We start from the raw sequence: 72,089 nt of genomic DNA on the forward strand, positions 1-72,089 counted from the left end.
CTCTCGCTTTTCTTCTGTCCCGCAATAACTAATAATACTAATAATAATAATTCAGACCAATCGGACACTGAGATCCCCATTCTCCGTGTCAATCTGCTAAACAGGACAGTTAAAAATAAAAAAAAAAGAAAAAAGAAAAAAAAGAAAACGGATGGCCCTTGGGTAGCCCCAACCCAGCATTTCCATTTGCCCGCAGGACCATCACATGTCTGATGGGATTCACGTACGACTGGCTGCATTTAGACATACTCAAGTAGACAAACTATCTGTGGCAGGATTCACAATCAGGCAGCATAGAATGGATGTCAACATATCCACACTTACAAGTGATTCACATAATACTGGGTTCTACATCTCAAACGCTGTGTACGCTCCAACCCACCTAATCACATCTCTTTCTGACTCTCACCTCCTCTTTCTCCTTGGTCATCAGGCCCCCCGTATGGTGTCCACCAGAAATACAATTAGCTTACGATAGCACTACTATATTTATGGTTACTCCATGCATTGAATGTATTTCTTGTTGTTGTTTCTTCTTCTCTTCTGTCTCTAATTTTCTATTTTCCTTTCTGTACCCCCCTTAACCTGTGCCTGCTTGCTGTTTTCTCCTAATAAACAAAACACAATGACTAATTATCACAATGGGAGTATATGATACTTACATGTGATACATTAAAACTGTTGAAATAAATATGCATAACTCTCTCACTGCCAGTGACAGCGAAGGATTTTAAATTTATTTCCACAAAGAAGGCTGGCATAGACTGGCCATGTTTCACTGCCAATGAAGGCGATTGACGTCCAATTGAATTTGACTGCCCCATTTACCATCACGTGATCAGATCGGAGATGTACCTAACATTGCTTGCTGATTCCTTTTTGTGTTCATCTGTGGCAGGCTGGTTTGGTGACGCCACAAACGAGGACAGACTCAGACGCAGAGGACTGGCAGGTCCACTCTGAAATTAAGAGTTAAACGACAAGGTGTGTGGGTGCAAAAATGCAAGTCATGATTCATCATCAACAATTACTTTTGTTATGGGTCTACAATAAAACAAAACTCTGTTAATCCGACTTCACCATAGAAGGAGAATTATTTGCTACACCCATGAACAGAAGGCATGACAGGCGGGTTGGATCCACCCTTCTTCTGTCTGTTATGCTGCACTCACGCCGGCCTAGTTTTATCTGCATAGCATGACGGGTTCCCATACAAAGTCGTTTTTTGGCCACCACCATAATGTTGAGCCATGAATGTAGGCACCGCAAGAAGATGGTTCGGGTTTATCTTTCAGAAATCGTTAAGATTTTACCGATGCTGAGGAAGCAGTCAATCAATTTTTTTTTTCATACACGCAAGCCGGACCCCTACCGCAACAAAATTTCAACAGTACAACGGAGTATAGAAAGAAAACTACCAAAATGAAGTTGGAATATTACGAGAAAAATACATATTTATTTGTATATTTTACTCTGTTGAAAAATTGAATTGACCGCGTATAGCAACATCTTAGCAACGGAGGACGCGCCTCCTCGCTGCTGGCCGCTACCTGATGGCATATTAACAGAAGCCCTCACCAGCACTCCACCACGCTATCCTTGCCTTATACAGGCAGTCCCCGGGTTACAAACGAGTTCCGTTCCTACGCTGGCGACGTAACCCAAATTTCCGTGTAATTCGGAATTAACCCTACTATCCAAAAAGTTGAAAAGTACTGTATTATGTTTAATGATGGAGGTTTGGCCGGACTGCCACCTAGTATGCCTGAGAAGCAGACTCAGATGTCTGACATGGATAAAGGATAGCTGTGCTCTGGTTTGGCCTACATCAGGTTGTAAGTAGTTTCAACTAATATATGTTTGTGTATACATTTGTATTAGGTTTAGAGCTACAGTTTGTGGAGTTACGTGTGAGCAATTTGCTATGAGATTTGGAAATGCATTAGCATTCGCAGCTTTTAAACTAGCGGACTTTTGTTAGGCAAATTAGGCTAATTTAATCTACTAAATTTACATATTGATCAGATTAGATGGACGTTTGAACACCAATTGTTTGGTGTTAAGTATTTTATTGTTAAATTGCATGTCGTTTTGAACATAAATGTACATATGTGTGTTACATCTTTATAGCACAGCTACCTTATTTGCTGTCTGTCAAACAGAATAACTTCACGCTTAGTGAGTGCAGAACATGTCAAACTAATAATGTAAAGAAAAAAATAAGATACTGTGAGGTACAATAGGGTACTGTTTATGCGACTAAACAAAACAACTGGAGACAAAATGGCAGAAGAGACTTCGGCGTCGTAAGGTCAAAATCAGTAAGTCGAGTTCATCTGAAAAAAAAAAACGTTCTTCTGCAAGTATTTGGACATTTTTTGTGAGACTCAAGCGGAAGAACTTCTCCCCAGCTTCCCAATCGCTTCTTTCTTTTCAGTCCGGTCCTCGAGAGCCACTATCCAGCTTGTTTTCCGTATTGCACTCCCTTAACACACCTGAATCAAATAATCAGGATCGTTAACAGGCTCCTGCAGAGCTTGCTGATGAGCTGATCATTTGGTTCAGGTGTGTTAAAGGAGGGACACATGGAAAACAAGCTGGATAGCGGCTCTCGAGGACCGGTCTTGCAGACCCCTGGCCTAGGAAAATACAACCTTGGTTTTTTAAAGATGTAGGTAGACCCGTACTGGCTTTTGTAATTCTAAAATTTGATGTAATCCTGTTGATATAGAAGTGCAAATCCTACTGCCTGTTTGTTTAAGTGCGACCTGTTGTTGTTGTTGTTGCTAGCCTGTCAAAAGTAGATAGGACAGCTGACAGGTCGTCTATTCATGTGAATCTGATACATTTATTACAAGATCAATAGCAATACTCATCTAATTTAGCAATTACTGATATTTATATCACAGAAAGACTGGGGAAAGAAGAGTTCAGAGACAATTCACGCAGCGGGATTGACATTCAGCACCTCCAAATCTGAGGGCATAGTTCTCTGCAGGAAACCAGTGGATTGCCTTCTCTAGGTAGGGAATGAGGTCCTGTCTCAAGTGAAGAAGTTCATGTATCTTGGGGTCTTGTTCACGAGTGAGGGAACAATGGAGCATGAGATTGGACTTTGAATCGGGGCAGCAGGAGCAGTATTGCAGTAGTTTTATTGCACTGTTGCAACAAAGAGTGTGCTGAGCCGAGAGTCAAAGCACTCCATCTACCGTTCGATCTTCGTTTCTACCCTCACAGATTGCTCAAGAGCGGTGGGTCCAGGGGTCGCGTTAACCGAATATTTTCCGTCGTTGACCGATTTTTTAAAACGGTGACGGAAAAAACTGAAGCCCATCCGTCATTTTGACCGGTTGCAATTCACACCCCAGACCACAGGGTGGCGAGTGAACGTATTAATTAGCTATTGTCTCTCTTAATGCATGACGTCGTTGGCCTTACTATGAAACAATGTCAAGGCAACTGAGTGTCCGAAGTTTCTTCAAAAAGCCCCAAAAACGACGATGGTGTTGATAAAAGAGGTGAAAAAACAGCGACTGCACAAGCGGGCACGCAATTCAAGTCCATGCGCACCAGGAGGAAAGTGTGAGACTACGTTCAGGCCACAGCAGGTGAACTGTTAATTTCATTGTTCCATATGCTACATATGGTAGGCTACCTACCTAATATGGGGACCACTGTCAGCTGTTTTTGTCACTGCGGAGAAAAAGTTACATATTCATCTGCTTGATGTGTGATGGCACGGTGTGGATTCTCTGTTAAGCTTGTTCGGACAGAATATTAATTTAAAATGAATTAAAACTAAATACTGTTGAATATGTTGAAGCGGTATGCAATGTTAAGAGTCTTGTTAGCTGTAGGCGCGCTATCCTATTCCCCTCACTATCCACTCGCGGGGGCCTGCGCTTGTCAGTGACGATTCTTATTCTCGCTATATGATTATACAACTTTAACATTTGTTAATAATACGCTCTGTGTGTAGTATCATCCATCGCTTTTCCTTTTTAAATGGGCACTTATAAGCGAACGCAAGAAGTAACAACGGGATCATTTTAAAACAGGCATTTCACGGTAGAGCATTTCGACTCTTCGGCCAATCATATAGCGAGAGCGAGTGGATAGTGAGGGGACCGCGCGTTGCTCTTAAGTGTCTCTGTCACGTGACTGTCGTAGCCGGTGTAGGCGCTTGAACCTACACCGGTAACGCGCTCGGCCAAATGGACATACAAGTACGGAAGGTGAATTATGCCAAACAAAGGGTCACCACAATGTCATTATCATCATTTAAAAAATGTAAGTGACGGGTAAAAATAGATTATGACCGGATTTTTATGACCCTGTCAGTCAAAATGACAGACAACGAAAAAGTCTAGCGCAACCTCTGGGTGGGTCATAACCAAAAGAACAAGATCGCTGGTACAAGCTGCCAGGTTTTCTCAGGGGGATAGCTGGTGATAAACACTACTATTTGCGAGAGGCTCAGAGTTGGGTCGCTGCTCCTTTACGTAAAAAGGAGTCAGTTGAGGCGGTTCGGGCATCTGATGCGAATGCCACCAGGGCACCTCCTTCAAGAGGTGTTCCTGACACGTCCAAATAGGAGGAGACCTCTTGGCAGGACCAGGTGAAGGGTTAGGTTCCGACACTGGCTTGGGAGTGCCTCTAGATCCCTCAGTCAGAGCTAGCTAATGTGGCCAGGGAAAGGAAAGTTTGGGGCTCCCTGCTGAAACTGCTGCCCCCACTACCTGACTTCTGAAGGCAGTTTGTTAGGGTTTGTGTTGGTTCCCTCCTAGTGAACTTCTGAAGGCAGTTTGTTAGGGTTTGTGTTGGTTCCCTCCTAGTGTGTCCCTGGGATTGCCCATTGATTTCAACTGTTGTACCTGCTCCTAGTGCATCCGCCAATCTGCATCCGCCAATCTGCATCCTTCTGTGTCACCCATCTGTTCCTCGTTGTCTCCTTACCCCTTGTCTCTGTGTGTATATATAAGCTCCCAGTTTCTTTTCACTCCTTGTTGTGTCATTATGAATGTCAATTCCAAGTCCTGTCCAAGCCTTCATGTACCAGTTCCTCCGATTAAATAAGTTTTGTTTGAACATTGCCTTTTTGACCCCCAGTCCTTTTGGTTGTACTTTGTGTTTTTGTTAGTAATTATTAAAACGTTTTTTGAGTTCACCGCCACCTGCTTTGCTGCATTTTTTGTTTCCCTGCAATTGGGTCCACACCACCTGCATGCCCGCGTTTCCTGACAGAATGACACAACCACTAGTGGACCCAGCGAGTTACGAGTCACATTCCTGTTAATTTGGAGGTATTTCTGGTTACTTCATGTTCATTTTGGGGGTTTGTTCAATTTTGGTCAGCTTGTGCACGTCTGCAAAAACCTGGCTGACAACTTTTGCCCGACTTCAGAAAACCAAAAAAGTCCAGTTGACATTCATTCAATGGCCAGACAAATCTCATATTTTTGTCATTTTAATTGTTTTTTTTTTTTAATCTTTTTACAGGACATCTTTCTTCTTCCAAAATGACGGTTTTGAAGACATTCACTTTTGTCCTTCAGCTTGTTGGTCAGTTGTCACACTTTGTATGTACAGTATATGAGACTCCTCATCATATAACAGTGTCCTCCAATCACTGGCATAGGTATCATCAGTCTGCCAACGCAGAGAAGATTCAAAGTTTTAGGGCCAGAAGATGAGCAGTGGCTCCAAGTGGTTCAGCACACTCAAGATAACGACGCCCACAGCGACATTACTATTCCTTTGCGTGACAGCCGTCAATACCATGTAAACTTTGCATCAAAGGGGAGACCTACCCGTGACGTAACACCGGACGAGCTAAGGCCATACCCACTGAACCGAGGCTCAACACGTGAAGAACATATGCCTTGCTCCAGTGTCCGTGACACCACAAGGAAAGAACCTCCCCCTTGCTCGCATGTACATGATTCCAACTATGAAGAAACTTACACTTGCTCACATACACATGGCTCCACCCCTTCCTCAACAACACATCCCCCACATACCCCTTGTAAGCAGAGCAACGACACAACGTATACAACGCTTTCCAGTGACAACACGGATAGCAGTGACAATACAGTTGCTACTGATAGCACACTCACTGGTGACAGCACACTGACCAGTGACAGCACGGTATCCAGCGACAGTACATTTACGAGTGACAGCACTGTATCCAGCGATGGTACATTTACCAGTGACAGCACGGTATCCATCGACAGCACAGTATCCAGCGATAGTACATTTACCAGTGATAGCACAGTATCCAGCGATAGTACATTTACCAGTGACAGCACGGTATCCAGCGACAGTACATTTACGAGTGACAGCACTGTATCCAGCGACAGTACATTTATCAGTGACAGCACGGTATTCAGCGACAGTACATTTACGAGTGACAGCACTGTATCCAGTGACATCACGGGATCCAGCGACAACACATTTACCAGTGACAGCACAGAATCCAGCGACAGCACAGTATCCAGCGATAGTACATTTACCAGTGACATCACGGTATCCAGTGACAGCACATTTACCAGTGATAGCACAGTATCCAGTGATAGTACATTTATCAGTGACAGCACGGTTACCAGTGACAGCACGTTTACCAGTGATAGCACAGTATCCAGCGATAGTACATTTACGAGTGAAAACACCCTATCCAGTGACAGTACTTTTACGAGTGACATCACGGTATCCAGCGACAACACATTAACCAGTGACAGCATAGAATCCAGCGATAGTACATTTACCAGTGACAGCACGGTATCCAGCGACAGTACATTTACCAGTGACATCATGGTATCCAGCGACAGCACAGTATCCAGCGATAGTACATTTACCAGTGACATCACGGTATCCAGCGACAAAACATTTACCAGTGACAGCACTGTATCCAGCGACAAAACATTTACCAGTGACAGCACTGTATCCAGCGACAGTACATTTATCAGTGACAGCACGGTATTCAGCGACAGTACATTTGCGAGTGACAGCACTGTATCCAGCGACAGTACATTTACTAGTGACAGCACGGTATCCAGCGATAGTACATTTACGAGTGACAGCACAGTATCCAGCGACAGTACATTTACCAGTGACAGCACAGAATCCCGCGATAGTACATTTACCAGTGACATTACGGTATCCAGCGACAGCACAGTATCCAGCGATAGTACATTTACCAGTGACAGCACGTTTACCAGTGATAGCACAGTATCCAGTGACATCACGGTATCCAACGACAACACAGTGACCAGCGATAGTACATTTACCAGTGACATCACGGTATCCAGCGACAGTACATTTACCAGTGACAGCACAGAATCCAGCGATAGTACATTTACCAGTGACATTACGGTATCCAGCGACAGCACAGTATCCAGCAATAGTACATTTACCAGTGACAGCACGTTTACCAGTGACAGCACTGTATCCAGCGACAGTACATTTATCAGTGACAGCACAGAATCCAGCGATAGTACATTTACCAGTGACATCACGGTATCCAGCGACAGCACAGTATCCAGCGATAGTACATTTACCAGTGACAGCACGTTTACCAGTGATAGCACAGTATCCAGTGACATCACGGTATCCAACGACAACACAGTGACCAGCGATAGTATATTTACCAGTGACAGCACTGTATCCAGCGACAGTACATTAATCAGTGACAGCACGGTATCCAGCGATAGTACATTTACCAGTGACAGCACTTTTACGAGTGACATCACGGTATCCAGCAACAACACATTTACCAGTGACAGCACAGAATCCAGCGATAGTACATTTACCAGTGACAGCACATTATCCAGCGACAGTACATTTATCAGTGACAGCACAGAATCCAGCGATAGTACATTTACCAGTGACATCACGGTATCCAGCGACAGTACATTTACCAGTGACATCATTGTATCCAGCGACAGTACATTTACCAGTGACATCATGGTATCCAGCGACAACACAGTGACCAGCAATAGTACATTTACCAGTGACATCACGGTATCCAGCGACAGTACATTTACCAGTGACAGCACAGAATCCAGCGATAGTACATTTACCAGTGACATTACGGTATCCAGCGACAGCACAGTATCCAGCGATAGTACATTTACCAGTGACAGCACGTTTACCAGTGATAGCACAGTATCCAGTGACATCACGGTATCCAACGACAACACAGTGACCAGCGATAGTACATTTACCAGTGACATCACGGTATCCAGCGACAGTACATTTACCAGTGACAGCACAGAATCCAGCGATAGTACATTTACCAGTGACATTACGGTATCCAGCGACAGCACAGTATCCAGCGATAGTACATTTACCAGTGACAGCACGTTTACCAGTGACAGCACTGTATCCAGCGACAGTACATTTATCAGTGACAGCACAGAATCCAGCGATAGTACATTTACCAGTGACATCACGGTATCCAGCGACAGCACAGTATCCAGCGATAGTACATTTACCAGTGACAGCACGTTTACCAGTGATAGCACAGTATCCAGTGACATCACGGTATCCAACGACAACACAGTGACCAGCGATAGTATATTTACCAGTGACAGCACTGTATCCAGCGACAGTACATTAATCAGTGACAGCACGGTATCCAGCGATAGTACATTTACCAGTGACAGCACTTTTACGAGTGACATCACGGTATCCAGCAACAACACATTTACCAGTGACAGCACAGAATCCAGCGATAGTACATTTACCAGTGACAGCACGGTATCCAGCGACAGCGGAGTATCCAGCGATAGTACATTTACAAGTGATAGCACAGTATCCAGCGATAGTACATTTACCAGTGACAGCACGGTATCCAGCGACAGCACAGTATCCAGCGATAGTACATTTACCAGTGACATCACGGTATCCAGTGACAGCACATTTACCAGTGATAGCACAGTATCCAGTGATAGTACATTTATCAGTGACAGCACGGTTACCAGTGACAGCACGTTTACCAGTGATAGCACAGTATCCAGCGATAGTACATTTACGAGTGACAGCACCCTATCCAGTGACAGTACTTTTACGAGTGACATCACGGTATCCAGCGACAACACATTTACCAGTGACAGCACAGAATCCAGCGATAGTACATTTACCAGTGACATCACGGTATCCAACGACAGCACAGTATCCAGCGATAGTACATTTACCAGTGACAGCACGTTTACCAGTGATAGCACAGAATCCAGCGATAGTACATTTACCAGTGACAGCACATTATCCAGCGATAGTACATTTATGAGTGACAGCACGGTATTCAGCGACAGTACATTTACTAGTGACAGCACGGTATCCAGCGATAGTACATTTACGAGTGACAGCACTGTATCCAGTGACATCACATTTACCAGTGACAGCACAGAATCCAGCGATAGTACATTTACCAGTGACATCACGGTATCCAGCGACAGCACAGTATCCAGCGATAGTACATTTACCAGTGACAGCACGTTTACCAGTGATAGCACAGTATCCAGTGACATCACGGTATCCAACGACAACACATTGACCAGCGATAGCACATTTACCAGTGACATCACGGTATCCAGCGACAGTACATTTACCAGTGATATCATTTTATCCAGCGACAGTACATTTACGAGTGACAGCACTGTATCCAGCAACAGTACATTTATCAGTGACAGCACAGAATCCAGCGATAGTACATTTACCAGTGAAATCACGGTATCCAGCGACAGTACATTTACCAGTGACAGCACTGTATCCAGCGACAGTACATTTATCAGTGACAGCACGGTATCCAGCGACAGTACATTTACCAGTGACATCATGGTATCCAGTGACAGCACAGTATCCAGCGATAGTACATTTACCAGTGACATCACGGTATCCAGCGACAGTACATTTACCAGTGACATCATGGTATCCAGCGACAGCACAGTATCCAGCGATAGTACATTTACCAGTGACATCACGGTATCCAGCGACAACACATTTACCAGTGACAGCACTGTATCCAGCGACAGTACATTTATCAGTGACAGCACGGTATCCAGCGATAGTACATTTACTAGTGACAGCACAGTATCCAGCGACAGTACATTTACCAGTGACATCATGGTGACCAGCGATAGTACATTTACCAGTGACGTCACGGTATCCAGCGACAGTACATTTACCAGTGACATCATTGTATCCAGCGACAGTACATTTACGAGTGACAGCACTGTATCCAGCGACAGTACATTTATCAGTGACAGCACTTTTACGAGTGACATCACGGTATCCAGCAACAACACATTTACCAGTGACAGCACAGAATCCAGCGATAGTACATTTACCAGTGACAGCACGGTATCCAGCGACAGCACAGTATCCAGCGATAGTACATTTACCAGTGATAGCACAGTATCCAGCGATAGTACATTTACCAGTGACAGCACGGTATCCAGGGACAGTACATTTACGAGTGACAGCACTGTATCCAGCGACAGTACATTTATCAGTGACAGCACGGTATTCAGCGACAGTACATTTACGAGTGACAGCACTGTATCCAGTGACATCACGGGATCCAGCGACAACACATTTACCAGTGACAGCACAGAATCCAGCGACAGCACAGTATCCAGCGATAGTACATTTACCAGTGACATCACGGTATCCAGTGACAGCACATTTACCAGTGATAGCACAGTATCCAGTGATAGTACATTTATCAGTGACAGCACGGTTACCAGTGACAGCACGTTTACCAGTGATAGCACAGTATCCAGCGATAGTACATTTACGAGTGACAGCACCCTATCCAGTGACAGTACTTTTACGAGTGACATCACGGTATCCAGCGACAACACATTAACCAGTGACAGCATAGAATCCAGCGATAGTACATTTACCAGTGACAGCACGGTATCCAGCGACAGTACATTTACCAGTGACATCATGGTATCCAGCGACAGCACAGTATCCAGCGATAGTACATTTACCAGTGACATCACGGTATCCAGCGACAAAACATTTACCAGTGACAGCACTGTATCCAGCGACAGTACATTTATCAGTGACAGCACGGTATTCAGCGACAGTACATTTGCGAGTGACAGCACTGTATCCAGCGACAGTACATTTACTAGTGACAGCACGGTATCCAGCGATAGTACATTTACGAGTGACAGCACAGTATCCAGCGACAGTACATTTACCAGTGACAGCACAGAATCCCGCGATAGTACATTTACCAGTGACATTACGGTATCCAGCGACAGCACAGTATCCAGCGATAGTACATTTACCAGTGACAGCACGTTTACCAGTGATAGCACAGTATCCAGTGACATCACGGTATCCAACGACAACACAGTGACCAGCGATAGTATATTTACCAGTGACATCACGGTATCCAGCGACAGTACATTTACCAGTGACAGCACAGAATCCAGCGATAGTACATTTACCAGTGACATTACGGTATCCAGCGACAGCACAGTATCCAGCGATAGTACATTTACCAGTGACAGCACGTTTACCAGTGACAGCACTGTATCCAGCGACAGTACATTTATCAGTGACAGCACAGAATCCAGCGATAGTACATTTACCAGTGACATCACGGTATCCAGCGACAGCACAGTATCCAGCGATAGTACATTTACCAGTGACAGCACGTTTACCAGTGATAGCACAGTATCCATTGACATCACAGTATCCAACGACAACACAGTGACCAGCGATAGTATATTTACCAGTGACAGCACTGTATCCAGCGACAGTACATTAATCAGTGACAGCACGGTATCCAGCGATAGTACATTTACCAGTGACAGCACTTTTACGAGTGACATCACGGTATCCAGCAACAACACATTTACCAGTGACAGCACAGAATCCAGCGATAGTACATTTACCAGTGACAGCACATTATCCAGCGACAGTACATTTATCAGTGACAGCACAGAATCCAGCGATAGTACATTTACCAGTGACATCACGGTATCCAGCGACAGTACATTTACCAGTGACATCATTGTATCCAGCGACAGTACATTTACCAGTGACATCATGGTATCCAGCGACAACACAGTGACCAGCAATAGTACATTTACCAGTGACATCACGGTATCCAGCGACAGTACATTTACCAGTGACAGCACAGAATCCAGCGATAGTACATTTACCAGTGACATTACGGTATCCAGCGACAGCACAGTATCCAGCGATAGTACATTTACCAGTGACAGCACGTTTACCAGTGATAGCACAGTATCCAGTGACATCACGGTATCCAACGACAACACAGTGACCAGCGATAGTACATTTACCAGTGACATCACGGTATCCAGCGACAGTACATTTACCAGTGACAGCACAGAATCCAGCGATAGTACATTTACCAGTGACATTACGGTATCCAGCGACAGCACAGTATCCAGCGATAGTACATTTACCAGTGACAGCACGTTTACCAGTGACAGCACTGTATCCAGCGACAGTACATTTATCAGTGACAGCACAGAATCCAGCGATAGTACATTTACCAGTGACATCACGGTATCCAGCGACAGCACAGTATCCAGCGATAGTACATTTACCAGTGACAGCACGTTTACCAGTGATAGCACAGTATCCAGTGACATCACGGTATCCAACGACAACACAGTGACCAGCGATAGTATATTTACCAGTGACAGCACTGTATCCAGCGACAGTACATTAATCAGTGACAGCACGGTATCCAGCGATAGTACATTTACCAGTGACAGCACTTTTACGAGTGACATCACGGTATCCAGCAACAACACATTTACCAGTGACAGCACAGAATCCAGCGATAGTACATTTACCAGTGACAGCACGGTATCCAGCGACAGCGGAGTATCCAGCGATAGTACATTTACAAGTGATAGCACAGTATCCAGCGACAGCACGGTATCCAGCGACAGCACAGTATCCAGCGATAGTACATTTACCAGTGACATCACGGTATCCAGTGACAGCACATTTACCAGTGATAGCACAGTATCCAGTGATAGTACATTTATCAGTGACAGCACGGTTACCAGTGACAGCACGTTTACCAGTGATAGCACAGTATCCAGCGATAGTACATTTACGAGTGACAGCACCCTATCCAGTGACAGTACTTTTACGAGTGACATCACGGTATCCAGCGACAACACATTTACCAGTGACAGCACAGAATCCAGCGATAGTACATTTACCAGTGACATCACGGTATCCAACGACAGCACAGTATCCAGCGATAGTACATTTACCAGTGACAGCACGTTTACCAGTGATAGCACAGAATCCAGCGATAGTACATTTACCAGTGACAGCACATTATCCAGCGATAGTACATTTATGAGTGACAGCACGGTATTCAGCGACAGTACATTTACTAGTGACAGCATGGTATCCAGCGATAGTACATTTACGAGTGACAGCACTGTATCCAGTGACATCACATTTACCAGTGACAGCACAGAATCCAGCGATAGTACATTTACCAGTGACAGCACGGTATCCAGCGACAGCACAGTATCCAGCGATAGTACATTTACCAGTGATAGCACAGTATCCAGCGATAGTACATTTACCAGTGACAGCACGGTATCCAGGGACAGTACATTTACGAGTGACAGCACTGTATCCAGCGACAGTACATTTATCAGTGACAGCACGGTATTCAGCGACAGTACATTTACGAGTGACAGCACTGTATCCAGTGACATCACGGGATCCAGCGACAACACATTTACCAGTGACAGCACAGAATCCAGCGACAGCACAGTGTCCAGCGATAGTACATTTACCAGTGACATCACGGTATCCAACGACAGCACAGTATCCAGCGATAGTACATTTACCAGTGACAGCACGTTTACCAGTGATAGCACAGAATCCAGCGATAGTACATTTACCAGTGACAGCACATTATCCAGCGATAGTACATTTATGAGTGACAGCACGGTATTCAGCGACAGTACATTTACTAGTGACAGCATGGTATCCAGCGATAGTACATTTACGAGTGACAGCACTGTATCCAGTGACATCACATTTACCAGTGACAGCACAGAATCCAGCGATAGTACATTTACCAGTGACATCACGGTATCCAGCGACAGCACAGTATCCAGCGATAGTACATTTACCAGTGACAGCACGTTTACCAGTGATAGCACAGTATCCAGTGACATCACGGTATCCAACGACAACACATTGACCAGCGATAGCACATTTACCAGTGACATCACGGTATCCAGCGACAGTACATTTACCAGTGACATCATTTTATCCAGCGACAGTACATTTACGAGTGACAGCACTGTATCCAGCGACAGTACATTTATCAGTGACAGCACAGAATCCAGCGATAGTACATTTACCAGTGAAATCACGGTATCCAGCGACAGTACATTTACCAGTGACAGCACTGTATCCAGCGACAGTACATTTATCAGTGACAGCACAGAATCCAGCGATAGTACATTTACCAGTGACATCACGGTATCCAGTGACAGCACATTTACCAGTGATAGCACAGTATCCAGTGATAGCACGGTTACCAGTGACAGCACGGTATCCAGCGACAGTACATTTACCAGTGACATCATGGTATCCAGTGACAGCACAGTATCCAGCGATAGTACATTTACCAGGGACATCACGGTATCCAGCGACAGTACATTTACCAGTGACATCATGGTATCCAGCGACAGCACAGTATCCAGCGATAGTACATTTACCAGTGACATCACGGTATCCAGCGACAACACATTTACCAGTGACAGCACTGTATCCAGCGACAGTACATTTATCAGTGACAGCACGGTATCCAGCGATAGTACATTTACTAGTGACAGCACAGTATCCAGCGACAGTACATTTACCAGTGACATCATGGTATCCAGCGACAACACAGTGACCAGCGATAGTACATTTACCAGTGACGTCACGGTATCCAGCGACAGTACATTTACCAGTGACATCATTGTATCCAGCGACAGTACATTTACGAGTGACAGCACTGTATCCAGCGACAGTACATTTATCAGTGACAGCACTTTTACGAGTGACATCACGGTATCCAGCAACAACACATTTACCAGTGACAGCACAGAATCCAGCGATAGTACATTTACCAGTGACAGCACGGTATCCAGCGACAGCACAGTATCCAGCGATAGTACATTTACCAGTGATAGCACAGTATCCAGCGATAGTACATTTACCAGTGACAGCACGGTATCCAGGGACAGTACATTTACGAGTGACAGCACTGTATCCAGCGACAGTACATTTTTCAGTGACAGCACGGTATTCAGCGACAGTACATTTACGAGTGACAGCACTGTATCCAGTGACATCACGGGATCCAGCGACAACACATTTACCAGTGACAGCACAGAATCCAGCGACAGCACAGTATCCAGCGATAGTACATTTACCAGTGACATCACGGTATCCAGTGACAGCACATTTACAAGTGATAGCACAGTATCCAGTGATAGTACATTTATCAGTGACAGCACGGTTACCAGTGACAGCACGTTTACCAGTGATAGCACAGTATCCAGCGATAGTACATTTACGAGTGACAGCACCCTATCCAGTGACAGTACTTTTACGAGTGACATTACGGTATCCAGCGACAACACATTAACCAGTGACAGCATAGAATCCAGCGTTAGTACATTTACCAGTGACAGCACGGTATCCAGCGACAGTACATTTACCAGTGACATCATGGTATCCAGCGACAGCACAGTATCCAGCGACAGTACATTTACCAGTGACATCACGGTATCCAGCGACAACACATTTACCAGTGACAGCACTGTATCCAGCGACAGTACATTTATCAGTGACAGCACGGTATTCAGCGACAGTACATTTGCGAGTGACAGCACTGTATCCAGCGACAGTACATTTACTAGTGACAGCACGGTATCCAGCGATAGTACATTTACGAGTGACAGCACAGTATCCAGCGACAGTACATTTACCAGTGACAGCACAGAATCCCGCGATAGTACATTTACCAGTGACATTACGGTATCCAGCGACAGCACAGTATCCAGCGATAGTACATTTACCAGTGACAGCACGTTTACCAGTGATAGCACAGTATCCAGTGACATCACGGTATCCAACGACAACACAGTGACCAGCGATAGTATATTTACCAGTGACATCACGGTATCCAGCGACAGTACATTTACCAGTGACAGCACAGAATCCAGCGATAGTACATTTACCAGTGACATTACGGTATCCAGCGACAGCACAGTATCCAGCGATAGTACATTTACCAGTGACAGCACGTTTACCAGTGACAGCACTGTATCCAGCGACAGTACATTTATCAGTGACAGCACAGAATCCAGCGATAGTACATTTACCAGTGACATCACGGTATCCAGCGACAGCACAGTATCCAGCGATAGTACATTTACCAGTGACAGCACGTTTACCAGTGATAGCACAGTATCCATTGACATCACAGTATCCAACGACAACACAGTGACCAGCGATAGTATATTTACCAGTGACAGCACTGTATCCAGCGACAGTACATTAATCAGTGACAGCACGGTATCCAGCGATAGTACATTTACCAGTGACAGCACTTTTACGAGTGACATCACGGTATCCAGCAACAACACATTTACCAGTGACAGCACAGAATCCAGCGATAGTACATTTACCAGTGACAGCACATTATCCAGCGACAGTACATTTATCAGTGACAGCACAGAATCCAGCGATAGTACATTTACCAGTGACATCACGGTATCCAGCGACAGTACATTTACCAGTGACATCATTGTATCCAGCGACAGTACATTTACCAGTGACATCATGGTATCCAGCGACAACACAGTGACCAGCAATAGTACATTTACCAGTGACATCACGGTATCCAGCGACAGTACATTTACCAGTGACAGCACAGAATCCAGCGATAGTACATTTACCAGTGACATTACGGTATCCAGCGACAGCACAGTATCCAGCGATAGTACATTTACCAGTGACAGCACGTTTACCAGTGATAGCACAGTATCCAGTGACATCACGGTATCCAACGACAACACAGTGACCAGCGATAGTACATTTACCAGTGACATCACGGTATCCAGCGACAGTACATTTACCAGTGACAGCACAGAATCCAGCGATAGTACATTTACCAGTGACATTACGGTATCCAGCGACAGCACAGTATCCAGCGATAGTACATTTACCAGTGACAGCACGTTTACCAGTGACAGCACTGTATCCAGCGACAGTACATTTATCAGTGACAGCACAGAATCCAGCGATAGTACATTTACCAGTGACATCACGGTATCCAGCGACAGCACAGTATCCAGCGATAGTACATTTACCAGTGACAGCACGTTTACCAGTGATAGCACAGTATCCAGTGACATCACGGTATCCAACGACAACACAGTGACCAGCGATAGTATATTTACCAGTGACAGCACTGTATCCAGCGACAGTACATTAATCAGTGACAGCACGGTATCCAGCGATAGTACATTTACCAGTGACATTACGGTATCCAGCGACAGCACAGTATCCAGCGATAGTACATTTACCAGTGACAGCACGTTTACCAGTGATAGCACAGTATCCAGTGACATCACGGTATCCAACGACAACACAGTGACCAGCGATAGTACATTTACCAGTGACATCACGGTATCCAGCGACAGTACATTTACCAGTGACAGCACAGAATCCAGCGATAGTACATTTACCAGTGACATTACGGTATCCAGCGACAGCACAGTATCCAGCGATAGTACATTTACCAGTGACAGCACGTTTACCAGTGACAGCACTGTATCCAGCGACAGTACATTTATCAGTGACAGCACAGAATCCAGCGATAGTACATTTACCAGTGACATCACGGTATCCAGCGACAGCACAGTATCCAGCGATAGTACATTTACCAGTGACAGCACGTTTACCAGTGATAGCACAGTATCCAGTGACATCACGGTATCCAACGACAACACAGTGACCAGCGATAGTATATTTACCAGTGACAGCACTGTATCCAGCGACAGTACATTAATCAGTGACAGCACGGTATCCAGCGATAGTACATTTACCAGTGACAGCACTTTTACGAGTGACATCACGGTATCCAGCAACAACACATTTACCAGTGACAGCACAGAATCCAGCGATAGTACATTTACCAGTGACAGCACGGTATCCAGCGACAGCGGAGTATCCAGCGATAGTACATTTACAAGTGATAGCACAGTATCCAGCGACAGCATGGTATCCAGCGACAGCACATTATCCAGCGATAGTACATTTACCAGTGACATCACGGTATCCAGTGACAGCACATTTACCAGTGATAGCACAGTATCCAGTGATAGTACATTTATCAGTGACAGCACGGTTACCAGTGACAGCACGTTTACCAGTGATAGCACAGTATCCAGCGATAGTACATTTACGAGTGACAGCACCCTATCCAGTGACAGTACTTTTACGAGTGACATCACGGTATCCAGCGACAACACATTTACCAGTGACAGCACAGAATCCAGCGATAGTACATTTACCAGTGACATCACGGTATCCAACGACAGCACAGTATCCAGCGATAGTACATTTACCAGTGACAGCACGTTTACCAGTGATAGCACAGAATCCAGCGATAGTACATTTACCAGTGACAGCACATTATCCAGCGATAGTACATTTATGAGTGACAGCACGGTATTCAGCGACAGTACATTTACTAGTGACAGCACGGTATCCAGCGATAGTACATTTACGAGTGACAGCACTGTATCCAGTGACATCACATTTACCAGTGACAGCACAGAATCCAGCGATAGTACATTTACCAGTGACATCACGGTATCCAGCGACAGCACAGTATCCAGCGATAGTACATTTACCAGTGACAGCACGTTTACCAGTGATAGCACAGTATCCAGTGACATCACGGTATCCAACGACAACACATTGACCAGCGATAGCACATTTACCAGTGACATCACGGTATCCAGCGACAGTACATTTACCAGTGACATCATTTTATCCAGCGACAGTACATTTACGAGTGACAGCACTGTATCCAGCGACAGTACATTTATCAGTGACAGCACAGAATCCAGCGATAGTACATTTACCAGTGAAATCACGGTATCCAGCGACAGTACATTTACCAGTGACAGCACTGTATCCAGCGACAGTACATTTATCAGTGACAGCACAGAATCCAGCGATAGTACATTTACCAGTGACATCACGGTATCCAGTGACAGCACATTTACCAGTGATAGCACAGTATCCAGTGATAGCACGGTTACCAGTGACAGCACGGTATCCAGCGACAGTACATTTACCAGTGACATCATGGTATCCAGTGACAGCACAGTATCCAGCGATAGTACATTTACCAGTGACATCACGGTATCCAGCGACAGTACATTTACCAGTGACATCATGGTATCTAGCGACAGCACAGTATCCAGCGATAGTACATTTACCAGTGACATCACGGTATCCAGCGACAACACATTTACCAGTGACAGCACTGTATCCAGCGACAGTACATTTATCAGTGACAGCACGGTATCCAGCGATAGTACATTTACTAGTGACAGCACAGTATCCAGCGACAGTACATTTACCAGTGACATCATGGTATCCAGCGACAACACAGTGACCAGCGATAGTACATTTACCAGTGACGTCACGGTATCCAGCGACAGTACATTTACCAGTGACATCATTGTATCCAGCGACAGTACATTTACGAGTGACAGCACTGTATCCAGCGACAGTACATTTATCAGTGACAGCACTTTTACGAGTGACATCACGGTATCCAGCAACAACACATTTACCAGTGACAGCACAGAATCCAGCGATAGTACATTTACCAGTGACAGCACGGTATCCAGCGACAGCACAGTATCCAGCGATAGTACATTTACCAGTGATAGCACAGTATCCAGCGATAGTACATTTACCAGTGACAGCACGGTATCCAGGGACAGTACATTTACGAGTGACAGCACTGTATCCAGCGACAGTACATTTATCAGTGACAGCACGGTATTCAGCGACAGTACATTTACGAGTGACAGCACTGTATCCAGTGACATCACGGGATCCAGCGACAACACATTTACCAGTGACAGCACAGAATCCAGCGACAGCACAGTGTCCAGCGATAGTACATTTACCAGTGACATCACGGTATCCAACGACAGCACAGTATCCAGCGATAGTACATTTACCAGTGACAGCACGTTTACCAGTGATAGCACAGAATCCAGCGATAGTACATTTACCAGTGACAGCACATTATCCAGCGATAGTACATTTATGAGTGACAGCACGGTATTCAGCGACAGTACATTTACTAGTGACAGCACGGTATCCAGCGATAGTACATTTACGAGTGACAGCACTGTATCCAGTGACATCACATTTACCAGTGACAGCACAGAATCCAGCGATAGTACATTTACCAGTGACATCACGGTATCCAGCGACAGCACAGTATCCAGCGATAGTACATTTACCAGTGACAGCACGTTTACCAGTGATAGCACAGTATCCAGTGACATCACGGTATCCAACGACAACACATTGACCAGCGATAGCACATTTACCAGTGACATCACGGTATCCAGCGACAGTACATTTACCAGTGACATCATTTTATCCAGCGACAGTACATTTACGAGTGACAGCACTGTATCCAGCGACAGTACATTTATCAGTGACAGCACAGAATCCAGCGATAGTACATTTACCAGTGAAATCACGGTATCCAGCGACAGTACATTTACCAGTGACAGCACTGTATCCAGCGACAGTACATTTATCAGTGACAGCACAGAATCCAGCGATAGTACATTTACCAGTGACATCACGGTATCCAGTGACAGCACATTTACCAGTGATAGCACAGTATCCAGTGATAGCACGGTTACCAGTGACAGCACGGTATCCAGCGACAGTACATTTACCAGTGACATCATGGTATCCAGTGACAGCACAGTATCCAGCGATAGTACATTTACCAGGGACATCACGGTATCCAGCGACAGTACATTTACCAGTGACATCATGGTATCCAGCGACAGCACAGTATCCAGCGATAGTACATTTACCAGTGACATCACGGTATCCAGCGACAACACATTTACCAGTGACAGCACTGTATCCAGCGACAGTACATTTATCAGTGACAGCACGGTATCCAGCGATAGTACATTTACTAGTGACAGCACAGTATCCAGCGACAGTACATTTACCAGTGACATCATGGTATCCAGCGACAACACAGTGACCAGCGATAGTACATTTACCAGTGACATCATGGTATCTAGCGACAGCACAGTATCCAGCGATAGTACATTTACCAGTGACATCACGGTATCCAGCGACAACACATTTACCAGTGACAGCACTGTATCCAGCGACAGTACATTTATCAGTGACAGCACGGTATCCAGCGATAGTACATTTACTAGTGACAGCACAGTATCCAGCGACAGTACATTTACCAGTGACATCATGGTATCCAGCGACAACACAGTGACCAGCGATAGTACATTTACCAGTGACGTCACGGTATCCAGCGACAGTACATTTACCAGTGACATCATTGTATCCAGCGACAGTACATTTACGAGTGACAGCACTGTATCCAGCGACAGTACATTTATCAGTGACAGCACTTTTACGAGTGACATCACGGTATCCAGCAACAACACATTTACCAGTGACAGCACAGAATCCAGCGATAGTACATTTACCAGTGACAGCACGGTATCCAGCGACAGCACAGTATCCAGCGATAGTACATTTACCAGTGATAGCACAGTATCCAGCGATAGTACATTTACCAGTGACAGCACGGTATCCAGGGACAGTACATTTACGAGTGACAGCACTGTATCCAGCGACAGTACATTTATCAGTGACAGCACGGTATTCAGCGACAGTACATTTACGAGTGACAGCACTGTATCCAGTGACATCACGGGATCCAGCGACAACACATTTACCAGTGACAGCACAGAATCCAGCGACAGCACAGTGTCCAGCGATAGTACATTTACCAGTGACATCACGGTATCCAACGACAGCACAGTATCCAGCGATAGTACATTTACCAGTGACAGCACGTTTACCAGTGATAGCACAGAATCCAGCGATAGTACATTTACCAGTGACAGCACATTATCCAGCGATAGTACATTTATGAGTGACAGCACGGTATTCAGCGACAGTACATTTACTAGTGACAGCACGGTATCCAGCGATAGTACATTTACGAGTGACAGCACTGTATCCAGTGACATCACATTTACCAGTGACAGCACAGAATCCAGCGATAGTACATTTACCAGTGACATCACGGTATCCAGCGACAGCACAGTATCCAGCGATAGTACATTTACCAGTGACAGCACGTTTACCAGTGATAGCACAGTATCCAGTGACATCACGGTATCCAACGACAACACATTGACCAGCGATAGCACATTTACCAGTGACATCACGGTATCCAGCGACAGTACATTTACCAGTGACATCATTTTATCCAGCGACAGTACATTTACGAGTGACAGCACTGTATCCAGCGACAGTACATTTATCAGTGACAGCACAGAATCCAGCGATAGTACATTTACCAGTGAAATCACGGTATCCAGCGACAGTACATTTACCAGTGACAGCACTGTATCCAGCGACAGTACATTTATCAGTGACAGCACAGAATCCAGCGATAGTACATTTACCAGTGACATCACGGTATCCAGTGACAGCACATTTACCAGTGATAGCACAGTATCCAGTGATAGCACGGTTACCAGTGACAGCACGGTATCCAGCGACAGTACATTTACCAGTGACATCATGGTATCCAGTGACAGCACAGTATCCAGCGATAGTACATTTACCAGGGACATCACGGTATCCAGCGACAGTACATTTACCAGTGACATCATGGTATCCAGCGACAGCACAGTATCCAGCGATAGTACATTTACCAGTGACATCACGGTATCCAGCGACAACACATTTACCAGTGACAGCACTGTATCCAGCGACAGTACATTTATCAGTGACAGCACGGTATCCAGCGATAGTACATTTACTAGTGACAGCACAGTATCCAGCGACAGTACATTTACCAGTGACATCATGGTATCCAGCGACAACACAGTGACCAGCGATAGTACATTTACCAGTGACGTCACGGTATCCAGCGACAGTACATTTACCAGTGACATCATTGTATCCAGCGACAGTACATTTACGAGTGACAGCACTGTATCCAGCGACAGTACATTTATCAGTGACAGCACTTTTACGAGTGACATCACGGTATCCAGCAACAACACATTTACCAGTGACAGCACAGAATCCAGCGATAGTACATTTACCAGTGACAGCACGGTATCCAGCGACAGCACAGTATCCAGCGATAGTACATTTACCAGTGATAGCACAGTATCCAGCGATAGTACATTTACCAGTGACAGCACGGTATCCAGGGACAGTACATTTACGAGTGACAGCACTGTATCCAGCGACAGTACATTTTTCAGTGACAGCACGGTATTCAGCGACAGTACATTTACGAGTGACAGCACTGTATCCAGTGACATCACGGGATCCAGCGACAACACATTTACCAGTGACAGCACAGAATCCAGCGACAGCACAGTATCCAGCGATAGTACATTTACCAGTGACATCACGGTATCCAGTGACAGCACATTTACAAGTGATAGCACAGTATCCAGTGATAGTACATTTATCAGTGACAGCACGGTTACCAGTGACAGCACGTTTACCAGTGATAGCACAGTATCCAGCGATAGTACATTTACGAGTGACAGCACCCTATCCAGTGACAGTACTTTTACGAGTGACATTACGGTATCCAGCGACAACACATTAACCAGTGACAGCATAGAATCCAGCGTTAGTACATTTACCAGTGACAGCACGGTATCCAGCGACAGTACATTTACCAGTGACATCATGGTATCCAGCGACAGCACAGTATCCAGCGACAGTACATTTACCAGTGACATCACGGTATCCAGCGACAACACATTTACCAGTGACAGCACTGTATCCAGCGACATTACATTTATCAGTGACAGCACGGTATTCAGCGACAGTACATTTGCGAGTGACAGCACTGTATCCAGCGACAGTACATTTACTAGTGACAGCACGGTATCCAGCGACAGTACATTTGCGAGTGACAGCACTGTATCCAGCGACAGTACATTTACTAGTGACAGCACGGTATCCAGCGATAGTACATTTACGAGTGACAGCACAGTATCCAGCGACAGTACATTTACCAGTGACATCATGGTATCCAGCGACAACACAGTGACCAGCGATAGTACATTTACCAGTGACATCACGGTATCCAGCGACAGTACATTTACCAGTGACATCATTGTATCCAGCGACAGTACATTTACGAGTGACAGCACTGTATCCAGCGACAGTACATTTATCAGTGACAGCACAGAATCCAGCGATAGTACATTTACCAGTGACATCACGGTATCCAGCGACAGTACATTTACCAGTGACATCATTGTATCCAGCGACAGTACATTTACCAGTGACAGCACTGTATCCAGCGACAGTACATTAATCAGTGACAGCACGGTATCCAGCGATAGTACATTTACGAGTGACAGCACTTTTACGAGTGACATCACGGTATCCAGCAACAACACATTTACCAGTGACAGCACAGAATCTAGCGATAGTACATTTACCAGTGACAGCACATTATCCAGCGACAGTACATTTATGAGTGACAGCACGGTATTCAGCGACAGTACATTTACTAGTGACAGCACGGTATCCAGCGATAGTACATTTACGAGTGACAGCACTGTATCCAGTGACATCACAGAATCCAGCGATAGTACATTTACCAGTGACATCACGGTATCCAGCGACAGCACAGTATCCAGCGATAGTACATTTACCAATGACAGCACGTTTACCAGTGATAGCACAGTATCCAGCGATAGTACATTTACCAGTGACAGCACAGAATCCAGCGACAGCACAGTATCCAGCGATAGTACATTTACCAGTGACATCACGGTATCCAGTGACAGCACATTTACCAGTGATAGCACGGTTACCAGTGACAGCACGTTTACCAGTGATAGCACAGTATCCAGCGATAGTACATTTACGAGTGACAGCACCCTATCCAGTGACAGTACTTTTACGAGTGACATCACGGTATCCAGCGACAACACATTAACCAGTGACAGCATAGAATCCAGCGATAGTACATTTACCAGTGACAGCACGGTATCCAGCGACAGTACATTTACCAGTGACATCATGGTATCCAGCGACAGCACAGTATCCAGCGACAGTACATTTACCAGTGACATCACGGTATCCAGCGACAGTACATGTATCAGTGACAGCACGGTATTCAGCGACAGTACATTTGCGAGTGACAGCACTGTATCCAGCGACAGTACATTTACTAGTGACAGCACGGTATCCAGCGACAGTACATTTGCGAGTGACAGCACTGTATCCAGCGACAGTACATTTACTAGTGACAGCACGGTATCCAGCGATAGTACATTTACGAGTGACAGCACAGTATCCAGCGACAGTACATTTACCAGTGACGTCATGGTATCCAGCGACAACACAGTGACCAGCGACAGTACATTTACCAGTGACAGCACAGAATCCAGCGATAGTACATTTACCAGTGACATCACGGTGTCCAGCGACAGCACAGTATCCAGCGATAGTATATCTACCAGTGACAGCACGTTTACCAGTGATAGCACAGTATCCAGTGACATCACGGTATCCAACGACAACACAGTAACCAGCGATAGTACATTTACCAGTGACATCACGGTATCCAGCGACAGCACAGAATCCAGCGATAGTACATTTACCAGTGACATCACGGTGTCCAGCGACAGCACTGTATCCAGCGACAGTACATTTATCAGTGACAGCACAGAATCCAGCGATAGTACATTTACCAGTGACATCACGGTATCCAGCGACAGCACAGTATCCAGCGATAGTACATTTACCAGTGACAGCACGTTTACCAGTGATAGCACAGTATCCAGTGACATCACTGTATCCAATGACAACACAGTGACCAGCGATAGTACATTTACCAGTGACAGCACTGTATCCAGCGACAGTACATTAATCAGTGACAGCACGGTATCCAGCGATAGTACATTTACGAGTGACAGCACTTTTACGAGTGACATCACGGTATCCAGCAACAACACATTTACCAGTGACAGCACAGAATCCAGCGATAGTACATTTACGAGTGACAGCACCGTATCCAGTGACATCACATTTACCAGTGACAGCACAGAATCCAGCGATAGTACATTTACCAGTGACATCACGGTATCCAGCGACAGCACAGTATCCAGCGATAGTACATTTACCAGTGACAGCACAGAATCCAGCGATAGTACATTTACCAGTGACAGCACATTATCCAGCGATAGTACATTTATGAGTGACAGCACGGTATTCAGCGACAGTACATTTACTAGTGACAGCACGGTATCCAGCGATAGTACATTTACTAGTGACAGCACTGTATCCAGTGACATCACATTTACCAGTGACAGCACAGAATCCAGCGATAGTACATTTACCAGTGACATCACGGTATCCAGCGACAGCACAGTATCCAGCGATAGTACATTTACCAGTGACAGCACGTTTACCAGTGATAGCACAGTATCCAGCGACAGTACATTTACTAGTGACAGCACGGTATCCAGCGATAGTACATTTACAAGTGACAGCACTGTATCCAGTGACATCACATTTACCAGTGACAGCACAGAATCCAGCGATAGTACATTTACCAGTGTCATCACGGTATCCAGCGATAGTACATTTACCAGTGACAGCACGTTTACCAGTGATAGCACAGAATCCAGCGATAGTACATTTACCAGTGACAGCACGTTTACCAGTGATAGCACAGTATCCAGCGATAGTACATTTATCAGTGACAGCACGGTTACCAGTGACAGCACGTTTACCAGTGATAGCACAGTATCCAGCGATAGTACATTTACGAGTGACAGCACCCTATCCAGTGACAGTACTTTTACGAGTGACATCACGGTATCCAGCGACAACACATTAACCAGTGACAGCATAGAATCCAGCGATAGTACATTTACCAGTGACAGCACGGTATCCAGCGACAGTACATTTACCAGTGACATCATGGTATCCAGCGACAGCACAGTATCCAGCGATAGTACATTTACCAGTGACATCACGGTATCCAGCGACAACACATTTACCAGTGACAGCACTGTATCCAGCGACAGTACATTCATCAGTGACAGCACGGTATTCAGCGACAGTACATTTGCGAGTGACAGCACTGTATCCAGCGACAGTACATTTACTAGTGACAGCACGGTATCCAGCGATAGTACATTTACGAGTGACAGCACAGTATCCAGCGACAGTACATTTACCAGTGACATCATGGTATCCAGCGACAACACAGTGACCAGCGATAGTACATTTACCAGTGACATCACGGTATCCAGCGACAGTACATTTACCAGTGACAGCACAGAATCCAGCGATAGTACATTTAACAGTGACATCACGGTATCCAGCGACTGCACAGTATCCAGCGATAGTACATTTACCAGTGACAGCACGTTTACCAGTGATAGCACAGTATCCAGTGACATCACGGTATCCAACGACAACACAGTGACCAGCGATAGTACATTTACCAGTGACATCACGGTATCCAGCGACAGTACATTTACCAGTGACATCATTGTATCCAGCGACAGTACATTTACGAGTGACAGCACTGTATCCAGCGACAGTACATTTATCAGTGACAGCACAGAATCCAGCGATAGTACATTTACCAGTGACATCACGGTATCCAGTGACAGCACATTTACCAGTGATAGCACAGTATCCAGTGATAGTACATTTACCAGTGACAGCACAGAATCCAGCGATAGTACATTTAACAGTGACATCACGGTATCCAGCGACAGCACAGTATCCAGCGATAGTACATTTACCAGTGACAGCACAGTATCCAGCGACAGTACATTTACCAGTGACATCATGGTATCCAGCAACAACACAGTGACCAGCGATAGTACATTTACCAGTGACATCACGGTATCCAGCGACAGTACATTTACCAGTGACATCATTGTATCCAGCGACAGTACATTTACGAGTGACAGCACTGTATCCAGCGACAGTACATTTATCAGTGACAGCACAGAATCCAGCGATAGTACATTTACCAGTGACATCACGGTATCCAGCGACAGCACAGTATCCAGCGATAGTACATTTACCAGTGACAGCACGTTTACCAGTGATAGCACAGTATCCAGTGACATCACGGTATCCAACGACAACACAGTGACCAGCGATAGTACATTTACCAGTGACATCACGGTATCCAGCGACAGTACATTTACCAGTGACATCATTGTATCCAGCGACAGTACATTTACGAGTGACAGCACTGTATCCAGCGACAGTACATTTATCAGTGATAGCACAGAATCCAGCGATAGTACATTTACCAGTGACATCACGGTATCCAGCGACAGCACAGTATCCAGCGATAGTACATTTACCAGTGACAGCAAGTTTACCAGTGATAGCACAGTATCCAGTGACATCACGGTATCCAGCGATAGTACATTTACGAGTGACAGCACTTTTACGAGTGACATCATGGTATCCAGCAACAACACATTTACCAGTGACAGCACAGAATCCAGCGATAGTACATTTACCAGTGACAGCACGGTATTCAGCGACAGTACATTTGCGAGTGACAGCATTTTATCCAGCGAAAGTACATTTACTAGTGACAGCACGGTATCCAGCGATAGTACATTTACGAGTGACAGCACAGTATCCAGCGACAGTACATTTACCAGTGACATCATGGTATCCAGCGACAGCACAGTATCCAGCGATAGTACATTTACCAGTGACATCACGTTATCCAGCGACAGTACATTAACCAGTGACATCATGGTATCCAGCGAAAGCACAGTATCCAGCGAAAGTACATTTACCAGTGACATCACGGTATCCAGCGACAGCACAGTATCCAGCGATAGTACATTTACCAGTGACAGCACGTTTACCAGTGATAGCACAGTATCCAGTGACATCACGGTATCCAACGACAACACAGTGACCAGCGATAGTACATTTACCAGTGACATCACGGTATCCAGCGACAGTACATTTACCAGTGACATCATTGTATCAAGCGACAGTACATTTACGAGTGACAGCACTGTATCCAGCGACAGTACATTTATCAGTGACAGCACAGAATCCAGCGATAGTAGATTTACCAGTGACATCACGGTATCCAGCGACAGCACAGTATCCAGCGATAGTACATTTACCAGTGACAGCAAATTTACCAGTGATAGCACAGTATCCAGTGACAGCACGGTATCCAGCGATAGTACATTTACGAGTGACAGCACTTTTACGAGTGACATCACGGTATCCAGCAACAACACATTTACCAGTGACAGCACAGAATCTAGCGATAGTACATTTACCAGTGACAGCACATTATCCAGCGACAGTACATTTATGAGTGACAGCACGGTATTCAGCGACAGTACATTTACTAGTGACAGCACGGTATCCAGCGATAGTACATTTACGAGTGACAGCACTGTATCCAGTGACATCACATTTACCAGTGACAGCACAGAATCCAGCGATAGTACATTTACCAGTGACATCACGGTATCCAGCGACAGCACAGTATCCAGCGATAGTACATTTACCAGTGACAGCACGGTATCCAGCGACAGTACATTCACGAGTGACAGCACGGTATCCAGCGACAGTACATTTACGAGTGACAGCACTGTATCCAGCGACAGTACATTTATCAGTGACAGCACGGTATTCAGCGACAGTACATTTACGAGTGACAGCACTGTATCCAGTGACATCACGGGATCCAGCGACAACAAATTTACCAGTGACAGCACAGAATCCAGCGACAGCACAGTATCCAGCGATAGTACATTTACCAGTGACATCACGGTATCCAGTGACCGCACATTTACCAGTGATAGCACACTATCCAGTGACAGTACTTTTACGAGTGACATCACGGTATCCAGCGACAACACATTAACCAGTGACAGCATAGAATCCAGCGATAGTACATTTACCAGTGACAGCACGGTATCTAATGACAGTACATTTACCAGTGACATCATGGTATCCAGCGACAGCACAGTAACCAGCTACAGTACATTTACCAGTGACATCACGGTATCCAGCGACAGTACATTTACCAGTGACATCATGGTATCCAGCGACAGCACAGTATCCAGCGATAGTACATTCACCAGTGACATCACGGTATCCAGCGACAACACATTTACCAGTGACAGCACTGTATCCAGCGACAGTACATTTATCAGTGACAGCACGGTATCCAGCGATAGTACATTTACGAGTGACAGCACAGTATCCAGCGACAGTACATTTACCAGTGACATCATGGTATCCAGCGACAGCACAGTATCCAGCGATAGTACATTTACCAGTGACATCACGGTATCCAGCGACAGTACATTTACCAGTGACATCATGGTATCCAGCGAAAGCACAGTATCCAGCGAAAGTACATTTACCAGTGACATCACGGTATCCAGCGACAGTACATTTACTAGTGACAGCACGTTATCCAGCGACAGTACATTTACGAGTGACTTCACGGTATCCAGCGACAACACATTTACCAGTGACAGCACAGAATCCAGTGACAGTACTTTTACGAGTGACATCACGGTATCCAGCGACAACACATTTACCAGTGACAGCACAGAATCCAGCGATAGTACATTTACCAGTGACATTACGGTATCCAGCGACAGTACATTTACCAGTGACATCATGGTATCCAGCGACAGCATGTTTACCAGTGATAGCACAGTATCCAGTGATAGTACATTTACCAGTGACAGCACGGTTACCAGTGACAGCACGTTTACCAGTGACAGCACGGTATTCAGCGACAGTACATTTGCGACTGACAGCACTGTATCTAGCGACAGTACATTTACCAGTGACATCACGGTATCCAACGACAGTACATTTACGAGTGACAGCACTGTATCAAGTGACAGTACATTTACGAGTGACAGCACTGTATCCAGTGACAGTACATTTACCAGTGACAGCACGGTATCCAGCGACAGTACATTTACCAGTGACATCATGGTATCCAGCGACAGCACAGTATCCAGCGATGGAACATTTACCAGTGACATCACGGTATCCAGCGACAGTACATTTACCAGTGACATCTTGGTATCCAGTGACAGCACCCAATCCAGTGACAGTACTTTTACGAGTGACATCACGGTATCCAGCGACAGTACATTTACGAGTGACAGCACTGTATCCAGTGACAGTACATTTATCAGTGACAGCACAGTATTCAGCGACAGTACAGTATCAAGCGATAGTACATTTACCAGTGACATCACGGTATCCAGCGACAGTACATTTACCAGTGACATCATGGTATCCAGCGACAGCACAGTATCCAGCAAAAGTACATTTACCAGTGACATCACGGTATCCAGCGACAGTACAGTATCCAGCGATAGTACATTTACCAGTGACATCACGGTATCCAGCGACAGTACATTTACCAGTGACATCACGGTATCCAGCGACAGTACATTTACGAGTGACAGCACTGTATCCAGTGACAGTACATTTATCAGTGACAGCACAGTATTCAGCGACAGTACATTTGCGAGTGACAGCACTGTATCCAGCGACAACACATTTACCAGTGACAGCACAGAATCCAGCGACAACACATTTACCAGTGACATCACAGTATCCAGCGACAGTACAGTATCAAGCGATAGTACATTTACCAGTGACATCACGGTATCCAGCGACAGTACATTTACCAGTGACATCATGGTATCCAGCGACAGCACAGTATCCAGCAAAAGTACATTTACCAGTGACATCACGGTATCCAGCGACAGTACAGTATCCAGCGATAGTACATTTACCAGTGACATCACGGTATCCAGCGACAGTACATTTACCAGTGACATCACGGTATCCAGCGACAGTACATTTACGAGTGACAGCACTGTATCCAGTGACAGTACATTTATCAGTGACAGCACAGTATTCAGCGACAGTACATTTGCGAGTGACAGCACTGTATCCAGCGACAACACATTTACCAGTGACAGCACTGTATCCAGCGACAACACATTTACCAGTGACAGCACAGAATGCAGCGATAGTAAATTTACCAGTGACATCACGTTTACCAGTGACAGCACTGTATCCAGTGACAGTACTTTTACGAGTGACAGCACGGTATCCAGCGACAGTACATTTACGAGTGACATCACGGTATCCAGCGACAACACATTTACTAGTGACAGCACAGAATCCAGTGACAGTACTTTTACGAGTGACATCACGGTATCCAGCGACAACACATTTACCAGTGACAGCATAGAATCCAGTGATAGTACATTTACCAGTGACATCACGGTATCCAGCGACAGTACATTTACCAGTGACATCATGGTATCCAGCGACAGCACAGTATCCAGCGATAGTACATTTACCAGTGACATCACGGTATCCAGCGACAGTACATTTACCAGTGACATCATGGTATCCAGCGACAGCACAGTATCCAGCGAAAGTACATTTACCAGTGATAGTACATTTACCAGTGACAGCACGTTTACCAGTGATAGCACAGTATCCAGTGATAGTACATTTACCATTGACAGCACATTTTCCAGTGATAGCAGAGTATTTAGCGGTAGTACATTTACCAGTGACAGCACGGTATCCAGCGACAGTACATTTACCAGTGACAGCACGGTATCCAGCGACAGTACATTTATGATTGACAGCACTGTATCCAGCGACAGAACAATTGCTAGTGACAACACGTTTACCAGAGATAGCACAGTATCCAGCGATAGTACATTTACCAGTGACAGCACAGTATCCAGCCACAGTACATTTACAAGTGACAGCACTGTATCCAGTGACAGTACATTTGGCAGTGACAGCACAGTATCCAGCGACAGCACTATTACCAGTGACAGCACGTCTACCAGTGTGACTCCAGATATTTCGAGCTTTGCTGGAAATGGTCTTTCTCCCGGTGTTTCTGCTTTATGCTGCATTTTCATCTCATTGTCCTTGCACTACTTGAACGTCTAGAACAGACATGTCCAAAGTCTGGCCCGGGGGCCAAATGCGGCCCGTGGTAAAATTTCATCCGGCCCCGGCCTCTGTCATAAAATCAATAACGTCTGCCCGCACAGACTTATAAATTGGTCAGTAGTACTGCTACCAGCATATTATGTAGCTTACACACTAAACGCTGCTCCTCATTTACCCACTAAAGGGCAGCAGCACTCTAAGCAACATTACTCCGTTTTACCCTTTACTTCCAATTTTCTAAAATGGCAACAATCAACAAAAGAAAGTTGACTGCAACAGCCGACGTTTCAAGGATAGGTGGAAATTGGACTACTTCTTCACTAAAATACGCAACAGCTGTGTCTGCCTCATTTGCAAAGAGACAGTCACTGTTTTTAAAAAGTTCAATGTGAGGCGATATTACCAAACAAGTCACGCTGACATGTACAACAAGATTACAGGGAAGATACGTAGCGAGAAATTGAAGCAACTTGAAGCTTGTTTAATTTCACAGCAGAAGTATTTCGCAAGAGCCCGAGAGTCGAAAGAATGCCACAAAGGCTAGTTGCGAGATTGTTGAAATTATTAGTTATAAAAATTAATTAAAAAAAAAAAATGTGACACACACAATGGCTTGCTAAAATTTGCTTAAATATATTGTTCTCCGTAAAGGACGTCAGCCAAGGTCGCCCCCCCCCCCCCCCTCATTTTTACCACACCAAATCTGGCCCCCTTTGCAAAAAGTTTGGACACCCCTGGTCTAGAAGGCTGCAATAGTCCCTCAAGAGTTCAAGGAGGACAGCTATCCATGGGAAATTTATCCAAATATTTTTTGGCGACATCAGTCCAGGAGCTTTTAAAATGCACCTGGTGTAAATATACCGCACGACACAACTATCAAGTACGTCAGAACAAACATTACCCAATTGACATTTTGGAGAAATTTTTCCTGCTGCGCCATGAAGAGTATCTGAGGGACAGTCTTGTGCCACGCAGCAGCAGCACACAGTCTGTTTTATAGCGCAAAACGTGATCGGACCTGGACCCCCGATGACTTTTACATCTTCTGACACCAGCCTGTATTGAATCAACATCACATCATCTCAATGAACTAGATCACTGACTAAAGTATGCAGTATTTTTCTAAACATTTTTGCACTACTGCTATTGACAGACCCCATTCAGTGTGGGGTGGTTAGAAACCCTCCAGCATCATCACCTTCAGCATGGGCTCCCACCAAGGCTCTGTCAACACATGACTGCGTCTCAAGGTCTCCAACCAACCACATTGTGAAGTACGTGGACAACACAACAGTGGGGAACCTCATTTTGGGTGACAACGACCTGGCCTACAGACAGGAGGTGGAGTATTTGGTGGACTGGTGCAAAGATAACAGCTTGATCTTGAACAATGATAAAACAAAACAGGTCATTGTCATCTTCAGGAAGAACCAGCCCAACAATGCTCTGCTTCTCATCAACAACACGGCCTTGGAGGTGGTCAGCAGCACCAAGTTCCTGAGAGTGCACATTACGGATAAACTAACCTGTTCGATGAACACAGCGTCTCTGGTGAAGAGGGCACAGAAGCGCCTGTCCGTTCTGCGGAAGATAAGCGTCCCACCTGCTCCACCCATCCTCATCACATCGTGAGAGCATCATGACGACCTGCCTCTCTGTGTGGTGTAGAGGCTGCAATGCCTCTTACTGGAGCAGTGTGAAGAAGGTGGTGAGGACAGCAGAGGAAATTATTGGGACTTCTCCCCCCTTTATTCAGGATATTGGACATAAGCGCCGCTAATCCCGAGCCGCAATCATTAGGAACCCCTCTCACCCACATCACAGACTGTTTACCCTGCTGGTAAGAGGTTCTGCAGTGTGCAGTGGAGGACCACTAGGTTCTTAAATAGTTTTGTCTTCGCGGCCATTGGACCCTTAAACTGCACTGCCTGGCTTGCACATTGCACATAGATTTTTCTGTGCACTCCTGTACTGTACAACATACAGACAGTTTACACCAGGGGTATCCAAACTGGTCCTCAAGGGCTGTGGGTCCTGGATTTTGTTCCTACCAATCGAGCAGAGACCATTTAACCAATGTTTTTTACACCAAAAAGTTTCTGTTAAAATGGCAGCACCTTACTGTTTATTTTATTTTTGTGTTTGTTTATCTTTGAAAGTTAACTTATTTTGCTGTTTTATGGTATGTAAAGCACTTTGGTCTCCTTGTCGGATTTTTAAAATGTGCTATACAAATAAAGTTGATTGATTTGAGTACTGTAATCAACTGATTATGCTTGTAAGACACCAGATTGGTGAAAAACTGTTGTCATGTTTTGTTTAAATTAGGTCCAGCACACACTGCGGCCCTATGTGGAATAGTTTGGACACCCCTGGTTAACATGGTCCACCTATTTCTGCGTATTGAAATACTGTCTCTTGTTGTGAACCTGGCTAGCACGTTTTGCACATTCCTATTGCACTGTTGTACAGTACTCCAATTCTCTGATTTTTTTTTTTTAATTCACATTTGATTATTTTCAGATTTTTTATTTAACTTTTATTACTTGAATATATTGTTAACACTGTGTGGGTCAAATCTAACAAAATTTCATTTGTTATTCATTTGTGCATACCAAAATGACAAATAAAGGTTCTAACTAACCTACCTACCTACCTACCTACCTACAGTGGGCCAAATACTGTAAGTATTTATTCAACCACCAATTCTGCAAGTTCTCCCATTTGAAAATATTAGAGAGGCCTGTAATTGTCATCATGGGTAAATCTGAACCATGAGAGACAGAATGTGGGAAAAAAACAGAAAATCACATTGTTTGATTTTTAAAGATTTTTTTTGCAAATCATGGTGGAAGATAAGTATTTGGTCAATACCAAAAGTTCATCTCAATACTTTGTTATATACCCTTTGTTGGCAATAACGGACGCCAAACGTTTTCTGTAACTCTTCAAAAGCTTTTCACACACTGTTGCTGGTATTTTTGCCCATTCCTCCATGCAGATCTCCTCTAGAGCAGTGTTGTTTTGGGGCTGTTGTTGGGCAACACAGACTTTCAACTCCCTCCACAGATTTTCTATGGGTTGAGATCTGGAGACTGGCTAGGCCACTCCAGGACCTTGAAATGCTTCTTACGAAGCCACTCCTTTGTTGCCCTGGCTGTGTGTTTGGGATCATTGTCATGCTGAAAGACCCAGCCACGTCTCATCTTCAATGCCCTTGCTGATGGAGGGAGATTTTCACTCAAAATCTCTGGATACATGGCGCCATTCATTCTTTCTTTTACACAGATCAGTCAGCCTGGTCCCTTTGCAGAAAAGCAGCCCCAAAGAATGATGTTTACACCCACATGCTTCACAGTGGTGTTCTTCGGATGCAATTCAGTATTCTTTCTCCTCCAAACACCAGAACCTGTGTTTCTACCAAAAAGTTCTATTTTGGTTTTCATCTGACCATAACACATTCTCCCAGTCCTGTTCTGGATCATCCAAATGCTCTCTAGCGAACCACACTTTTTTCCCACATTTTGTCTCTCATGGTTGAGGTTTACCCATGTTGACAATTACAATCCTCTCTAATCTTTTCAAGTAGGAGAACTTGCACAATTGGTGGTTGACTAAACACTTATTTGCCCCACTGTCAACTAACACGTTTTTCAAGACAATGACAAGACAATAATGGGCTAAAATCGTGTTATGGGAGACTAAAACATAACAAGTCTCATGCCAGTTTTCATCTGACGCCACTAGAACAACACGATAATGCGCCATAATTTCTGTCACATGTTCCCGAAGTGTGACATTTTATGCGTAGTTAGCCTGCATCGTAGAAATGTCTGGTTGTGTCACTCATGACGTGCTGCACCCCCCCACCCCAACCCACTCACCAGTGCAGTGTCATTGCTACTCTCCAGGCACACATGGTAAAATTTGTTTAATCTCTGGGCAGAGAGAATATGCAATGTTGCTTTTGCCTGTAAAGGTTTCTGCCGAGTGATCATCCCACACTAAATGTAACTCGTAGCGTTAGCATAGCATTTACGTTACCATTAGGCTAATGCTAGGCTAAAACTCTCTGACAACCTTTTTTTACATACAATTCGTGGCATCCAGGTTGGTTTATATAATTGAAAATAATGTACTGTTGTACTGCCAGGGGTGAAAAAGGCTAAAATTTCTTGCCAGGACTCCCTGACATAATGTTCGGCACGGAGCCTTTTTTTTTTGTTTTATCCCTCCATCTATCCATCATTTTCTGCTTAATCCGGGGTCGGGTCGCGGGGGCAGCAGCTTTGGCAAAGAAGCCCAGACTTCCCTCTCCCCAGCCACTTCAACCAGATCCTCCGGCAGGATCCCAAGGCGTTCCCAGGCCAGCCGAGAGACATAGTCTCTCCAGTGTGTCCTGGGTCTTCCCCGGGGCCTCCCGCCGGTGGGACATGCCCAGAACACCTCTCCAGAGAGGCATCCAGGAGGCATCTGAACCAGATGCCTCCTGGTCCCTCCCGGATGACAGAGCTTCTCACCCTATCTCTAAGGGAGAGCCTGGACACCCTGCGGAGGAGGGTCCGCGGCTTGTCGATCTCCCGCTCCCCCCTACCCTCAACTGTGAACAAGATCCCAAGATACTTGAACTCCTCCACTTGGGGCAGGATCTCAGCCCCGACCCGGAGAGGGCAAGCCACCCTTTTCCGACTGAGGACCATGGTCTCGGATTTGGAGGTGCTGATCTTCATCTCAACTGCTTCACACTCGGCTGCGAACCGCTCCAGTGAGCGTTGGAGGTCACGGTTTGCTATTGGCTTCATCAAACTCTGCTTTTTGCAGATGATGTGGTGCACATCATCTGCAAATAGCAGAGATGTAATGTTGAGGCCACCAACCCGGACCCCCTCAACGCTTCAGCTGTGCCTAGAAATTCTATCCATAAGAGTTATGAAGAGAATCGGTGACAAAGGGCAGCGTTGGCGGAGTCCAACCCTCACTGGGAACGAATTCGACAGCCCTTACCAAGGGGCTCGGTACCCTGTACTCCTGGAGCACCCCTCACAGGACTCCCTGAGGCATCCATCTCGTTATATTTTAGTCTCGCAAGACACGTTTTCAGAGCGCGATCGTGACGTCATCGTCATGAAAAAATTGTTCGTTGACAAAATATTTTCGTTATCGTATCGTCATCGTTGACAAAAACAACACTGGCAAACTGGCTTGACAGTATGTCCGGTCCACTCCGACCTCCATTTGCCAATTAAGGTGACAATAGAAACGTTTTTTTATTTCCGATTTATTATTATTATTACTATTGTACCACTAGCAAGGAAGTCGCAAGCTTCGTCAGGTTTTCAGTCATTTATTTCAGAACTTGTGCAACACAATACGGCTACTGTCAGCCGTAGCCGACGCCAACAACAACATAATAAATTTGTCGTTATAACTTGTTTTGCTATGTGTAATTGCCATTTTTAATTTTACCAGCAGTATTTATTAAGTATTTAGCGCAGGTTTCTTTGGCTGTGGAAAGAATTAATTGAATTATAATGTATTCTTATGGGGAAATACCGCTCGACATACAACCATTTTGACTTACAAACCAGGTCTTGGAACAAATTAAATTCATATGTATAGGTGCCACTCTATTTCCAACCTTATAATAACACCATTTGTCTTCACTACATCCCAAAGACCAAAACCATTTTTTTTCTGCTCTGCTTACTTCTCAATAAGTAAATCTGCATAAAAAAGTAAGGGCAGGACTTTAAAGTGCGTACAACGGGAGAAAAAAACGTTTTAACTAGCAATATTATGTGAATTAGAATCATATTTTGAGACGATTCGACCATATACAACATTTTGGCAAAGCTCAAATGACGAGAAATTAGTCTATTAATCTGCCGGTTAGCCACACCATTATAGGGCCACACCATTATAGCGTCCCCAACAGGTGGATGACGTCGGCAGGAGAATGGCATCATCTGCTTTCTATTCAGCCCATTGAGGGGGAATTATTCAGAACGAGGAAAATGCGACGAAGAGAGCCTCAAAATGTCATTGTTTCAGTCTCTCTACTCCAATATTTTTACAAGATATTCTTTTTATCCAACTATTTTTTCCCAATAGCTAAATAAATGGTATGGTCATGACAAATAACAGTCTTGTGCTATATGGAATATGAAATAATAAAAAAGCATTTATTCAGTACGACTTGGCAAAATTACTCCATAATGGTCAAAACTGTCAACTCCACCTTTACTGTCGCACCTCCCAAACGATATTTTATGCCACCGTAGTTGCTCGGGCTTTTGACATTTCCCGGTCGGCTTCGGATAATGTAAACAAAGCCAGAGGTGTGACAGCTAGCCAACATGCTGACCCAAAACGAGTGATGTTTCAAAGTCTTCGAAGTGGAAAATCACACATAACTAGCCCGGACATTTCACACAGCAGCGGGGTTGTCGATTGCTTTCGCAGATCGACAACCCGCCCGGCAGCGAGCAAGTTAGAGCTCGTCGTTCCCATGCTGAGGGCAGAGGGCTCGTTTGCGGGGAAGCAGCTGGACAATGACCGCCGGACAAACTGGCCGACGTAGCTGCCAAATTGTCAACACGAATATGGCAAAATAATGCTTTACTACACGGTGAAGACGTAAACAGCGAAAGAGTCATAGGAGAGCGGCTGCAGTTGTTGTGCAGCTAACATGAGAGAATCTGTCTGAGGAGAGCTACATGCCCATCCATGATCAAATGTAAGTAAATAGTCCTTTATTTAAAGAAAGTTTGTAGTGTTTACTTTGTAATCGTTGTATTCACAGCCATTTTTAACACAAAGTTGCAATTTCTGATAGGGTGAAAAATTTGACAGAACACTGGGCACATGAAGAGGGCAACAAGCCGAGTATAGTGCTGTTGTATAGGGGGGTTGGTGGTGCGTCCCCTCTTGCCATCCCTGAAGGCCGGTTGATGGGTGTGCGGGTGACCCAGGGGACCACCCTGGATCCCGGGGGGGGTGACGATGGCTCCTTTGCTGGGCTGCGGGAGGAGGGATGGGCTGTGTGGAGTTCCATACAACAAGGCAAGGCAAGGCAAATTTATTTATATAGCACAATTCAACACAAGGCAATTCAAAGTGCTTTACATCACATGAAGACCATAAAAATCACATTTAAATCAACACAACGTGAAAACCAAGACAAAAGATCGCATTTAATCACAGAATAAAAATAAATAAATAAAAATAAAACAAAAACAAAAATAAAGCAAAAACTACTACTAATAATAATCATTGAAATCAGCAATGGAGATAAGCACAAGAGGAATAGAAGGCAGGTAGATTGAAATATATAGACAGTTATGGATATGCAGTGCTAAACAAAAGCGTTTTTAGCCCTGATTTAAAGGAGCTAACAGTTTGAGCATACTTCAGACGTTCGGGTAACTTGTTCCAGAGGTGAGGAGCATAATAACTAAATGCTGCCTCACCCTGCTTGGTTCTTGTTCTTGGAACATGCAGAAGACCCGTTCCAGACGACCTTAGGGGTCTAGATGTCTCATAGGAATCTAACAAGTCAAGCATGTATTTTGGTCCAAGGCCATTAAGTGTTTTGTAGACGAGCAGTAGTATTTTATAGTCTATCCTTTGACTTACTGGAAGCCAGTGTAGCGATTTCAAAACCGGTGTAATGTGGTCCAGCTTCCTTGTATTTGTGAGGACTCTGGCTGCATCATTCTGTACTAGCTGCAGCTTCCTGACTGATTTTTTATCAAGATCTGTAAATATACCGTTGTAGTAGTCCAATCTGCTGAAAATGAATGCATGCATAAGTTTTCAATGTCTTGTTGAGTCAGAAGCCCCTTAATCCTGGTTATATTTTTTAGGTGGTAATAAGCGGATTTAGTGACGGACTTTAGATGGCTGTCAAATTTTAGGTGTGAGTCAATAATTACGCCAAGGTTTCTGACTTGATTTGTAGCTGTAAGTGACATTGTGCTAAGTTGGCTGCTTATCTTTGACCTTTCCTTTTTTGGCCCAAAAATGATCACCTCTGTCTTCTCCACATTTAACTGGAGAAAATTCTGGCACATCCATTCATTGATTTGATGAATGCATTACTCAGGGAGACTAAGGGACTATAATCATGTGGGGACACAGTAATGTACAAGAAATATGAATTTAAATATCATTTCTGAATATGATGGAATACGCCATTCAAGCCCTACCTGTTAAGTTGTAGAAATTGCAAGTTTGCCAACCCCGATGACGCGCGCGTGCGCGACAATCGCTAAGACAAAATGCAACCATTTTTTTTCAAGTTCATTTTGGTCACAACACTTGTGTAAAAATGAACTACACTGTCAAAGAACCTCTTTTTGGTGGCATCAGAGAGAGTCTTCAACTTGCTCCATGTATTGTCTGACATCATGTGATACTGCTATGTTGCCTGTGTCATGCCAGTTCTCCTTGTTCCTGTAATCAACATCTAGGATATCCTCAGCTTTCCTGATCACATCCATTTGCACAAATTTGGACATCAGCTTCCTCAGCAGCCTCTTCATCTCATCAACCATCACTCCAATTAGGGTTTCGTCAGACTAAATCAGCAACATTAATTACATCATTTAGAAAATTAATCATATTTGTTTTTAAAAGTATCTTTGTCATGGCAGTTTTTTAATTGAATTGTAACCTAGAATTGAAACTTTATTACTGTGCTGAAACAAAAAATATAATGATATAATATAATAAAGTGTATAGTATACACTTTAGCTTTAGCATAATAGCGAATCTAAATGATTAAACTTCAAGTAAGTAACGATACGCTTTCTCACTTAAATTCATATATTGTGGGGGTAGGACCGCAGTGGTTTAATATTCCATGATGTTTGATCCACGAAAACACAGAGTAAAGCAGCGACTTCTTCCTCGTCATCGTTCTCCCATTAGCTCTAATGCTATTAGCATTAGGCTAGTTAGCTATCGCTGGCAGGTAAGACTTACGGCAATTACGTTGACGAACGTCGTTTTTCCTGAATACTGGAGGCCGACCAGGGTCAGCTCCATCTCTTCCTTCCAAAATAAAGACTTGAACCAGTCTAAAAGCCGGTTTATTAGTGCCAGCATCTTGGGAAGTCGGTGGTGCTTCGCCACTTCCCTCCCTGTCAGATGTAACGGTTGGGCTTTTCCAGCTCTGAAGGGGAGGGAGGGCAGGGAAGTCGGAGACGGCCAGGCTATTCGTTGTTGGTCACTTTCCGAATCGGGCCGAATGGTATCTTTACAAAACGGTGACAAACAAAAACGTAAAAAAAAAAAAAAAAAATTGACATTTTTGGAAAATCGGGAGATTTGGCTTTCTAATCGTGAGGCGTGAGCATTGGGGTCAAAATCGGGAGTCTCCTGACCAAATCGTGAAACTTAACAGGTCTGTCAAGCACAAACAAAAATTAACATCGATTCACCTTATTTAGTTCTCAAAAGGATAAATATTAACACCCACACACATCACAGCTTTTATTGTCATAGACAAGAGATTTTAAAAACGCTCACAAGCATATGCTCTTTGTACATGCCCAGAAACAGGTTATATCAATCTATCAATTATATCAGTTGTTTCTCGCATTCATTTGATAATTCTCTCTGTTCACCAACTCATGACTTGTTTTTGCTCTCACACCAGGACCTATTTTATGGCTGCTTCTCGTCGGATTCCACGCCTGCCTCCTTCGAGCTTCCTCAACTCACGCCAACTCAGCAACCCTGACTTCCACTGACGATGCCAGTGGTTCTCTTCATAGTGCTTCCTCCCAGTGGCCATGATGTGCACATGCTCCTCACTTTTTCTGAAGACATTTACTGTATATCTACTAAGAATACTGTAAATTGTGGCCTATGGTTATATGAATACATTTTTGCATTATTGAACAATTAATTATTATAGTTCCTTTAACCACTTATTAATACTGTTGTGAGGGATAAAATTTCCTGCAATGGCACTTTATGTTCTGCAACTGTCGTTTCAAATTTGGGTAAGGTGATTGTCTGCTTTTTTTGGGGGGGGGGGGTTCTTTCAAATGTATATGTGATTAAATGCTATTGTGAACTGTTGAAAATATTTATGGCGGAAAACACTCAGGTGACTTGAAGTTCCGCTCTGAGACCCCCAAGACAAAACAAAAAACAAAAGCGGTTGCGCGACGTCTGTAAATGGGGGTTTCCAAGGTAAAACGGGCAAAATAAAAATTGTTTGGGGGCTTAATGCGCCATGAATCTACTATGGGCATATAGACATATTGTTCTATCAAACACAACAGTTCTTTTGGCTGAAAATACAGCAGTTTATTTTAAAGAGTGCAAGAGCAGAAACTGCTTTTTCAGTCTCGTCTGTGTTTTCCGCCTTGTGCTTGTGTACATTTCGTTCAGTCATTCACTATAAGGTATATTTAAATTTTAATAGAAATACCGAAATTGGAACATAATAGGAAGTCGTGAGGCTGGGTACGGAGGGGGGCGCGCCATGTAGGACGTGTGTCGCAGGCGCTCCGTGGGAATGCTATATTTAATGCCACTATTCAAACTCGTGAAACTGTCCGCTGCTGGAATTTAGCACACACTGTGCTGCTGTGTATTTTGAGATCGGCGGTTGTGGAAATGGCGAGCCTCCGACAGAGAACTGACCCATCGAAAAGTGGCCGTGGTAAGCAACAAACGGCGTCCGAATCCCCGCCACGGCCGGCGGCAAACGACGATATGCTACGTAGCATCAAAGGCATGATGGATGAACTTCGAACGGAAATTGTAACAAAATTCGAGACAATAATTTCTGAGTCTGTTAAAACAGAAGTGGCACAAGCTCTGAAGCCCGTAGTTACGACGATCGAGGCTCAGAAAGAAACTATTTCGGACCTTGAGCGTGCGGCTAACGAGCACGGAACTCAGCTGGCTAGCCTACGGGCTGAGGTGGATAAGCTGTCCGAAACGGTGGTGTCCTTAAACACGAAATGTGAAGACCTGGAAGCCCGTTCAAGACGAAATAATATTAGACTTGTGGGCTTAGCTGAAGGTGCTGAGGGTTCCAACCCTACTAAGTTTGTTGCTAAGCTCTTGGGCGACATGCTAAGCCTCGAGAACGAACCCGAGCTTGACTGGGCACACCGCACGCTGCGTGCTAAACCGAAGGATGGCGAACCTCCGCGACTGATGATCATTAGGATCCACATGTTCCAGGAAAAGAGCACAATTTTGCGTCGGGCGGGAGAAGCATCACCATTGCTGCACAATGGGAAGAGGCTCCATATTTTTCAAGACTTCACCCCTACTGTAGCAAAACAGAGGGCTGCATTTGCTAAGGTGAAGCGGGAGCTTCACTCGTGTGCTAATGTGAGATTTGGACTCCGATACCCGGCCACGCTACACATTACAATCCCTAATGGTCCAACTCATCGATTCGAAGACCCGAACAAGGCTTTGGAATTCGTCAACAAAACTCTCTTGAAATCCCAGGATCAAGAGGGAACTTGACTTTTTTTAAAAAATTTTCTCCTCGCCTTTTTTTTTTACCCTGTCCAGACGCTGCCCCTTAATCTGGAATTATTTTGGAGCAATTTTGACTTTTTGAGCATCTTGGAGGAGGCTGGATTCTCTCACCAGCTGGATTTTTTTTGTTTCTCTCCCTCTCATCCGGATGCTACTGTGGAGAGACCTCAGACTCGAGATAAGTAATTTCTGCGATTCTGTTCCTACAAGGTACGTTGCTCTGACACTGAAATACTGAGGATGATCGGCCTTTTTTTTTTTTTTTTTTTTTTTTTTTTTTTGCCTCTGATCATGTCCTGATGTTATCGGGCCCCATATTAATGTTGGGAACGTGCGCAGACTTATGTTTTGTTTTTGTCTTTTTTCTCAATTTTATTATTATTGTTATGAATGTATTATTCGGTGTTGCCCTCCAATGCTGTGGATCCTCGGCATCGTTCACTTCCTGTATGACCAGGGGCAGTGTTACCCGGCGCATAGTATGCTACATGGTCTTAGCACAGTGTAGCTCTACTATTTTTTATTTTAATTTTTTCTCGAGCATTTTGTGTTTAATATTAGCACTGTAATGTGGATGGACAATTCATGTTAGCATTCCCCAGGCCGTTAAAAGGAACGGTAGTTTTGTTAAGTTATGACAGAGTTTAGTATGTCATTAGGTAAGATAGCATGCTCCCCTTTTGGGATGCTTCTGCTAAGAGTGAGTTTTGTTTTTGGTTTTGTTACTTTTGTTGTTTTTCAATGGGTTATATTGGGGTTGAAGCCCAGGATGAGTTGGGCTGTTCAACATGGGGAGAGTGGCACATATCTCTCTTTGTATGCATATGGTCAAGTTTATCCATTACTGGCCTTATCAGGTGTACTCTTTTCCAATTTTACTTGTTCTTTGCGATGGCCAATGCTCAGCTAGGTGGAGATGTCAAATTTGTGAGCTGGAATTGTAAAGGCTTGAACAACCCTATTAAACGAAGTAAGATTTTACATCATTTATCTCAACTTAATGTTCATGTTGCTTATTTGCAGGAGACTCATCTTAAAAATACAGACGCCTTTAGATTAAGACGAAGCTGGGTAGGCCAGATATTTCTCTCCTCCTTTACCAGTAGAGCAAGAGGGGTGGCAGTACTCCTACATAAAAGCATTCCTTTTGTTCATATTAAGACCATTTCGGACTCTACCGGTAGGTTCATTATTGTTTTAGGCCATATTTATGATGTGAAGGTTGTCTTTGCAAACATATATGCCCCAAATTGGGATGATGAGGGTTTCTTTAAACGGATTTTTTCAATGTTACCAGATTTGGCACAATATAAATTAATTCTTGGCGGCGATTTTAATTGCTGGCTAGATCCCACATTGGATCGCTCCTCTTTGACCTCAGTACCACAATCAAAATCAGCCAAAACAATTGGAGCCTTTATGAACGAGTTTGATGTCTCTGATCCGTGGCGCTTTTTTAATCCAGATAAAAAGGAATACAATTTTTTTCACACGTGCATTGAACTTTCACTCGGATCGATTTCTTTTTAATAGATAACTGTTTACTTACTGCTACTTCTGGCTGTAAATATGACCCAGTAATTCTTTCTGACCATGCCTTAGTCTCCATGAAGATATACTTTCGCAAGTTCATAAATACACGGCCACCTTGGCGTCTTAATACCCAACTCCTATTAGACAAGAATTTTGTTGACCGTATGACAGAGCGATTAGATTTTTATTTTCATGTTAATAGAACTTCAGGTATTTCAGCTGCGGTACTATGGGAATCAATGAAGGCATTTATGAGGGGGGAAATAATTTCATATGAAGTACATCAAAAGAGAACAATCATGACAAAATTGACCAAACTTTCTCAGAATATAGCAGCGCTGGACGCTCAGTATGCTGTTTCTAAATTGCCTGAGACTTATAGAGAGCGGATGGCTCTTCAAGCAGAGTACGAGTCCATTATTTCTCAACAAACTACTAGGCTCTTACTTCTCTCAAGGTCAAAATTTTATGAACAGGGAGATAAAGCTGGTAAGCTTTTGGCTCACCAGCTACGTCAAAGATCATCCTCTCAGCTAATTTCACGAGTGGAGACTGAGTCAGGCATTAAGTCAGATCCCTTAGAAATAAACAGAACATTTTTAGACTTTTACAAATTACTGTATACGTCGGATCACTCCTTTGGGCCTGAACAATTAGAACCATTTTTTAGCAAAATACCGCTACCCGTCCTAAATCAAACCTTGAGAGAGGAGCAAGAACGCCCTATTACTGGACCTGAACTCGAAAAGGCAGTTAAATCCTTACAGAGCGGCAGAAGCCCGGGTTTGGATGGTTTTCCGAGTGAATTCTATAAAACGTTTTGGAAGCCATTAGCTCCTTATTTGTTGGAGGTGTTTACAGAGGCCTTTGAGCTTGGCGTTCTCCCTCAAACGCTGAATCAGGCATGTATTTCTCTGATTCTCAAGAAGGATAAAGACCCATTAAAATGCAGCTCTTATCGCCCTCTCAGTTTGTTGAATGTAGATTTTAAACTTTTGTCTAAATTGTTGGCTCTTCGTTTAGAGCGAGTACTACCATTGATTATTTCTCAAGACCAGACTGGTTTTATTCGTGATAGACACTCTTTTTTCAATCTTAGAAGGGTTTTCAACGTTGTGTATAACCACTCAACTGAAGCCCGGTCGGAGGCCTTGTTGGCCCTAGATGCTGAGAAGGCCTTTGACCGAGTGGAATGGGATTTTTTTTTTTTTTTGTTTGGGGAAATTTGGGTTTGGAACGAAATTTGTATCTTGGATTAGGCTTCTGTACTCGTCTCCACAAGCGTTAGTTAGAACTAATAATACAAATTCCGAATATTTTCACTTATCTCGATCTACCAGGCAGGGCTGTCCTCTGAGCCCATTGTTGTTTGCGGTGGCCATGGAACCTCTTTCGGCTGCACTGAAATGTCACCCTGACCTATGTGGTATAGTGCGACATGGTGTGGAGCTGAAAGTTGGATTATATGCTGATGATCTTTTGTTATTTTTGTCTGATCTATCTCGTTCCATTCCTGCAGCACTCACTGTTTTAAGTGATTTTAGTAGAATCTCAGGATATAAACTGAATTTGGGAAAGAGTGAAATATTTCCTGTAAATCAGCAAGCCAAAGTATATCCGTTAGAAACATTGCCATTTAGAGTATCTAAATCAGGTTTTGCTTATCTTGGAGTTTATGTGGCAGACACATTGAGCAACCTTCGTAAGATGAATTTTAAATCGCTGCTTGTACAGCTCAAACAAGACTTCGAAAGATGGTCCTTGCTCAATCTCTCTGTTCCAGCTCGGATAAATTCGGTTAAAATGAACATTCTCCCTCGATTTCTTTATTTGTTCCAGTGTATTCCGATTTTTCTTCCTCTTTCCTTTTTCAAATCTGTGGACACTCTTATTAGGGATTTTATATGGAATAAAAAGAAACCCAGGTTGCGCTATCAGACACTCCAAAGACCCAAAGAACTAGGTGGGATGGCTCTTCCAAATATTTTGTACTACTATTGGGCAGCTAATATTAAGAATTTGACGTATTGGCTCTGCTATGAGAGTACTGATAGCACCCCATTGTGGCTTGATGTTGAAGCCAACTCCGTCAAACCGGTGACATTGAAATCCCTATTGTTTTCACCGCTCTTATCATCTACCTCTCCTTATTCACAAAATTTTGTTGTATTCTCCTGTCTCAGAATTTGGAACCAATTTAGAGCATATTTTGGTCTACAGGCGCCTTCCATTCAGGCTCCAATTTCACCTAATCATGCTTTCCCCCCTTCTCTACTGGATAACACATTTACTATGTGGTCTAGGCTGGGGATTGAAACATTCAAGGACTTATATCTGAACTCAACCTTTGCTTCCTTTCAACAGCTGGCTGAAAAGTTTTCATTACCTAACTGCCATTTTTTCAGATATCTTCAAATCCGCAGTTATGTTCGCTCACTTTGGCCAAGTTTCCCGATACTCCCGGCTACCTCTGTTTTAGATAATTTTTTAAAACCTTTGCCATCGCTAAAGGGTGCCATTACCACAGTCTATTCCAATATTTACCAAATCAGCTCTGATTCCACTTTAAACACCCTTAGGGCGATATGGGAGTCGGGTTTGGAGATGAGTATACCTGAAGAGGTCTGGAGAGAAATTTTGGGTAGGACGCACAAATCCTCAATCTATGCTAAACACTGTTTTACCCAGTGCAGGATCCTACATAGAGCACATTATACCAAAGCTAGGCTAGCCAAAATGTTTGATGCGGTCTCCTCCACTTGTGATCGATGTAAGCAGGCTCCAGCTGATTATGTACACATGTTTTGGTTATGTTGTTCATTAACTGCATATTGGTCTGATATTTTTGCTGTTCTATCAAAGATCACCGGGATGGATATTGCTCCAAATGCCTTGACTGCTCTGTTCGGTGTGGTTCCAGCAGCACATTTTCTACCTTCTCAGAAAGGGGACTTTATAGCATTTTCAACCTTGCTGGCTAGGAGGCTAATTTTGTTAAGATGGAAGTCTTCAGTCCCACCGACGCAAGCCTACTGGCTCAAGGAGATGTTATATTTTCTCAAATTGGAAAAAATTAGACTGACACTCAGTGGATCGGCTGAGTCCTTTGAGGACATCTGGAACCCTTTTTTGGTATATGTTAAAAGCGCAGAATGTCATCTTTGTGTGGATGTTTGAACTTTGCCCTAAATATTTTGGTAATATTAGTTTTTCTTGACCTGTGCCTTTTTCCCCTTTAAACGGGAAAATAATCATAGTTTTTTTTTTTTTTTTTTTTTTTTTTGAGATATGTGCCTTGGGTTTTGGGTGGGTTGAGTTTTTTTTTTTTTACTTTTATTATCTTTTTGTTGTTGTTTGTGTGTGTTCTTTTGATATGGTGGAAAAGGAAAAAATGCTCACATCTTGTTATTTATGTCATGACTTATGTGACCAATAAACAAAGTTTCCAGAAATACCGAAATTGTCAAATTTTCTCCTTCATTTTTAATCCTGCGGTTTATAGTCCAATGCGGCTTATTTGTTGATTTATATGGGTTAATAGGTAACACTTTATTTGACAGCAACGTCATAAGACCGTCATAATTACGACATGACACGATCATGGGCATTTCTGAATGCTTATGACAGATGCTATTAAGTGTCATCCGGCAAATTATGTCACTAACTCCATTTATGTCCCGCTTGGATCTTTTACCATCCATCCATCCATTATCTTCCGCTTATTCCGGGGTCGGGTCGCGGGGGCAGCAGCTTCAGCAGGGAAGCCCAAACTTCCCTCTCCCCAGCCACTTCAGCCAGCTCCTCCGGCGGGATTCCAAGACGTTCCCAGGCCAGCCGAGCGACATAGTCTCTCCAGCGTGTCCTGGGTCGACCCCGGTTCCTCCCGCCGGTGGGACATGCCCGGAACACCTCTCCAGGGAGGCGTCCAGGAGGCATCCGAACCAGATGCCCGAGCCACCTCAACTGGCTCCTCTCAACGCGGAGGAGTAGCGGCTCGACACCAAGCCCCTCCCGGATGACCGAGCTTCTCACCCGATCTCTAAGGGAGAGCCCGGACACCCTGCGGAGGAAACTCATTTCGGCCGCTTGTATCCGGGATCTTGTTCTTTCGGTCACGACCCACAGCTCGTGACCATAGGTGAGGGTAGGAACGTAGATCGACCGGTAAATCGAGAGCTTCGCCTTTTGGCTCAGCTCCTTCTTCACCACAACGGACCGGTGCAGAGTCCGCATCACTGCAGACGCTGCACCGATCCGCCTGTCAATCTCCCGCTCCCTCCTACCCTCACTCGTGAACAAGACCCCAAGATACTTGAACTCCTCCACTTGGGGCAGGATCTCATCCCCGACCCGGAGAGGGCATGCCACCCTTTTCCGGCTGAGGACCATGGTCTCAGATTTGGAGGTGCTGATCTTCATCCTAACCGCTTCACACTCGGCTGCAAACCGCCCCAGTGAGAGTTGGAGGTCACGGCTTGATGAAGCCAACAGCACCACATCATCTGCAAAAAGCAGAGATGAGATGCTGAGGCCACCAAACCGGACCCCCTCAACGCTTCGGCTGCGCCTAGAAATTCTGTCCATAAAAATTATGAACAGAATCGGTGACAAAGGGCAGCCTTGGCGGAGTCCAATCCTCACTGGGAACGAATTCGACTTACTGCCGGCAATGCGGACCAGACTCTGACACTGGTCGTACAGGGACCGAACAGCCCTTACCAAGGGGCTCGGTACCTCGTACTCCCGGAGCACCCTCCACAGGACTCCCCTAGGCACACGGTCGAACGCCTTCTCCATATCCACAAAACACATGTAGACTGGTTGAGCGAACTCCCATGCACCCTCGAGGACCCTGCCGAGGGTGTAGAGCTGGTCCACTGTTCCACGGCCGGGACGAAAACCACACTGCTCCTCCTGAATCCGAGATTCGACTTCCCGACGGACCCTCCTCTCCAGCACCCCTGAATAGACTTTACCGGGGAGGCTGAGGAGTGTGATCCCTCTATAATTGGAACACACCCTCCGGTCCCCCTTTTTAAAAAGGGGGACCACCACCCCGGTCTGCCAATCCAGAGGCACTGTCCCCGATGTCCACGCGATGTTGTAGAGGCGTGTCAGCCATGACAGCCCTACAACATCCAGAGCCTTTAGGAACTCTGGGCGGATCTCATCTACCCCCGGGGCCTTGCCACCGAGGAGCTTACCAACCACCTCAGTGACTTCAACCCCAGAGATTGAAGAGCCCACCTCAGAGTCCCCAGACTCTGCTTCCTCAAAGGAAGGCGTGTCGGTGGAATTGAGGAGGGCTTCGAAGTATTCTCCCCACCGACTCACGACGTCCCGAGTCGAGGTCAGCAGTACACCATCTTCACTATACACAGTGTTAATGGTGCACTGCTTTCCTCTCCTCAGACGCCGGATGGTGGACCAGAATTTCCTCGAAGCCGTCCGGAAGTCGTTTTCCATGGCCTCACCGAACTCCTCCCATGTCCGAGTTTTTGCCTCGGCGACCGCCGAAGCCGCAGTCCGCTTGGTCAGCCGGTACCTGTCAGCTGCCTCCGGAGTCCCACAGGCCAAAAAGGCCCGATAGGCCTCCTTCTTCAGCTTGACGGCATCCCTTACCCCAGGTGTCCACCAGCGGGTTCGGGGATTGCCGCCACGACAGGCACCAACCACCTTACGGCCACAGCTCCGATCGGCCGCCTCAACAATGGAGGTGCGGAACATGGTCCACTCGGACTCAATGTCCCCCACCTCCCCCGGGACAAGGGAGAAGTTCTGCCGGAGGTGGGTGTTGAAGCCCTTTCTGACAGGGGATTCTGCCAGACGTTCCCAGCAGACCCTCACTATACGTTTGGGCCTGCCAGGTCTGACCAGCATCTTCCCCACCATCGGAGCCAACACACCACCAGGTGGTGATCAGTTGACAGCTCCGCCCCCTCTTCACCCGAGTGTCCAAAACATGCGGCCGCAAGTCCGATGACACGATCACAAAGTCGATCATCGAACTGCGGCCTAGGGTGTCCTGGTGCCAAGTGCACATATGGACACCCTTATGTTTGAACATGGTGTTCGTTATGGACAATCCGTGACGAGCATAGAAGTCCAATAACAGAACACCGCTCGGGTTCTGATCGGGGGGGCCGTTCCTCCCAATCACGCCCCTCCAGGTCTCACTGTCATTGCCCACGTGAGCGTTGAAGTCCCCCAGCAGAACGAGGGAGTCCCCAGAGGGGGCACTCTCCAGCACACCCTCCAAGGACTCCAAAAAGGGTGGGTACTCTGAACTGCTGTTTGGTGCATAAGCACAAACAACAGTCAGGACCCGTCCCCCCACCCGAAGGCGGAGGGAGGCTACCCTCTCGTCTACTGGGGTAAACCCCAGCTTACAGGCACCAAGCCGGGGGGCAATAAGTATGCCCACACCTGCTCGGCGCCTCTCACCGTGGGCAACTCCAGAGTGGAAGAGGGTCCAACCCCTCTCGAGAGGACTGGTATTGGAACCCAAACTGTGTGTGGAGGAGAGTCCAACTATATCTAGTTGGAACTTCTCTGCCTCACACACCAGCTCGGGCTCCTTCCCCGCCAGAGAGGTGACATTCCATGTCCCAAGAGTTAGCTTCTGTAGCCGGGGGTCGGACCGCCAAGGCCCCCGCCTTTGGCTGCCGCCCAAATTGCTATGCACCCGACTCCTTTGGCCCTTCCCACAGGTGGTGAGCCCATGGGAAGGCGGACCCACGTTGCCTTTTCGGGCTGTGCCCGGCCGGACCCCATGGGAAAAGGCCCGGCCACCAGACGCTCGCCTTCGAGCCCCACCCCCAGGCCTGGCTCCAGAGGAGGGCCCCGGTAACCCGCGTCCGGGCAAGGGAAACTTGGATCCTGTAATTTTCTCCATCACAAGGGGTCTTGTGTCTTCTTTGTCTGGCCCCTCACCTAGGACCTGTTTGCCATGGGTGACCCTGCCAGGGGCTTAAAGCCCCCAGACAACATAGCTCCTAGGATCATTGGGACACGCAAACCCCTCCACCACGATAAGGTGATGACTCAAGGAGGGGTGGATCTTTTTACATCCATTCAAAAGTGAGATAATTTTCCAGATAACACTAAAAGACATCTGTTATAAGCATTCATTAACGCTCATGACAGTGTCATGTCATAATTACGATTTTCTAACGACAGTCTTATGGCACCACTGTCAAATTAAGTGTTACCAAACACCATAACTACCAAAGGCGTACCGCAAGCAACATGTCACTTCTGCTCATTAATATTCATGACATTAGCTACTGTTGCTAAGTAGGGACAAGCCACCGTTTGTCCCTAATAAAAAAATGAATGGAAATCGTGTACGAAGGAGATGTTTACAGAGCTAAATCTACCAATTCTCTCCGAAAATGATGTGCCTGGTGCCAAATTGACTGGCAAAGATGTGGAAGAACATAAAAATGTTCAGTTAAAGAGATGGCTTTAGTGTCGAAGACTGAAAAAGACGAAAAAAACAAGCCGACCTAAGCATAGCTTTAGCTTTTTTATCGACGCGACTGACAGTGACATTCTCCTGTTACAACAAGCTACCCTTTACCATCAGCCCTGTCTTTCTTATAAATCCTCTGGTTGTCCTACGTCTCTTACCGTTCTTGGGGGTAATTTAGTTAGCTTTGTGTAGCGATTGCAAATGCTACTCAGGGACAGCCAACGAACACTTTTAATTTTTTCATTGATAACACATCTTAATTCTATAATTTATTTACACTCCCCCCCTTACTAAAGTTGTTTATATATATATATATATATATATATATATATATATAACAGAAACGGTAAAAGTGGCAGTCAGATACCATTGTAATTCTTTTCAGGTCATTAATTGTCAGACAGAAGCAGTACGGCACAACGTTACGCTAAAAAAATAAGTTAAAAATATAAAAATGGCTTACCTCTTTGTCTTCTGCAAGACCATGCCAACCCAACATAATGTTTACTGCATATGAAATGTGAATGGATTCACCGAGCTGGTGTTAAAAGTCCGCGCAAGTTGATTCGGTCTTCACATTTTTTCCTCCTGAGTTTTTGGTTTCCGGAAACGTATGAAGAAAACATTCTTCATGTGTCGTAATGTCTAGAGTCGTTTCTACAAGTTCCAAAAAAGCAATGCGTGATCGGCATGTTCGTTTTTGAAAGATTACCGGAGAAAAGTAGCACAGATTACGTTGGGTCTATGCGAGGGCGGGTCTCTAATGCCCCACTTCGGCTTTACTTCCGCTTTACGAAGCGACGTCACGGTCTAAAAATAGCCTGCGTGCGGTACGCCATTAATGAAAAAACTGGAACACAATGGTCATGATCACAATGGGAGTATATCAGACTCTCAATGTGAAACATTAAAACTGTTCAGACAACCCAGGCACTTCGACTTCCATTCTCTGTGTCAAACAGCTGAACAGGACAGGTTAAAAAAAAAAAAACTGGAACAGTAACTGAAGAAATCATTAGCACAGAACGTGAATTTTGGTTGTTATTTACATCTGTAGCGCTGCAATGCATGCTCGGAGGCATGTTGGACAACAACACTGTTGACAGCAGGTGGCAGCAGTGGTTGACTGTGTGCCTTAAGGAGGAGTAATAGCCAAATGAAGCTACTTGAAGCAATGAAGCTTTGCGGTCAATTGGCTGAAATAATAATCACTCCACCACCTTTATTGACCTGTGGAGTCAGCGCAGTGGAGCAAAGAGGGTGTGAGGGGGGGACCTCTATTTGTAAAGGTGAGTAGGAGAATTATGATTAAAAAGTGGAAAAAGTCAAGATGATGATTATATATAGCATACACACCCCTACACTGTATGTATGTAAAATATTTGGATATATATTTGTGTGGGGCAGTGTGTAGGGATGTGTGTGTGGGGGCGTACGGGTGAGTGTGTGCGGGTGTGTGTAAGGCAAATTAGCCTGAGCCAGGTATTAATTCAAGAAATTAGAAATCAAGAAATGAATAGTATTTTTCAGTGTTTGAAATTACAGACATTTTTGTCATATAAGTGCCCAAAATGTAATCTGTGCAATTTACAAATATTTGGGAACAAACAATTACTTGTGTGACGCCCCTGCTTGGTAGTTCTATAGTTTCTCGAGTTCCTTTTTCCTGATGTTGCCATTGTTGGAGATGACTATATCGATCACAACGGCTGTGCTCTGCTACTTATCCATGACCACGATGTCCACGATGTGGTTTGCCATGACCTTCTTATCAGTCTGTATCTGGAAGTCCCACAGAATCTTAGCCCTCTCATTTTCCACCACCTTGGGAAGTGTTTCCCATTGTGATGTAGGGGTCTCCAGTCCATACTCTGCACAGATACTTGGAGTATATACAGTATATATATATAACTATATATAAATATACAGTGTATCACAAAAGTAAGTACACCCCTCGCATTTCTGCAGATATTTATCTTTACGTGGGACAACACTGACAAAATGACACTTTGACACAATGAAAAGTAGTCTGTGTGCAGCTTATATAATAGTTAATTTATTTACCCCTCAAAATAACTCAAAATATAGCCATTAATATCTAAACCCCTGGCAACAAAAGTGAGTACACGGTACACCCCTTGGTAAATGGTGTTATACTTGTATAGCGCTTTTCCACCTTCAAGACTCAAAGCACTTTACACTATCTCATCATCCACCTACTGGTGACGCAGCACCAGGAGCAATTTGGGGTTCAGTATCTTGCTCAAGGATACTTAGATGAGTTCATCAGGGCAGAGAATCAAACCAACAACCTCTGGGTTGGGGGACAACTACACCACCCCAACCCTTGAAATAACATACATCCCTAAATATCCAAATTGAGTACTGCTTGTCATTTTCCCTCCAAAATGTCATGTGACTAATTACAGGACTGCTGTCAGCATTGCTGCAGAGATTTAACAGGTATGGGGGGTCAGCCTGTTAGTGCTCAGACCATACACCGCACCGCAGGAGGAAGCCTCTTCTGAAGACGGTACACAAGAAAGACCGCAAAAGGTTTGCTGAAGGCATGTAAAACAAGAAACAAGGATTACTGGAACCATGTCCTATGGTCTGATGAGACGGAAGACGGTACACAAGAAAGCCCGCAAACAGTTTGCTGAAGACATGTCAACAAAGCACATGGATTACTGAAACCATGTCCTATAGTCTGATGAGACGGGTGGGCTTTCTTGTGTACCGTCTTCAGAAGAGGCTTCCTCCTGGGGTGACAGCTATGCACACCAATTTGATGTAGAGTGCGGCGTATGGTCTGAGCACTAACAGGCTGACCCCCCACCTCTTCAATCTCGGCAGCAATGCTAGCAGCACTCCTGTAATGAGTCACGTGACATTTGGGGGGGAAATGACAAGCAGTACTCAATTTGGACATTTAAGGACGTATGTTTTTTCAAAGGGGTGTACTCACTTTTGTGTCCAGGGATTTAGATATTAATGGCTATATTTTGAGTTATTTTGAGGGGAAAATAAATTAACTCTACTATATAAGCTGCACCCAGACTACTTTTCATTGTGTCAAAGTGTTTTGTCAGTGTTTTGTGATACACTGTACAGTATATACTGCTAAAAAAAAAAAAATTGAGTGAACACTAACATAACACGTTGTATATCTGAATGAATGAAATATTTTTATTCAAAACTTTGTCCTTTCCATAGTTGAATGTGCTGACAACAACGTCACACAAAAATTATCCATGAAAATCAAATGTATCCATAGGCGGAGTTTGAATTTTGAGGCTGGGGGGAACAATTTGTCGATGACCCCGAAATGCAGTGTCAGCAAAAAAATGAACTTATAAGAATATTTATAATAATAAGTTGAAAATGAGTGTTTTTCTTTCTCATCATTCTTGAGGGGAATTCCAAATCAGGCTGCTTAGGCTATACTTTTCTGGCTTGGCACGGCCAGACTGTTCTCCTGTATTTTTCAAACACTGTGAGAATAGTCTGGGACCCACCTCCTTAATGGCCTCTTGAGCAGAACGAAATTGTCCCTGCAATCAGATTAGATTATTTGCGTGACATCTTCTTAACGAGCAACGTCCCGCTTGCGCGTTGGAAGTCATCTCTACAACAACACAGAAGGCGAACGGGAGAGCCGAGAATACGTTCAAATCCGTGGTCAAAATCATTTTTAATGACCAAAAACACATTGAGTGGCTAAAACCAACAGTCTGTCTCACGCTAGCCATGTTAAATAAACTTCTCCGTTCTCCACTCACACCGCGCTAAAGCTGTCGCTTTATCAACGTTATGTCTGCCCGTCCCTGATTGGTCCACTCCGTTGTTTATTTGCTGTGGTTTGCTCCGCCCTGGGAATTTGATCCGCGGGAAGGTCGGAGGTCCAGGTCTAGATTCACCAAGATCGTCATCCATTGAATATGGTACGCCCACCGGTGTCGTGTCAATGTAGTTACCTCAGTCAAAAATTGCATCCCCTGGGCGGAGCTACTGCGCTGCACTGATTTGCATGATTTCTGTGTATTGGTGATGTATTATCTACGACAGCGGTCCCCAAACTTTTTCCTGTGAGGGCCACATAATTTTTCCCTTCTCTGATGAAGGGCCGGGGTCAGTTTGTAACAGAAAAAGTGTGACATTTGCAGGAGTGCCTAAATGTAAACATTTATTGTTTTCCAGAAAGCCACAATCAAATAACCCTTTCTGGATTCTTCACGGAACAAAGTCACAAAATAAATAAATAATAACCAAATAACCGTCTCTGGGTTTTCACAGAAAAGAAAGCCAGGAAATAAATAATACTATTTATTAAATAAATAACGACCAAAAAACACCCTCTGGGTTCTCACAGAAAAAAAGTCCATGGAACATAATCTTTCTGTGTGTTGTAACAGGTCTAAGTTCAGCTAAGTTTTCAGAGCAGAATCCCTTACTTAAATGACTCACATGAGCAGTCTCTCAAAATTCTTGCGTTCCTTCCTTATAATCCTTTTGCAGGTTCCAGTTCTTAGGGCCTCCGCTCTTCCTTCCTGAGCCCTTCCTCAGGTGAGGGGATTTTGCCTGATTACAGGTGTGATGTCAGATTGGTGGAGCGGCCACAATTGGTGGAGTGGCCACAGCTGTGGGCAATTACCATCAGCCAGCTTTAAACGCCCAGCGGACGCACCACCACATCGCCCGATCAACTTGTCGTGTTTTCCAGTCAGTTGTTCTCGCACTCCTATTATACATATTGCTTTTTACACCCGGCTCACAACCTCTTTTCCTTGCCTCCAGAACCTGATCAGCTCGCCCCTCGTCGGATACCTCCGCTTCCCCGGTGAACCGCCAAACCAGACAACCTCCGGCATCTCACGTTGGCATCAACGGTGCTCACCGCAACTATCCTCCTTTCCGCCTGAGAGAAAAAGCAAAGCCCTTGTGCTAAATAAACGTGACATCAACCTACTCTGCTTCCCCTTTGTCTGCGTGGGGATCCTCCCCCCGGTTCCGCGATCCCTAACACTAGTAGGCTTGTAGACATTGCATTTTGTAGCTCTCTCTCTCTCGCTCTCTCACTCTCGCATCGACCTCATTGCGTGTTTTCTGATGTTAGGGTACATGTCGTTTGGGAGGGCGGCATAGAAGTCAATGAAACTGTTGGGCTTAACCCTTGAGAGTCGAAGGACGCGCCGGCGCGTCCTCAGCGCACGTCGTCTTTGAAGCACCCTCGCGTTTTAATTACGTCACCCACATGCCGTTGGTTGGTCTCGTTTTAAAGTGCGGAAGTTGCGGTTTACTCTCGTTGTTATTTGAAGTCAATCGACCAACTAAAACGTGAGATATTGTCATTTAAGTTTTATAGTTTTATTGTCCTCTCAAAAAAAACATTAAAACGCTGCATGGATCATTTGTTTATGTCTATATTTCCATCATTTCTTGTCCTTTTTCAAAACGGAAGCTCCATGAAAAAAACACAAATCAAACGAACCCTTTCGAAGTCACAGTGGAACCACAAAATGCGTTTTTTTTTTAATAAATATAACTGCCGTGCTAGGTTCCACCGAACGAGAGGCAGGAGTGTTCTGACGCAGCGACGGGCGAGCGACGGCCGTTTGAATCAAGCAAGCGGGCGAGCGACTTTGTGTGACTTTGAGGATGAACGGAAAACTAAATTTAGCGCAAGCAATTGTGCTTTTTGATCAACTTGAGGAAGAGGGTGGTCCAAATTCGTCATCATCGTCTTCTTCGGAAGAGTCCTCGAGTGAAGATAGTGACGGATTTGAACACGTGGGTGACGCCATCGACGAGCAGAGGTAAGCCAACTCACTTTTTTTTTATTTTTTTTTATTTTTTTTTTATGCTGTAAAAGTTTCTTTTGATATTGCAAGACAAAGTTAATTTTGATGCAATATAAGTGCGTGTTTGTGTATGTAATAATAAAATGTGCATATCAGATCAAAGTATAATTTGTGGTCTTCTTTCTATATGAAGATTAGGGATGTAGCACATATTCAGCTACGGTATTCTTTCTATTGTCATACATATAGATTTCCATTATTATTTATTGCTGTATATATTTTTATTTTATACTTTATTATTTTCATAAATACTGACTTTTGTTTCATGTACATTTATAGTGACAATGAAAGTAAAGTGAAATGAAAATGGAAGGGTGGAAAGAGGACCGACACCCCATGGAAGTGTGGGCTGTGATGTAGCCCTGTGTCTAATTCCAGGACGAAACTGCTTTTCGGAGTGGCATGCCTGAAAAAAATTTAACTTGTTTATTGTAAATATTTTTGAAAATACTTTTTTCCCCAATGTTATATATATATTTTTTTTCCCACAATCAGTCTTCTCAATTTGTGTATATAAATGTGTGTTCAAGAAGCTTGATTGTGTGTACATAGTTTTCATCAGGTGATGGGCCGCAATACCTAAACTCATATGTTAGATGGTATATTTTTTCACTGTTCTTCACTGTTTGGTCTGCTGTATATAACCTGTTTTGACTAGAGCATGTATAAATGCAAAAAACGCCTATGGCTATACCTGTTGTTTATGTTGAATTGTCAAATAAAAGACTATTTATTCTAAATTTTTTTGGTTGAATGTTCATCCTAACATGTTGAATAAATATTACAAAGTTTCAAAACGGTTCGTTACGCATGTTTGGTTGTCAATTGGACATCAATATTAAAAATTTTGACAAAACGATTTTGGAATTTTTGGTCTTTTTGGGCCCAAAATTATGATTTATAATTGGTCAGTGAAGGAAACAACAGTTTGGACATGAAGTTCAAGGTGTCACAAAAAAAGGGACCAAACCAGGCCATCGTAAACAATTCTGTCTTTGAAATATAAAGGCAACTTCAAAGGCATGCAAAATCAGACAAAATAGGCCCAGACCTTAAAGGGTTAAATGCGTCTTTCAGAACATCACAGTTCTGAAACTCGGCCAACTCAAACTGATAAGAAGGCTGGGCGTCATCTATGTCGGCAACAAATCGGTTCTGGAAAAGACAGATTTATTTTGCATAAACATATAGTTCACGGAATCGCACACCGAACTCCGCCTTCAGCATTTCCAGTGCTTCCACACACTTTTCAGCTGGAAACAGGACCGCTGGGTTCTCTGCAGAGATGTTTTGTGTAGCAGGGAGATGGATGAAGCTGTGCTTTTTCACTTGTCCCAAAAGCAGCTCTAGTTTCACCTCAAATGCTTTTATGTGGGAATAGATGTCGCAAATGAGTTTCCCCTGGCCATTTCCATTCTGGGTCAATCCGCACTGGCACCGTTTTGTTTTGTGAATGAAGAAATGCGTTAATTTCAGGTAGCAGCTCGTAAAAATGCCTCCAAAAAAAAGTGTGGGACCCACCTACCACCCTACTACTGTGGCTGTCAGGTTCCCGGCTGGCAGCCATAACCCAGCACCGTGATGGGATTGTGAGGGGAGGGTAGTGCAATGTATGCATTAAAATAGGAGATCTTGGCTTGGGGCAGTGGGAACACAGCATGGAAATTCAGCTCAGCTGCCTGTCCCACCGTTCTTTGCCAGAGCTCTGCTGTGGAGTATGATGTGTGTGGTGCGTTAAAAAAAGGTGCAGGGATGGTAGGGCCTGCCGTGAGGAGGTAACCGTGAGGCACCCCCCCACCAGGTCCCAACCATCCCACAACCTTGGTGTGTGATGCATTAAAAACAGGGGGGAGCCAGGCCAGGACTGTATGGCCCCGTCCCAACTTTCCCCGGAGAGATGAATGAGTATGTAAGTGCCAGGGTGAAAGATATTTACAGTGCTAAAGTGAGGAGTGTGTGAGTTAAGAGGCAGGCTCCCGCGGCCGTGGCCCTGTCCACCGGAACAACCGGCCGCAGGGCGGGACAAGTGCCAGGGCCCCGATCAACCCCCGCCCCAGACCACCCACGACGCAACCGTCCACCCCTCCCCCCGCCGCCTGAGCACGCGCCCTGCACGCCGAGCAGGCGCTACGCCAGACGCTGGAGACCAGGGGATGTCCACCTCACCACCAAGGAACAGCAAGCCCCACCCAGGGTCCCGCAGGCCCCACGAGGCCCCGCCGACGACCCCGCTGGCAGGAGGGCAGCAGCAGCCGCCGCGGCACAGGGAGGTGGACAGGGCCGGAGACAGACTAAGGGGACGGAGGCACAACCCCCCCAGCCCAACCCCGGGCCAGGAGGGATGCGCGATATGACACCTGGGGGCACCTCCCCGGTATCCGGTACAAGGAGACGCGGCTCTGGCCGGGCCGTCCCGGGAGGGAACTATGGCCGCCGCAAACCCCACCCCGGCCGGCCGGCCGGGGAAGGGCCGCGGCCCCCGGCCGGCCGGGGAAGGGCCGCGGCCCCCGACCGGCGCCCGCGCGGCACACCCACCCGCCCGCAAGACCAGCTCACGCCCGACGGGATCCACGCATGACCAGACGCCACCAAACAAGCCCTAGCTGAAAACCCCGGAGCCAGGACGCCAACTCCACCTGTGAAACTGAAAGAAGGAGAGGTTTATCAAACACCCTTAGATGCATGCCAAGGACCAGTAAAGTCTATTATTTAAGCATAGTTCCTTAGTTGTTCTGAATCTGGTAATTAATATATAGAGTGTCCCAGAAAAATTGCATATGTTCCGCAGCAGCTGGCAACCAAATTGTCTATGGGTTTCTTTGTAGATTAAACCCATGGACTGACTAATCTTTGGAGGAAGAAAATTATTTATCACATGCTGCTGGGAGTGTATAAAGCGGTTCAGGTTTAAACATGTCCAGTTTTCAGCTGCAGAAGGATGCATACAACTTCCCTGGACACCCCGCGTACATCAATTTATGTATACATTTTTATTATTTTTATGGCATTCCTTCGCAGACGAGAGAGAATCCTTATTCTATGTTCATCATTCTTGCGACTGTTTTCCACTGTTGTTTGTCCATTTTATTTGACTGTTTGGCAGATATTTTTTCTAATGTTATATATTCAATGATTAGATTTAGCCATTGGTTCATGCTGACGTTTTGTTTGTTTTTCCAATTCAGCAATATTATTTTTTTGGCTATCGTTAAACTTGCTAGTAGTGGACGGGCTTGATGGTTTGAGATATTCACTGTATTCAAAAGCAGACAAAGTATTGGAGACAATAGAATCCTGCAGTTCAATAGGAAAGAGAGTTTCTTGGTTACCTGTGACCAGAAATCTTGTACTGGTTTATATTGCCAAAGAGCATGAAAGTATGCATCTGAAGTATCTTCGTTGCAGCTTGTACATTTATTGGATTGGGAGAACCCCATTTTGTGCATTTTAGATTGAGTAATATGCCATCTGTGCAGTATTTTGAGCTGTATAAGTTGAAGGTTCTTATTCTTTGTCATTATAAATGTATTTTTACAGATGTCGGACCAATATTTATTATCTAATGTTACCAGAAGGTCGTTACTCCATTTTTCGATTGGTAGACAAGTAGAGTTGCTACAGGAGAAAGCTTTATATACTTTTGAAAGTATTTTTTTGTTGTTGAGGATGGATATTTACTATTCTATTTAGGAAAGGTGCCGGGTCTAACGTACCCATTAGTGATGGGAGTTTACTTTTGATGACTGCCCTGATTTTATTGTATTTGGAAATTCATTCATTCATTCATTTTCCATGCCGCTTATTCCTCACGAGGGTCGCGGAGGTGCTGGAGCCTATCCCAGCTAACTTCGGGCAGTAGGCAGGGGACACCCTGAATTGGTTGCCAGCCAATCGCAGGGCACAAGGAGACACACAACCATTCACGCACACACTCACACCTATGGACAATTTAGAGTGTTCAATCAGCCTACCATGCATGTTTTTGGGATGTGGGAGGAAACCGGAGTTCCCGGAGGAAACCCACGCAGGCACGGGGAGAACATGCAAACTCCACACAGGAAGGCCGAAGTCCGGGATTGAACCCTTGATCTCAGAACTGTGAGGCAGATGTGCTAACCACTCAGCCACCGTGCCGCCGTATTTGGAAATCTTGGACTATATTTTCATATGACATGAATGTATCATCTTTAAACAAATGCTGTAACTGGTTTATTCCTGTATCTTCCCATGTTCTAAAATAAATAGGAATGTTATTAACTCCAAAGTCTGGGTTATGCCAGATTTGTGAAAATTTACACGGGGCAAATTGTGATTGCGTAATTTCCATACCTCTCCACCAGGCTTTCAAGGTACATGCTATCATAGGATTCTTGAAGCAGCTATGGCGCTTAATACTAGGACTAATAAAGGGGAGGTTTGCCAGTTGTATTCGATCGCAGTCTGTTTGCTCTAATTCTAGCCATGACTGTTGTTCAATGTTAAGGTTTAACCACTTAATAAGATATTGTATTGATTTGCTATATAATAGTGTTGGAAATTGGGAGCTTCTAAATCTCCCTCTGGTTTATTTCTTTGCAAGTTGACAAGGCTAATTCTATTTTTCTTGTTCTTAAAGCAGTAATGTGAAGTAATTTCTTCAAATGCCAAATAGGGTCACAAGTAAAGTAATTAAACATTGTCCAACAAATAAAGCATGAAAAAAATAATTTATATGTTGTATATTTGACAAAATACTCACGTTTCCGAAGTTCAAGCCTGAAAGGGGACGAACCCGGAAGTGATACGTCACACCGGGAACGCGATGGCACCTCCATACATACGGCCGCCATACAAAGCCCTTCAAACAATGATTCAAACAGCGACATAAGCGATAGATCAAGCACAAGGGAGAAGATCCAAGTTTTTGAAGAGTTTGAGGAAGAAGAGGAGATTGGAATTTTATGTTATTAGCCAGACGCTAATCAGGATGCAAACAATGTGCCTAGATTTCCTGACATGGAATGGATACAAGACCCATCGAGATTACAATATTGGTAAAATATAGGCTGTTATTATTTTCATGATTTGAAGATGCAGGCATTTGCACATAATTTTATGTTTTTGTCTGTCTGATGACATTGTTAAAAAAAATAATAATCAGACTTCATGTTCATTTTGGCAGATCCGGCAGCTCTCGTGCATATAAAATAATAATATAAAAACGTTGGGGGGAAAGAAGGAGATGAGTCGTTGTTATATCTTGACCGAGTGACCCACACGACACCTTTATTGGCTTTTACAACTTTACTCAACGTCTTGCCAAGTGACTCTGAACAACAACGTTTCTCTCTTAGTGAAGGAGCAAGGCACAAACAATAACAATCTAAATGACATGCGTACACTCTACTGGTGAACTCCCGTATTACAACTAAATAATATCCACTATATCACAGTCGCCGATGACTTTCTCCACTTTATTGTGGCAACAATAAGAAAACAAAATGGCGTCTAATGGCGTGAGGAAATGTAGTTTTTTCACACAAGCGAACAAATTACAAAGCACCACTTCAGTGTTGTCCCGAGACTACATTTCCCATGATTCACTGCGTGGCCTGCGCGCTCGCTGATTCGCTGCCAGACATTAAAAGCAACACTTGTCACCTGTCAGCGGCTCTCGTGAAGCGGCGAAACACAAACTAAAAGGCTACCTGCAACGTGACCGTGAATTACCGCGACGCCGACCCGCTTATGTGCACATCCACACCCCTTTCCCGATTGACAGTGGATTAACCCTTTCGGACAAGATCGTAGATGACGCACAATTTAAACACGCTTAACCTAGCGAACGCAACAACAACTATGATCGGGGATAGCCTCAGCTAACGTCGCTAGCTTATACTGTTCATTCCACAACAGTTGGCAGCTCTGCTTTGACAAAGTCATCAGTCATCTATCCAAAAATCACATTTACTTTTTGGCAAATCCTTGATCATAAGCAGACCGGTTAAGGAAGCAGGCATCTTCGAAGTGTTTGCAGCAGAGAACACTACTCGATGATGGCATGAAATTCATTCGCTTCGTGCGAACGAAAGATGTCCATTTACGTGCCCTGCTATCCTTTGGCCACTCATTCAACTTTTCGTTTGAGTGAGAACAAAACATCGCCACACACCGCCGTGGCATCTTACCGAGAAGCAATGCAACAAACAATACTGTTCTATGGCGGACTTCCCTCGCACTTCCCGGTGTGACGTAATTTCCGAAGATTGCCGAAGAAAAGCATTTTCGTTGTCAAGGGCGTTGCTATGGGTTAAACAAAGAATCTGGAAGGGTTGCGTTAAAAAAAATAATGAAAATATGCTTATAATTGTTTAGCCATTGATATTATTCAAAAACATGGTTGGCCAACCTTAGTTCACATTTGCCCTTTAAAGTAGAATTTTGTTACGGCTGAGTCTAGGTCTTGAAACCATTTTTGAGTAGGTTTAAAAGGAATCATGGCGAACAAATAATTAATTTGTGGTAATATTTTCATCTTGACTGTCGCTATCCGGCCCAGAAGTGAGATGGGTAGATTATTCCAGAGTATCAAATCTTCACATATCTTCACACGGCCTTTTCTTTGCATTTAACAAAAAAATAATCGTTTGTCCACTGCAGGTTAAATGCCCTACATTTTGAATCAATTTTTCTCTAACCTAATCTTTTTGCCAACATTCCACTCTCTTTGAGAGGGGCGGGTTTAGGATTTTTTTTCTGGGGGTTGCCAGATAGTGTACAGACTGCAGAAGGGTGGAACAGAATGTCACATTATATGCGTGTATAAAATAGCTACTAACTACTAGTAAAAAGTGAAAATAGTTCACAACTAAGGAACATGTTATTGCAAAAGTCCAACTTTATTATCAAATACAAATACAAGAATGTCACATTATATGCGTGTATAAAATAGCTACTAACTAATAGTAAAAAGGGAAAATAGTTCATAACTAAGGAATATTTTATTGCAAAAGTCCAACTTTATTATCAAATACAAATACACATATATGAAAAAAAAAATCAAAATGCTCTCTGGTATTGTTCAGGGGGCTGGACCAAATGTGGATCCGGCCCGCGGGCCGTAGTTTGGGTACCACTGATCTACGAGGTTTTAAAACATGGCACATCCATCAAAAAAAAAAAAAAAAAAAAAAAGACTTTGTTTTTCTGTCGTATAACGTAACATACGTACTGAATGTAAAAAAGACAGTTGCCACGTTTACATGGAGCCAAATATTCCAATTACAATCGGAATATTTGTTCAAACCGAATAAATGTGTTCCATATAAACACCTCATTCGGAATGAACAGGCCCAAACCGAATGGAATTTCATTCCGATTTACAGGGGTGGAATATTCCTTTTCCCAAACCGATTAGAAGTAAAATTATATCATGTAAACAGGGAAGCGGAATGGTGTCTGGTTGCGTTCTTTCTGCACATGCTCCGTACTGACGTGGTGACGTCACTTGGAGACGTAAGTAACGTCACTTGCAACATGGCTTCCAAGCACACGCACAGCGCACCCACACAACTTTTTAAATGAACGGCGTGTCATTCTGAAGTTTTGTTTCCACTCGAAAAGTTAAAACAGCAGCTGATCTGACGATCGATCTCCATGTTTTGCAATGTGACGCTTTGTTTTGATTAATCTGCGCATGTCAGACGGCAGTTGTCAAACGTCCTTTCGGAATAAAGGCAGACACATGTAGACGCTGGATCGGAATAGATGAAGTGACATGTAAACAGCTGATGTGAAATTTCCATTCGGAATGATTTGAATCGGTATGAATAAAAGTCAGCATGTAAACGTGGCTAGTGTTTCACTAGCCACATTTACATGGAGCTAAATATTCCAATTACAATCGGTTTAGATGTTCAAACCGAATAAATGTGTTCCATATAAACACCTCATTCGGAATGAACAGGCCCAAACCGAATGGAATTTCATTCAGTTTCACAGGGGTGGAATATTCCTTTTCCCAAACCGATTAGAAGTAAAATTATATCATGTAAACAGGGAAGCGGAATGGTGTCTGGTTGCGTTCTTTCTGCACATGCTCCGTACTGACGTGGTGACGTAAGTGACGTCACTTGCAACATGGCTTCCAAGCACAGCGCACCTAATTGGAGTCCGGCGGAAAGTTTGTATGTAATTCAAACTTTAAAAGAATTGAATATAATTGCTCGCTTAGACGGGCGTAAAACGAGGAACAGTGAACTATTTAAAAAAGTTCACGAGAGGTTACACGAAGCCGGAATAGACCGGAGCGTTGACCAGATTAGAAACCGGTGGAAAACGCTGAAAACCGGCTACTACAAGGCAAAAGAGCAAAACAGCAGCACTCTGACGATCGATCTCCATGTTTTGCAACGTGATGCTTTGTTTTGATTAATCTGCGCATGTCAGACGGCAGTTGCCAAACGTCCTTTCGGAATAAAGGCAGACACATGTAAACGCTGGATCGGAATAGATGAAGTGACATGTAAACAGCTGATCTGAAATTTCCATTCGGAATGATTTGAATCGGTATGAATAAAAGTCAGCATGTAAACGTTGTTTTACTCGTAGGATGACCTATAACTGTCATTACTGTAATTCACGTCCTGTATGGAGTTTCTCCAGTTTAATAAACGTCAATGTCCAAAATATATAACTGTTGTTCTTTTCTGGCTTCAATTAATTTTTTAAGTCGACATAACTCATAACTAATTCGTGTGTGTGCGGTCCTGTGGCCAGGGGACACAATTTTTGACGGGGGTAACTACATTGGCAAGACACCGGTGGTGGCTTTGTTGTACAAATAGCGTCTTTAGTGGAGCAAATTGAAACGGCGCTCACCATTTTGACGGTTGTCTGTAGCGTTTCATGGTCTACATTTTCAATCCTTAGTTCTTGCTCAGTAGCTGTCGCTTTTGAAAGCTTTGGTTTGAAAAAACTTACGTATATCCATCTTGCCTTTTCAGTCCTCGGGTGGTTTTGGCTAACCAAAGCAAATGACCGTCTAAGGGTCTAGCCACATGATCTGTTCGAAAAATAATTTTGACCCATTATAAAAATATATTTTTTTGTTCATTTAATTCTTTTTGTTGTTTGTTTTATTGCTTTACAACTTTTATGACAATATTTTCCTGGAAAATTCTTAATTTTAAAATCATATACTGTAGAGGAAAGTCAATTGCATGCAATGACACTTTTCGGCCACCAGGGGGAGGGTCCAGATTTGGAGTTTTACTCCAAATTAAAGTGGGAAAACACACAACAGGCTGATCCAACTTTCATGTAATGTCCTTAAGATAAGACGAGTAAATATGACAAGCGGTACATTGGTACATGGTTTCCCTTTTAATACAGTGGGAGACGAGGAAAGAACAGTGCGTTTACTGTGTCCAAAAACGTTGGCAGCGGAAAGCATGAAGCGAAATCAATGAAGACGTCACTTAAAGACATTAGACCCCAATCACATTGATAAGGCGCATGAATTTTTTTCAGCGAAAACGTGCCGAATATTGCCAACAATCGTCCAGCTTTGTGAGTGCTACATCAATAAACTAGCAAGCACTGTTAGCATCATACAAGGTGGCATACCAAGTTGCTCAGTGCAAAAATAAAACAACATACAGTCGTATGAAAAAGTATCTTCATCTTTTAGAATTTCTCACATTTCTGCATAAAATCACCATCGAAAGTGATCTGATCTTTGTCAAAATCACACAGATATAAAAACAGCGTCTGCTTTAACTAAAATGACCCAAACATTTATAGATTTTCATATTTTAATGAGGATAGTATGAAAAGAATGACAGAAGGGGGGGAAATAAGTAAGTGAACCATCATATTTAATAATTTGTGCCACTCCCCCTATTTTGGCAGAAATAACGTCAACCAGACGCTTCCTGTAGCTGCAGAACAGTCTGCCACATTGATCAGGAGTAATCATGGCCCATTCTCCTCTACAAAACTGCTGTAGCCCAGTCAGATTCCTGGGATGTCTGGCATGAATCACTGTCTTTAGGTCATGCCACAGCATCTCAATGGGGTTCAAGTCTGGACTTTGACTTGGCCACTTCAGAACATGTATTTTGTTCTTCTGAAACCATTGTGAAGTTGATTTACTTATGTGTTTTGGATCATTGTCTTGTTGCAGCATCCATCTGCTTTTTAGCTTCAACTGTCTGACAGACGGCCTCAAGTTTTCCTGCAAAACTTTTGAATTCATTCTTCCATTCATGAGTGCAAGTTGGCCAGGCCCTGAGGCAGCAAAACAGCCCCAAATCATGATGCTCCCCCCACCATGCTTCACAGTGGGGATGAGGTGTTGATGTCGGTGTGCTGTTCGATTTTTTCCTCCACACATGACTTTGAGTCTTATTCCCAAACAATTCAACTTTGGTTCCATCAGTCCACAAAATATTTTGCCAAAACTTTCGTCGAGTGTCCAAGTGCCTTTTTGTGAACATTAAATGAGCAACAATGGGGTTTTTTGGACAGCAATGGCTTCCTCCATGGAGTCCTCCCATGAACACAATTCTTTGCCATAGTTTTACATATAGTTGAGATGTTGGACTGTGCCAGTGATTTCTGTAAGTCTTTAGCAGACACTCTGGGGTTCTTTTTTACCTCTCTTGAGTATTCTGCACTGAACTCTTGGTGTCATCTTTGGTGGACGGCCACTCCTTGGGAGAGAAGCAACAGTGCCAAACTCTCTATTTATAGACAACTTCTCTGACTATCGACTGATGAACATCCAGACTTTTAGAGATGGATTTGTATCCTTTCCCAGCTTGATATGAATCAACAATCCTTTATCGCAGGTCTTCAGACAGCTGTTTTGACCGAGCCATGATGCACATCAGACAATTCTTCTCATCAAGACATTTGTTACCAGGTGTGTGTTTTATAGTGGACAGGGTAGCTTTAAGGTGTGTGGCCAAGCAGTGACTGAGCACACACCTGACTTAAATTGTTTGGTAAAAATTGGTTTCAATGTCTCCTTAGGCAGAGGGTTTTTTTCCCCCTTCTGTCATTGTTTGCATGCTATCCTCATTAAAATATGAAAACCTATAAATGTTTGGGTGGTTTTAGTTAAAGCAGACACTTTTTTTTTTATATCCTTGTGATTTTGACAGTGATCAGATTACATTTGATGGTGATTTTATGCAGGAAATCTAAGAAATTCCAAAAGGTTAAGATACTTTTTCATACCACTGTACCATAGCAGAGAAGCTGATTCTACCTGCAGCATTAGATATCGTCCCGGTAATACTGACCCTCTGTCCGATGACACCTGTTTTGTTTTAATTTTTATTTGGCATATTGTGGTCTGAGTTAATGTTGCTAATCAATTTGACTTTATTATTATTTATCGATTTTATTAAATTTTCTTTTTCAGTATGAAAGTAAAAAAAAATGTGCTTTTTTTTTTATTCAGGCAAACTGATGCATTTTAAGTATTTTCTGTTACAAACCCAAACAATGTTAATAAAGTTATACTTTATCGTAAGTTGATCTATATTTTCTCTTTAATGTTAACAAGGAAACACTGTTATGCAGAGGTATTTTTATAACAATCTTATATAAAAATGAGACTATTTACGGAGGCGGCAGAAAGTTGCGGGGTGGGGAGACATTTACTTCTTCCTGGAGGAGCATTAACAGAAAATAATTGAAAAGCACTGGGTTAACTCATTCACTGCTAGCCCAGGTCCCACAGTATGTGTTGTGGTACTGTGGTTCGTAAAGGAGGGAAACTGATCTTGAAAACACCTGGAATGCATTCCAACTGGGAGGGTCTGGTTGCTCCTCACTCTCTAACATAACCATTTGTCTTGAAAATGGAACCCACTGTTTTCTTTTGGCAACCTGACACGAGGTCCGAGTCACACCATAGATTCTTCATAGGTCAATCTTTTGTGGCAGATCTAAAGAGTCAATTATCCACCACACCTCTCAGGCTCTTCGAGCGATAAACAACCCAAAAAAGTCAAAAGACAAAGCATAATCAAACATCATCAAGTGAATTATTCACAAATAACTTAATTATTTCTCAACACTCACTTGCGAACCTTTGTGTTCACTTGATTACTCACCGCAGCTCATCCCCTAACTATTTTGCGCTAAAAAGAACAGAAAGAACTCAGGTTCAGTAATTGAAAAAGGAAGAGGACTAAATGTCCCTCTATTATCGTTTATTTGCGAAAGCCAGGCCACATATAAGCGTAGGAACCGGAGTGTCAAATAGTCAAGTCGAGCTCAAGTCAAGGTCAAAGCTGGACTCACTCATCGCCGGTGAGTGC

General features: G+C 44.3%; 1 protein-coding gene across 1 annotated transcript; it reads left to right on the forward strand.

The window, feature by feature from the left end:
* Positions 1-5,519: 5,519 nt before the first annotated feature.
* LOC130910328 (uncharacterized) lies at positions 5,520-35,022 on the forward strand. Its single transcript, XM_057827529.1, has 15 exons — positions 5,520-5,562; positions 5,639-7,239; positions 8,104-9,525; positions 10,318-11,312; positions 12,402-14,061; positions 15,124-16,010; positions 17,217-19,690; positions 19,919-20,631; positions 21,802-22,590; positions 25,740-25,762; positions 25,830-25,929; positions 26,028-26,050; positions 26,820-28,466; positions 29,502-30,172; positions 34,544-35,022. The coding sequence occupies exons 1-15, from the start codon at positions 5,520-5,522 to the stop codon at positions 35,020-35,022; spliced, it is 13,527 nt and encodes a 4,508-aa protein (XP_057683512.1).
* The last annotated feature ends 37,067 nt before the right edge of the window (positions 35,023-72,089 follow it).

This window comes from Corythoichthys intestinalis, chromosome 22, assembly GCF_030265065.1.
Source record: "Corythoichthys intestinalis isolate RoL2023-P3 chromosome 22, ASM3026506v1, whole genome shotgun sequence".
Taxonomy (NCBI): domain Eukaryota; kingdom Metazoa; phylum Chordata; class Actinopteri; order Syngnathiformes; family Syngnathidae; genus Corythoichthys; species Corythoichthys intestinalis.

Bases quoted from the DNA above. Each gene is read 5' to 3' on its own strand.
- LOC130910328 (XM_057827529.1), top strand. From the start codon at position 5,520: ATGACGGTTTTGAAGACATTCACTTTTGTCCTTCAGCTTGTTG. The intron at 7,240-8,103 runs ATCACGGTATCC...GTATCCAGCGAC, and splicing joins ATAGCACAGTATCCAGTGAC to AGCACAGTATCCAGCGATAG. The intron at 9,526-10,317 runs ATCACGGTATCC...TTTACCAGTGAC, and splicing joins ATAGCACAGTATCCAGTGAC to AGCACAGAATCCAGCGATAG.